The sequence below is a fragment of the Triticum aestivum genome, chromosome 6A, assembly GCF_018294505.1.
Source record: "Triticum aestivum cultivar Chinese Spring chromosome 6A, IWGSC CS RefSeq v2.1, whole genome shotgun sequence".
In the NCBI taxonomy this organism is placed as follows: Eukaryota; Viridiplantae; Streptophyta; class Magnoliopsida; order Poales; family Poaceae; genus Triticum; species Triticum aestivum.
Genome location: NC_057809.1, coordinates 124,404,431 through 124,475,336, shown reverse-complemented (window position 1 = coordinate 124,475,336; position 70,906 = coordinate 124,404,431). Strand labels below are relative to the sequence as shown.

The window sequence follows — 70,906 nt, the reverse complement described above, 5'->3', positions numbered from 1 at the left end:
GAAACCATTAAGGAATGCCGTTTTGACGTCCATTTGCCATATCTCATAATCATAGAATGCGGCAATTGCTAACATGATTCGGACGGACTTCAGCTTCGCTACGGGTGAGAAAGTCTCATCGTAGTCAACCCCTTGAACTTGTCGATAACCCTTAGCGACAAGCGGAGCCTTATAGATGGTCACATTACCATCCGCGTATGTCTTCTTCTTAAAGATCCATTTATTCTCTATGGCTCGCCGATCATTGGGCAAGTCAGTCAAAGTCCATACTTCGTTTTCATACATGGATCCTATCTCGGATTTCATGGCTTCCAGCCATTTGTCGGAATCTGGGCCTGCCATCGCTTCTTCATAGTTCGAAGGTTCACCATTGTCTAACAACATGATTTCCAGGACAGGGTTGCTGTACCACTCTAGTGCGGAACGTGTCCTTGTGGACCTTCAAAGTTCAGTAGCAACTTGATCTGAAGTTTCATGATCATCATCATTAACTTCCTTCCTAGTCGGTGCAGGCACCTCAGAAACATTTTCTTGAGTTGTGCCACTCTCCGGTTCAAGAGGCTTAGAGTCGAAACTAGCATCGAGAGAAACTCTTTATCTAGAAAGGATCCATTCTTGGCAACAAAGATCTTGCCTTCGGATCTGAGGTAGAAGGTATACCCAATGGTTTCTTTAGGGTATCCTATGAAGACGCATTTTTTCGATTTGGGTTCGAGCTTTTCGGGTTGAAGTTTCTTGACATAAGCATCACATCCCCAAACTTTCAGAAACGACAGCTTAGGTTTCTTACCAAACCACAATTCAGATGGTGTCGTCTCAACAGATTTCGACGGAGCCCTATTTAAAGTGAATGCGGCAGTTTCTATAGCATAACCCCAAATGATAGCGGTAGATCGGTAAGAGACATCATAGATCGCACCATATCTAACAGAGTGCGATTATGACGTTCGGACGCACCATTACGCTGTGGTGTTCCAGGCGGCGTGAGTTGTGAAACTATTCCATATTTCCTTAAGTGCGTGCCAAATTCGTGACTCAAATATTCTCCCCCACGATCTGATCATAAGAACTTGATTTTCCTGTCACGTTGATTCTCAACCTCACTTTGAAATTCCTTGAACTTTTCAAAGGTCTCAGACTTGTGTTTCATTAAGTAGACATACCCATATCTACTCAAGTCATAAGTGAGGGTGAGAACATAACGATAGCCTCCGCGAGCCTCAACACTCATTGGACCGCACACATCGGTATGTACGATTTCCAATAAGTTGGTTGCTCGCTCCATTGTTCCAGAGAACGGAGTCTTGGTCATTTTTCCCATGAGGCATGGTTCGCACGTGTCCAATGATTCATAATCAAGAGACTCCAAAAGTCCATCTGCATGGAGTTTCTTCATGCGTTTGACACCAATGTGACCAAGGCGATAGTGCCACAAGTATGTGGGACTATCATTATCAACCTTACACCTTTTGCCATTCACACTATGAATATGTGTAACATCATGTTCGAGATTAAATAAGAATAAACCATCGACCAGCGGGGCATGACCATAAAACATGTCTCTCATATAAATAGAACAACCATTATTCTCAGATTTAAATGAGTAGCCATCTCACATTAAACGAGATCCAGATACAATGTTCATGCTCAAAGCTGGTACTAAATAACAATTATTGAGGTTTAAAACTAATCCTGTAGGTAAATGTAGAGGTAGCGTGCCGACGGCGATCACATCGACCTTGGAACCATTCTCGACGCGCATCGTCAGCTCGTCCTTCGCCAGTCTCCGTTTATTCCGCAGTTCCTGTTTTGAGTTACAAATATGAGCAACTGCACCGGTATAAAATACCCAGGAGCTACTACGAGCGCTAGTTAGGTACACATCAATAACATGTATATCACATATACCTTTGGTATTGCCGGCCTTCTTATCCGCTAAGTACTTGGGGCAGTTCCGCTTCCAGTGACCGTTTCCCTTGCAATAAAAGCACTCAGTCTCAGGCTTGGGTCCATTCTTTGGCTTCTTCCCGACAGCTTGCTTACCGGGCGTGGCAACTCCCTTGTCGTCCTTCTTGAAGTTCTTTTTACCCTTGCCTTTCTTGAACTTAGTGGTTTTATTCACCATCAACACTTGATGTTCCTTTTTGATTTCCACCTCCGCTGATTCCAGCATTGAATATACCTCGGGAATGGACTTTTCCATCCCCTGCACATTGAAGTTCATCACAAAGCTCTTGTAGCTAGGTGGGAGTGACTGAAGGATTCTGTCAACGACCGCATCATCCGGGAGATTAACTCCCAGCTGAGACAAGCGATTGTGCAACCCAGACATTTTGAGTATGTGCTCGCTGACGGAACTATTCTCCTCCATCTTACAACTATAGAACTTGTCGGAGACTTCATATCTCTCGACCCGGGCATGAGTTTGGAAAACCATTTTCAGCTCTTGGAACATCTCATATGCTTCGTGTTGCTCAAAACATTTTTGGAGCCCCGGTTCTAAGCTGTAAAGCATGCCGCACTGAACCAGGGAGTAATCATCACTACACGTCTGCCAAGCATTCATAACGTCTTGTTCTGCAGGGAAAACAGGTGCTTCACCTAGCGGTGCATCAAGGACATATGCTTTCCTGGCATCTATGAGGATAATCCTCAGGTTACGGACCCAGTCCGTGTAGTTGCTGCCATCGTCTTTCAGCTTGGTTTTCTCTAGGAACGCGTTGAAGTTGAGGGAAACATTAGCGTGGGCCATTTGATCTACAAAGACATATTGCAAAGATTTTTAGACTATGTTCATGATAATTAAGTTCATCTAATCAAATTATTTAATGAACTCCCACTCAGATAGACATCCCTCTAGTCATCTGAGTGATACGTGATCCGAGTCAACTAGGCCGTGTCCGATCATCACGTGAGACGGACTAGTCATCATCGATGAACATTTTCATGTTGATCGTATCTTCTATACGACTCATGTTCGACCTTTCGGTCTTCCGTGTTTCGAGGCCATGTCTGTACATGCTAGGCTCGTCAAGTCAACCTAAGTGTATTGCGTGTGTAAATCTGGCTTACACCCGTTGTATGCGAATGTTAGAACCTATCACACCCGATCATCACATTGTGCTTCGGAACAACGGACCTTAGCAATGGTGCACAGTTAGGGGGAACACTTTCTTGAAATTATTGCGAGGGATCATCTTATTTATGCTACCGTCGTTCTAAGCAAATAAGATGTAAAACATGATAAACATCACATGCAATCAAATAGTGACATGATATGGCCAATATTATTTTGCTCCTTTTGATCTCCATCTTCGGGGCGCCATGATCATCATCGTCACCGGTATGACACCATGACCTCCTTCATCATGATCTCCATCATCGTGTCTTCATGAAGTTGTATCACCAACTATTACTTCTACTACTATGGCTAACGGTTAGCGATAAAGTGAAGTAATTACATGACGTTTATGTTGACACACAGGTCATAAATGAATTAAGACAACTCCTATGGCTCCTGCCGGTTGTCATACTCATCGACATGCAAGTCGTGATTCCTATTACAAGAACATGATCAATCTCATACATCACATATATCATTCATCACATCCTTTTGGCCATATCACATCACATGGCACATGCTGCAAAAACAAGTTAGACGTCCTCTAATTGTTGTTGCAAGTTTTGCGTGGCTACTATAGGTTTCTAGCAAGAACGTTTCTTACCTACGCCAAAACCACAACGTAATATGCGAATTTCTATTTACCCTTCATAAGGACCCTTTTCATCGAATCCGATCCGACTAAAGTGGGAGAGACAGAAACCCGCTAGCCACCTTATGCAACTAGTGCATGTCAGTCGGTGGAACCAGTCTCACGTAAGCGTACGTGTAAGGTCGGTCTGGGCCGCTTCATCCCACGATGCCGCCGAATCAAGATAAGACTAGTAACGGCAAGTAAATTGACAAAATCGACGCCCACAACAACTTGTGTTCTACTCGTGCATAGAAACTACACATAGACCTAGCTCATGATGCCACTATTGGGGATCATAGCACAAATTTAAAATTTTCTACGCATAACCAAGATCAATCTATGGAGTCATCTAGCAACGAGAGGGAGAGGAGTGCATCTACATACCCTTGTAGATCGCGAGCGGAAGCGTTCAAGAGAACGGGGTTGAAGGAGTCGTACTCGGCGTGATCCAAATCACCGAAGATCCTAGCGCCGAATGGACGGCACCTCCGCGTTCAACACACGTACGGAGCTGTGACGTCTCCCACGCCTTGATCCAGCAAGGAGGAGGGAGAGGCTGAGGAAGAGAGCTCCAACAGTAGCACGACAGCGTGGTGGTGGTGGAGCAGCAGTACTCCGGCAGGGCTTCGCCAAGCTCTTAACGGAGGAGGAGAGGTGTTGGGGAGGGGAGGGGTTGTGCCTTGGATGTGGTCTGCAGCCCTCCCCTTGCCACTCTATTTATAGGGGAAGGAGGAAGGGGGCCGGCCCCCTCTAGATGAGATCTAGAGGGGGGCGGCGGCCAAGGGCTGGGCTTGCCCCCCAAGCAAGGGGGGGCGCCCCCTCTAGGGTTTCCCCCCCAACCCTAGGCGCATGGGCCCAAGGGGGGGTGCGCCCAGCCCACTTGGGGCTGGTTCCCTTTCCTCTACGGCCCATGAGGCCCTCCGAGAGAGGTGGCCCCTCCCGGTGGACCCCCGGAACCCCTCCGATGGCCCCGGTACAATACCAATATGCCCCCGAACCTTTCCGGTGACCGTATGACAACATCCTATATATAAATCTTCACCTCCTGACCATTCCGGAACTCCTCGTGATGCCCGGGATCTCATCCGGGACTTCAAACAACATTCGGTAATCACACACAAGTCTTCCTAATAACCCTAGCGTCATCGAACCTTAAGTGTGTAGACCCTACGGGTTCGGGAACCATGCAGACATGACTGAGACAACTCTCCGGCCAATAACCAACAGCGGGATCTGGATACCCATGTTGGCTCCCACATGTTCCACGATGATCTCATCGGATGAACCACGATGTCGAGGATTCAAGCAATCCCGTATAGAATTCCCTTTGTCAATCGGTATTTTACTTGCCCGAGATTCGATCTTCAGTATCCCAATACCTCGTTCAATCTTGTTACTAGCAAGTCACTTTACTCGTTCTGTAACACATCATCCTGTGACCAACCCTTAGTCACATTGAGCTCATTACGATGATGCCTTACCGAGTGGGCCCAGAGATACCTCTCCGTCATACGGAGTGACAAATCCCGGTCTCGATTCGCGCCAACCCAATAAACACTTTCAGAGATACCCGTAGTGCACCTTTATAGTCACCCAGTTACGTTGTGACGTTTGGCACACCCAAAGTATTCCTACAGTATCTGGGAGTTGCACAATCTTATGGTCTAAGGAAAAGATACTTGACATAAGAAAAGCTTTAGCAGACGAACTGCACGATCTTGCGCTATGCTTAGGATTGGGTCTTGTCCATCACATCATTCTCCTAATGATGTGATCCCGTTATCAATGACATCCAATGTCCATGGTCAGGAAACCGTAACCATCTATTGATCAACGAGCTAGTCAACTAGAGGCTCACTAGGGACATGTTGTGGTCTATGTATTCACACATGTATTACGATTTCCGGATAACACAATTATAGCATGAACAATAGAAAATTATCATGAACAAGGAAATATAATAATAACAATTTTATTATTGGCTCTAGGGCATATTTCCAACATTCACTTCTCTGTTGATGACTTTCAGTCTTCTCTTACTCTCAACATCAGTGAAAATCATCAGAGTGGAATTCACGTGGGGATAACCATCATCATCCTCTTCCTCGTCCTCAACCTTGTCTGCTTCTTTCTCCTTTTCCTTGGGCTGTTTCTCTCGGAATTGCTGGATTAGGAGTCGACACTGTCGAGTGGTATGCTTCAGGTAAATGAAATTACCCTCTTCATCTTTTTTGGTGTGAATGTGGCATGGTAAATCCAGCACATCATTTCCATCTTGATCTTTTACTTTCTTGGGGTTCCACGGCCCTTTGGGCTTCCCCTTGAACTTTCCTTGAGTCACGGCTAAGGCTTCACCAGGAGCGCCTGGCTCGGCTTTGCGCTTCTGCTTCCACTGGAGTTTCCTCCTCTGGTTTCGTGGGCGACTTTTTTGTGCTTGCCACTCCGGAGTCGGTCTTCTTCTTCGCCGTTGGCGTACTTGGTGGCAATTTCCATCATCCAAGTCAGAGTCATATCTACTGTCCGACCGAATTTCAGATTCAACTCCTGATATTTGACGCCTTCTTTAAAGGCACAAATTGCCTGATGATCAGACACATTCTCCACCGTGTGGTGCAATGTGATCCATCTCTGGATATAATCTCTCAAAGTTTCATTCGGTTTCTGAACGCAACATTGTAATTCTGTTAGCCCTGCCGGCCCTTTGCAAGTACCTTCAAATGTTCTGACAAATACTCGGGCAAGATCCTCCCAAGTATAAATGCTACCGGGAGCTAACTGATTCAGCCACGCCCTGGTCGAGCCCTCTAGCATCAAAGAAAGATGCTTCATGGCCACTTCATCGTTGCCGCCACCGATCTGTACAGCCACTTGGTAATCCTCAAGCCAAGTGTTTGGCTTGGACTCGCCAATGAATTTACTGACTCCAATCACCAATCTGAAGTTGTGAGGAATCACAGCAGACTTGATGGCTCTGCTGAAGCACTTTGCGCCTGAGACATGCATTCTACTGCTGGTTGGAAAATCTCTGTCAGGGCCTTCTCTGTGAGCTCTATTTCTGTCGACCAGACCCTGAACGAGGATAGATCTCGCATCAAAGCCTGGTTCCCTGGGGTCGACCGGAATCCTTCGCCCACCACTGTGAGGGCGTCTGTCATCCTGCTGCCGAGGCACGTATGATCCACTCCTTGGGGGAGGTGTGGGCCCTCGACGATGATCATCGTGATCGAGTCGGTGATCATACTGCTCATGGTTTCTGTACTGATCTCGTCGGTCTCCACGTCCTTCACGCCTCAGGGGCGATCTCGGGCTGTGAGCCGACTGGACCGTGTCTGCAACTATGGATCTGCTGTGAATCCTATTCCACGACTGAGATACTACTGTATTCTGCTCTCCCGCGGCTCGGAGCAAAGCCCGGATCTGCACCAAACCTTGACCAGCTTCTGACTGGGAAGGTTGAATTGACTCCGCTATTTGGGCTGCAGCTGCAAGATTCTGAATTGGAGTTCGGTATACCTGAGTCGGAGGTGGGAAAAGTTGACGTTGACTCGATTCAGGAGCACATTGCCGAGCACGCTCGTCGAGTGCGCGCTGGAGGTTCTCTAGTCGAGTGCGCTCAGCCAAGTTGGCCAGACGCGCCTCCTCCAAGGCCCGAGCCTCAGGGGTTTCTCCAACGATAGGAGTGTGAAGTGCATCCATGTTCCGACGGCGAAGTTCCTCCCTCCTCTGTGAAGAGAGGGGTTCAGGTCGGTACTCTTCGTGGACACGCGACGGATTGCCGCCACCGTCACCTCCGTCTTCACGGGTGAAGCCGGGAGGACTACATGGTCCATTGACCATCAAAACTTTCGCCGCGGGGTCGCTGCTGTCGCACTCGGATGCAGTCTCTACGGAGCCAGTCGAATAGGCCGTAGAGAGTTTCATCGGGCTCGATCGCCGCGACCTAGGGGTGGCCGATTGGCGAGCCACAGCATGCCTCACCCACCGCTGAAGCCTCGACCGACCGGAACATTTGCTCCGGTGGGCTGCAGGGAGGGGGGAAGCTATAGGAGCCGACCGATACTGAGTCGACGGCTGCCGCAGGAGGACGCCGCGGACGCACACGCGAAAGTGTGTTGCCCCGCGGATGGGGAGTGCGTTGACGTCGAGTGGAGCCTCCTGAAGCCAAGCGGAGTTGTCGGCGACAAACACGAGCGCGCCGAGACGGATCTCGCGGACCTCAGCCAAACCTCCGCCTGAAACCATGATGAAGGGGATCGGAAAAATTGCAACTTCTCTAACAAATCGCTAAGACACCTACCCCACGGTGGGCGCCAACTGTCGTGGTTCTAAGTCTGACAGTAGAATGCGGGTACGAATGTAGAGGCAAGATCTTAGCTATGGAGGAGTTGTACGCAGGAGTTTTACGAGTTCAGACCCTTCTCGGAGGAAGTAACAGCCCTACGTCTTGGAGCCCGGAGGCGGTCGACTGGATTATATGCGTGTGTGTTACAGAAAGTGCGAACCCTTGTGCCTCTGGAGGGGGGTGGCTTATATAGAGTGCGCCAGGACCCCAGCCAGCCCACGTCACAGAGGGTTTAAGATACATAAAGATTTGGGCGTTACTGGTAACGCCTGTAATAAAGATACATAATGACCATTAAAGTTATGACTTAATTCCCGACCGTTGTAGAGTGGAGAGGCCCTAGATCTTCTGGTAGTCGAGTGATTATCTATACGGTCGAGTGTCTTCAGGATGGTCGAGTAGAACATAACTTCATGGTCGAGTGGATGATGATTTTTCTTCGAATGCTCCTGGTACCTTTAGGGATGTCCTTGAGGAGGGTATCTTGAACAGATCCATGACCCTACCCTAGGTACATAGCTTCGTCAGGAGGCGTGAGTGCGGGAGGGAGGAGGCGGCTAGGTCATCTCCACGGCAGCGGCTGCCTTTTATACTCCTACGTGCGAAATGACGAAAATGCCCTCGGCGGGGCAGCAAAATTACGCGCGGTAGCACGTGTTTTCGGCCACTATTTATTGCGAGAGTGTTTGGTTTTCATCTGACAGCCAGGGTCATCTGGGACCAAGATCCGACGGCCGAAAACGCATCAAGTAAATGATCGGACGGTCGAAATGCTCTAAGCTCTGAGGAGCCTTGTGAGGTGCTTCGTCTCATCTTTCTGGATGTACAAAGAGGTTAGTAATTAGAACGAAGAATACGAGTGTTGTCTATGTTGGAATTTTGCTAGTAGGCCTTTGGCCCAAAGCCCAACTAAAATTCTGAAATTCTCTTGGCCCATTCATGCACACATGTGAGTGGAGTGAGTGAGGCTAAAGTTTAGTCCCACCCCGGAAGTTGAGAGAGAGTTGCACCTCTTTATAAGGTGAGCTCTTCTACCACTTGTATGAGCATGAGAAGAGAAGACCTACACACGCGCTCCTCCTCCTCGCTTGCCTCGCGACACCATGCCTCGTCACGACGCGCCGGGGGTTGCAGGATTGAGCCGAGCCGAGGACAGAGCTATGCACGTTGTCTATATTTTTGCTGCTCGAGAAAATTAATGAGTCATTAATTAATAATTAATGGACGCGTTAATTACTGAACTGTTTCCGATTCTTTTGGATCATGACGAATCGGACATGGGGTTTATTCCCACGACCTACCCGGCCCGCAATATATAGTCAGGCAGACGTCTACCCTAGCCGTCGTCGCTTCATATGGTTATGGTTTCTCACCACCGTTCCAGATCATTGCACCGCCAAGCAAGTCTTCTCCATCCCTCCTTTGGGCGTGCACCGAGAGAAGGGACAGCAGGCCTCCGGAACCCCACCTCTCGTGATCCTGTACGGGAGAGGGGCGATTAGGTTTTTGGGGAGCGCACTCGTGCGACTGCTGGCAGCGACGACTTCGCGAACGACGACTTCTTCCCCGACCTCGGCAACCTCATCCTCGACGACATGGGTGACAATGTCAACGCCGGCGGTGTTGCTCCCGCTGCACCGTATGTGATTCTATCCTTCCTGTTCGAGATCATGGTAGAATTCATGTTTCTAGTATGTGCCCTAGATGTGATCTGTTCATCTGCTATGCTAGTTCACGTGATTAGTTTAATCTCTGTTGTTGTAGTCATGATTTATCTTCTGTTTATTCAGATTAAATCTCGTAGTAATTTGCTCATATTTCCAACAATCCAAAAACCTGATTATAGGCAATTTACTCCGAGTGGTTTTGCTGCGCATCTGAAGCCGCCTGCCTTTAAGGGGGCGCAATATAAGAGGTGGCGCACGAGAGCAGTCTACTGGTTTCAGACCATGGGCTGCTATGACGCCACCAAGGGCAAGCCTGAGGGCGATCTTAATCCAGCACAGCTGGAAGCTTTTGAGAAGATCGATACCCTCTTTAAAGGCGCTCTTCTGAGTGTTCTTGATGACTCAATTGTGGATTCGTATATGTCGTTTGACAACGGCAAGGACATGTGGGCTGCGCTCGAGGCCAAGTTTGGTGCCTCGGACGCCGGCAGCGAGTTGTACGTCATGGAGCAATTCTATGACTACAAGATGACTGATGAGCGCGCTGTTGTACAGAAGGCTCATGAGATACAGTCGCTCGCAAAAGAACTTGAGTACTTCAAGTGTGTGTTGTCGGACAAATTTGTTGCCGGGGGCATCATTGCCAAGCTTCCACCTTCGTGGAACAATTTTGCTACTTCCCTGAAACACAAGAGACACGAGTTTTCTGTTGCGGATCTCATTGGTACTCTTGATGTTGAAGAGAAGGCGAGAGCAAAGGACACACGTGCTCGAGTTGCTGAGGGAGGTTCTAGTGCCCACATGGTACAGAAGAAGAACTTCCAGCCCAACAAGTTCAAAAACAACAAGAACAAAACTCAGGGCAAAGGCAAGTTTGATACAAAGAACAAGCCATCACATTCTACCAACTTCAAGAAGAATTCTCATAAGAAGGGGAAGGGACTTTGCCATGTCTGCGGTGATCCTAATCACTGGGCTCTGAAGTGTCCTAACCGCTTTGAGGAGCGCGGACATGAGAAGAGTGGCAAGTCCGCTAATGTCGTCATCGGTGATACTGATATGAAGGAACTAGGGTACGATATTTTTCCTACCAACCTTTCAGTATTTCAATCCCTTGATTGGTTAATTGACACCGGTGCCAATGTACATGTTTGTGCTGACGCCTCCATGTTTTCTTCTTACCAGGCCACTGGGACTTCTCCCGTGCTGATGGGGAACGGGTCACATGCCATCATTCGAGGTGTTGGTACGGTCGATCTGAAGTTTACTTCGGGGAAGACCGTGCGTCTGAAGAACGTTCATCATGTGCCGTCCATCAATAAAAATCTCGTTAGCGGTTCCCGTTTATGTCGAGATGGTTTTAAGTTGGTTTTCGAATCCAATAAAGTTGTAATTTCTAAGTGTGGACAATTTGTTGGAAAAGGCTATGAGTGCGGAGGCTTGTTCCGCCTATCTTTGTCAGATATTTGCACTAAAGTTATTAATAATGTTTGCCACAATAATGAGTCTGATATTTGGCATTCACGAATTTGTCATATTAACTTTGGATGCATGACGCGGCTAGCCAATATGAATTTAATTCCGAAAATCTCTCCTGTCAAGGGCTCTAAGTGCCAAGTATGTGTGCAAGCTAAGCAACCTCGCAAGTCCCATAAGACTGCAGAGGCAAGAGACTTGGCGCCACTAGAGCTTATACATTCTGATCTTTGTGAGATGAATGGCGTGTTGAAAAAAGGTGGAAAGAGATACTTCATGACGTTGATTGATGACTCCACTAGATATTGTTATGTGTATCTTCTGAAATCAAAAGATGAGGCTTTGACTTTCTTCAAAAACTATAAAGCTGAGGCAGAGAACCAACTTGATCGAAAAATTAAACGGTTTAGGTCCGATTGTGGTGGAGAGTATTTTTCCAATGAATTTGATCTGTTTTGTGCGGAACATGGTATAATCCATGAGAGGATGCCTCCCTACTCTCCCCAGTCAAATGGGATAGCCGAAAGAAAGAACCGAACTCTAATTGATATGGTTAACACCATGTTAGACACTTCGGGTCTATCCAAAGAATGGTGGGGGGAGGCGCTAATGACTGTGTGTCATGTCCTAAACCGGGTTCCCACAAAGCATAAGACCATGACTCCATTTGAGGAATGGGAAAGGAAAAGGTTGAAACTCTCTTACCTACGTACTTGGGGCTGTTTGGTGGAAGTCAATATACCAATTCCCAAGAAGTGCAAGCTTGGACCAAAAACCGTGGATTGTGTTCTTCTGGGCTATGCTTTTCATAGCATCGGCTATAGATTTTTGATAATAAAATCTGAGGTGTTCGACATGCATGTTGGTACGATTATGGAGTCAAATGATGCAACTTTCTTTGAGGACATATTTCCTATGAAGGATATGTCGAGTTCATCAAATTAGGAGATACCTACTCCATCTGGTGAGGAATTCACTGTAATTCCTGAACCCACCATTGCGATGGAGCACGTTGAGAATCCTGTTGAGGGTGACAATGGAACTCCTGTGAGGAGTAAGAGACAGAGGACTGCAAAGTCCTTTGGTGATGATTTCATTGTGTACCTCATGGATGACACACCCAGGACTATTTCAGAAGCCTGTGCATCTCCTGATGCTGACTACTAGAAGGAAGCTGTACGTAGCGAGATGGATTCCATCTTAGCTAACGATACCTGGGAGATCACTGACCGCCCTTATGGGTGCAAACCTGTAGGATGTAAGTGGGTGTTCAAGAAGAAACTTAGACCTAATGGTACGATTGAAAAGTACAAGGCACAGCTTGTGGCCAAGGGTTATACCCAGAAAGAAGGTGAAGACTTCTTTGATACTTACTCACCCGTGGCTAGACTGACCACAATTCGGGTGCTACTATCACTGGCTGCCTCATATGGTCTTCTCGTTCATCAAATGGACGTTAAGACAGCTTTCCTCAATGGAGAGTTGAAGGAGGAAATTTACATGGATCAGTCAGATGGTTTTGTAGTACCTGGTCAGGAAGGAAAGGTGTGCAAGTTATTAAAGTCTGTATATGACCTTAAACAAGCTCCTAAGGAGTGGCATGAGAAGTTCGAAAGAACATTAACTGCTGCCGTCTTTGTAGTAAACGATGGTGACAAGTGCGTGTACTATCGCTATGGTGGGGGCGAAGGAGTTATTCTTTGTCTGTATGTCGACGACATATTGATATTTGAAACCAAACTTGATTTAATCAAGGAAGTTGAGGATTTCTTATCTCGTTGTTTTGAGATGAAGGATCTAGGAGTAGCTGATGTTATCTTAAACATCAAGCTGTTGAGAGATGAGAATGGTGGGATCACACTGCTTCAGTCTCACTATGTGGAAAAGGTCTTGAGTCGTTTTGGGTGTAGCGACTGCACACCTTCTCCAACTCCATATGATGCTAGTGTGTTGCTTCGAAAGAATCGACAGATTGCTAGAGATCAACTGAGGTATTCTCAGATTATTGGTTCGCTTATGTATTTGGCGAGTGCCACGAGGCCTGACATCTCTTTTGCTGTGAGCAAGCTGGGTCGGTTTGTGTCAAAACTGGGAGATGATCATTGGCATGCGCTTGAGAGGGTTATGCGCTATTTGAAAGGCACCGCGAGCTATGGGATTCACTACACCGGGTATCCAAGGGTACTGGAGGGTTATAGTGACTCAAACTGGATTTTTAATGCTGATGAGATAAAGGCCACAAGTGGTTATGTTTTTACACTTGATGGTGGCGCTGTTTCCTGGAAGTCTTGCAAGCAGACCATCTTAACGAGGTCAACTATGAAAGCAGAACTCACAGCATTGGACACTGCCACTGTTGAAGCAGAGTGGCTTCGTGAACTCTTGATGGACTTACCTATGGTTGAAAAACCAATACCCCCTATCCTGATGAACTGTGATAATTAAACTGTGATCGTCAAGATAAATAGTTCGAAGGACAATATGAATTCCTCAAGACATGTGAAGAGAAGACTAAAATCTGTTAGAAAATTGAGGAACTCCGAAGTTATTACGTTGGATTATATCCATACGTCGAAAAACTTGGCAGATCCCTTCACAAAGGGTCTATCACGTAATGTGATAGATAATGCATCGATGGAGATGGGTTTGAGACCCACCGCATGAGTTGTCCATAGTGGTAACCCACTCTATGTGATCGGAGATCCCGTGAAGTAAAAGTGGGAGACAAGCTGTTGGTCAGCTGGAAGGAGAGTATCCCTATATTAACTATCCCACTCTGTGAAGATGCAATACTCTCCTGATCTGCATGGCAGGTTGATACTTATCTTAATGTGTTTCAAGTGGCTTATTCGGGTAAGCAGAGATGTTGTCCTGCAGAACATCTTCTGAGGAACACACCTATATGAATTTGACTGTTAACGTCGCAGTCTGTGAGAATTGGGTGTTCTCTAATAAATTCATGAAAAGGCCCTGGAGTATGACGTATACGCTCCACCCGCGGGGAAGCCTTGCGGCAGCCAAGTATCGGTCAAGAATTTGTGTGAAATTAGTTTCGCAGAAAACTTGTAGTTCAAGGCGTAGTCCACTATTCAAGTTGTGATCTAGTGTAGCATAAATCTCTAAGTGGAAGTTCAACTTCACAGTCTCCACTAAGCATCGGTATATAAACAATATTTTGGAACTAAATGATGAGATGTGTCAATGAGACTTTGTGGGGGATTATTGGAATTTTGCTAGTAGGCCTTTGGCCCAAAGCCTAACTAAAATTCTGAAATTCTCTTGGCCCATTCATGCACACATGTGAGTGAAGTGAGTGAGGCTAAAGTTTAGTCCCACCCTGAAAGTTTAGAGAGAGTTGCACCTCTTTATAAGGTGAGCTCTTCTACCACTTATATAAGCATGAGAAGAGAAGACCTACACACGCGCTCCTCCTCCTCGCTCGCCACGCCACACCACGCCTCGTCACAAACGCGCCGCGAGTTGCGGGATTGAGCCGAGCCGAGGACAGAGCTATGCATGTTGTCTATTTTTGCTGCTCGGGAAAAGTAATGAGTCATTAATTAATAATTAACGGACGCGTTAATTATTGAACCGTTTTCGATTCTTTTGGATCATGACGACTCGGACGTGGGGTTTATTTCCACGACCTACCCGGCCCGCATTATATAGTCAGACAGACGTCTACCCTAGCCGCCGTCGCTTCGTATGGTTATGGTTTCTCACCACCGTTCCAGATCATTGCATCGCCAAGCAAGTCTTCTCCATCCCTCCTTTCGGCGTGCACCGGAAGAAGGGACAGCAGGCCTCCGGAACCCCGTCTCTCGTGATCCTGTACGGGAGAGGGGCGATCGGGTTTTTAGGGAGCGCACTCGCGCGACTGCTGGCAGCGACGACTTCGCGAACGAAGACTTCTTCCCCGACCTCGGCAACCTCATCCTCGACGACATGGGTGACAACGTCAACGCCGGCGGTGTTGCTCCCGCTGCACCGTATGTGATTCTATCCTTCCTGTTCGAGATCGTAGTAGAATTTATATTTCTAGTATGTGCCCTAGATGTAATCTGTTCATCTGCTATGCTAGTTCATATGATTAGTTTAATCTTTATTGCTGTAGTCATGATTTATCTTCTGTTTATTCGGATTAAATCTTGTAGTAATTTGCTCATATTGCCAACAGTCTAGCTGTAGCAAGGCAGTGATGCCATGTCGTCGTTGCTGGTAACGTAGGAACAACTAACAAGTGGAAAATTTGACTAAGATTGCGATTGGCATAATGGCATTGAAACTTTCGGTCGGATCTATGTATCTGAGGTATGAGCATGACGGTCCGTGTCTCGTGCACCAGTTGATCGAGATACTTGCGAAGGGCGAGGAAATCTGAGGCGTGACCGCATGACGGTGCATGCAGTCCTTCCGCACAAAGATACGTGTACACAGCTTCTGCGAAAATAAACGTGGTGGATGTTGAGCACCTTGCGGGGATATGGCTTGATGCTCCCGATGAAGACAGTGAGAAAAAATGACGTCTATTGATCCTACTACTATTATGATAACTAGATGACCCGTTGCGCCCATGGCGCAAAGGCCGTGTGTAAGCTAATTATTGTGAGAGATTGTATTAATATATTTGTTGCTTCAAAAGAATAGCTTATGTACTATATGCAGTGAGCAGATAAGATTGAAAATGATGCACTAAGTCATGTAGGAAAGTACTATTGACTTTCTGCAGATGTAGTTGTTGTTGATGATCGTTTGTAAAATAAACAGGAATGTAATTGATTTTAATTTGTTGCATACACCGTGGTCGGAAGACATTATCACAGGGAAGCTCTAATGAAAGCATTGAAGCAAAAGCATGCATAAAAGGAAGCTTGTTTCTTGAGTCATAGTTTTCAGGAAACAATAGCAGGAGAGGAGTATATATATATAGAGAATAAGCGGTGAAAAACTGCTTTTGACTACAGAGAGAACAATATAATCTAAAGATCATAGACTACATTATACAGTACTTTTCACCACAGAAGCAGTGGCCTGGAAAGAATAGCAGAAGAAAAGGCCTTCACATATATAGAGTAAGCGATGATAACCCGCTTCTGAGTACAGAGATAACAACAAAGTTTAAAGATCATAGACTATATCATACACTACTTTTCAGCATAGAGGCAGCAAGTTAAGACTAAAGTGTACACATATCTTGCTTGGAGTACGCCAAAATGCGAAAGATCCTTGTCTGATCGATACGAAACAAAAGGTGCCTGATTTAGTAAGCACAGAAGCATGTTGTTCAGGACACATTGACCAAAGCTCACCGGAAACTATTTCTGGTTGCTTCGAGGCGCTGCTCAAACTTCATAGCAATGTAGCGTAGCCTCTGCGTCAGTCCTTCAATGCTTGCCGGCGCTGTTTTCATAACTCCCTTGGTGCTATCCCGCCCTTTCAAATGCCGAGCAGTCGTTGTGTTTTCTATTTGGGCAGAATATGAGCTCATATACCTGACAGCGTAGTAGCATGTTTTGCGCAGCTTCTTGATTGTTTTATTTGATGCAACCAACCATTTGACCAGGTCCGTCACTTGATTTTCAAGCTTCTTGACATGAGTGTAGTGGTAGTCCCTCATTTCTTTGCCATATGCATTTTCCATGTATCTAATAGCTTCAATAGCAGCACTGTCTTCAGCATCTTCATAGCTATCTAAGATTGCACCTGACAGAGAACTTGGAACAAGTGCACCATCGAGCAATTCCAAAGAAGAAATGAAAGTAACCGTCACACGATTCTTTCCGCCTGGGCATATCTTGTGATAATAAGTTGCAGGGGGTAACTTTAGAGCTTTCAACATCAGGGCGAATATGTGGGCATAAGGAATTACTATCAGATAGTCATTCTCCTGTACAAGCAAAGTAAGGGTTAAATTTTTGTCTAACAAAATAATAGCTGAATTGACAAATGAGGATTTCAATTGGGCATGGTAGTTTGATTGAGTGTGAGGCCCTGATTTGTTTTATTTAACTACATAAGAGAAGTTACAGGTAGGCCTAGCATTCTTGTAGGCGCCACTAATTGTGAGGATACATGTGTAGAGTCACACAATTGAAACAATGAAAGAACAGAAGACTGACCAAAGACACCCTTTTCAGAATGCAACACATGAGGAAAATATTGTCCAGGAAACAAATATGATTACTACAACGTCACCTCATTCAAAACAATCAGGATGAGTTCTGGAAGACCAATTTCCACGAACCTAGCTACCTATATTTCATTATGCATGTATCTTTTATTCACTCTTCCAAGAATACAGAAGCAAGGAAAATAAGCCGGCGATGGAGCAAAACTGAAAGCCAAGTTTATAAAGACCAATGAATGAACTACAACTGGTGATTAGAAGATTACATTGGGCGCAGGCGTTGCTGTCCTTGATGCTGCTGATCCTGGGGAACCGTCGTAACAGACGATGCCAATGTCCATGTCTTCCATTGTGAGATTTTTTATCTGAGATTGAAGAGGGATAGTGCAGTGAGGAGAAAGCAAACGAAGCAGGAAATCAAAAAGGAAACGACGAATTACCTCTTTCTTTTGTAGGGATGGATGGATTGTTGGTGGAGCCGCCGGTCAGCTGTATGGTCCATTGCTGCTTCCCCGCTTACACAGTGAAGATACTGAAAAGAAGAATCACAGTGGATAAAAGCAAAGGCGTAGCATAGATAAATAACATTGTATTAACACGTCAACACAGACTTCATACTTATACATGACCAGAGTCAAGTTCAGAAAGGATAAACATTTCTAGGCCAAAGCTATGAGTAGATAGCTTCGCATCTTATTTAAGCAACCTAGGAGACTAAACACAGCAGACACAGGGCCGCTTCCTAGCGGTGAAGCCATACATACACAGCTTGACATGGCAAAGAGATAGTTTAGCAGGCTCAATATGACACTCATGGGGATCGGACATAGTGAGCATTGTCATCACGAAGCTATATATAGAAAGCTTCACTTGCTGATCAGTTAGGAGGCCTTAGACAGTGCTCATGGGGATCGCACATAGTGAGCGTAGTCATCATCCATGTCTTGATGGTAATCTTCATCGGTTTCTTCATCAGAAAGCCCATCGTAGGTTGGTTGAGCCACATCATCCTCTGAGTACATGCCCTTTTCCTCTAGGGAGGCACGTGCAGCGGCGGTAGTGCTTTGAAGAGCAACAAGTGAATCTTGAATTGCCAAAATAGTTTGTTTTAGAGTGGAAAGAGACAGGCCGGCAGCAGGGTCCAAGGCAGTTTGTTTTAGAGTGGAGCAAGACCATGGCAACAGGGTCTAAGGTAGTTTGTTTTAGAGTGGAAAGATGACTCGTTGCGCTAATAGCGCAAAGGCCGAGAGGGAGTCAAGTATTGTGAGAATATTTAGACACGCAAGTCGAAAACCAAATGTGACCAACAGTCCCGCATCCTCTGTTCAAGGCACATGTCGTGTTCCTGCTCATCGCGGGGTTTCACCGTCTGCAGCACACCATAAATTAAAGAGTATGTTAGAGTCAGTTGGAAACGCTCACAAGGAAGACAGAACTGCAGCTCATGTGAGTTAATAACAACAATCTACCTCCATAAGAATTTTCTCGAATATCACACCAACTTTAGCAGTTGTCTCCATTGGGACTGCAAGGTCGTTATTATCGAAGAGACTAAAATGCAAATAAGGAGCAGGAAAGACTAAAATGCAATAGAATGTCATGTTGTAAGACTCTAAAAGAACCTGCTGAGAGAGTCATATAGATGCATGCGTGTTAATTGGCTACAATCTTGATGGCATGCAGCTTTGTAAACTTCTATATAAAACAAATTTGGTAGCTAAATTAACAACCAAGAGTACAGGGCCGATCCATATTATCCAATATATGCTAGCTAGCTGCACTAACGAACAATTCCACTCCAAATGAAGATCAGCTAGTCAGTTAGAAGAAAAGAGAGATCAGCTAGTCAGTTAGAAGAAAGGAGAGATCAGCACGTCTTAAAAGCCATCCAACTGATGAGGGGGAATAATAATGCTTTCAGATAAAATAAACAATCCAATCTGTCGCCAACAGGATAAAACAGAAGCAACATGACCAAAATTCAGTATTATTTAAGTAGTAAAAGTAAGCCACTAAGTACCAGATGCCAAGCGAGTTGACAATCAATCTGCGCATCCTGGACAATGTCGGTGAGGACAGTGATCATGAAGAGATACAAAACTTTGCAGCAGAGCATGATGGCGGTCTCAAGCGACAGCTTGACGTATGCCCACACCTAGAGATTTTTTTTTCAAATGTTAGAACCAAGGCCTCCTCCAACTCACTAAAAACCATTTGATAAGTAATTTGGATGCAAAGAAATCTTAATAACTGGACTGAATCCCTTTGACTGTGGTACACACTTGATATGTGCCTTTGCATCTTGTCAGATTTTGGCTGATTCTTCCTTTTTCCTCCTGCGCCTTTGTGATGCACTCGACACAATCGGAAGACCGCTTGTGATGTAGACGGAACATACAAAAGCTCAGAAAAGTTCCTACAAGCAAAAACAGAGATCAAATTCTTCCTTTCATTCATTTTCCCCAAAGCGGGTCTAAACTGCTAAGCAAATTCAAACTCCAGTAGAACTATCAACTTGAAAATAATTAATCATGGGCAGCTCTCACTTTTATATATAGAGAGAGCAAGCTTCAATACAGTTTTGATTTGCAAAACATAGAGTATGCTTTACCGTCCAACAAACAAGCCATGTAATAAATCACCTAAAATGAACTAAAGGTTACAAAATCATTTAAAGGACAATTAGGCCTGCAATAAATTCCCCATTGCAATATTCTAGTGCAAGAAAATAGATGGTTCAAAGAAGTTGAATGCAAACATGATAGAATAAACCATAACGTCAAAACTAAAATGCGGGAACAAAGGCGGTATCAAACTCTTCCACAAGATTCTTTCTCTTCTATTCTGTCTCAAATATGTGAGAAACTGGAATTCCCATTGGATGATTCTAGTGCAAGAAAATAGACTGTCCAAGGAAGTTGAATACAGACATGGATACAGTAAACCATAACATCACAACTAAAATGTGGGAACAAACATGGCTGTGTGAGAAAGAGGATTCACCTAGTTCTTATTTTCTATCTCAAATCTGGAAAATCATAAATTAAGAAACTGAATCAGAATCATCATACAAGTGAGGTAAAAACTGGGGGAACAATCTCAAAAGTTACATTAGGGCTGCTTGAAACAAAAAATGCATATGTGGAGACGTGAAAAGAAGAACGACCATCATAAATAATCTTCCATGTGCCTTTGGAATTGTGAACAACACTACTGAACATAATAATCATGTTTCTCAAAAGATATTTTTAGGAAAGTAATAAAATTTACTCTTTTAACCAGTTTCCCACCTAGTGTAGAAGAGGCTGCGGATAGGAAGCAAAACCAAAATTAATGTCACTTTGATAGTCGTACCTCATATCCTGCATCACTGTCAAGAGCAACTATTAGATTTACCATAGACTGACCACTAAGAGAGACCAAATATGATCATGAATGGACGACAAAACTGTATCTGCATGTTGCGGTAACCACACTTCAAGCCTTGAAGGGAAAACACATATATGCATGTCAAGCATTAAGCAATGTGACAATCCCTGAAGAGAAAAGCCTGCACATAAGGGTACCATTTTCAGAAAGAAACATATCCATTTGGTCACTAACAACTTGTAACTGCTTGAAAAATATAGATTTTTAACAATGGTACTCTCTTGTTATATCCCCAAAAAAATTAAAAAGTGGCAAATTAGTTTTCTAACTACGAACACACAGGTAAGAAAATCAAAACTTCTCTCCCTGCTTGGATGGATTTCACCTCCACTATCTAAAACCATCATGACATTTTGAAAATTATACAGACAAATTAAAACTCATTGTGCCTACCAAGGAAGCAATTCCAAATTGGAGGTTATAGCCAGTGATTCAAAGAAACATTCAAAATGGGAAGTTATAGGCAGTGACTTTAGAGTCATTGCTTGCCAAAACTATGGAAAGTACGGTGCAATATAAAAGAATGGAGTTTACCACATTTCAATAATTATGAGGTACCAATACTGTCACCACAACATAAAAAGGAAATAATCAAAAGTAGATCAATGCATCAAGCAACCCAGAACAGAACAGAGGCACACAACAGCAAGCAAAGAACTCATTTCCAGGGCCTATCGATGGTAAAAACCATCATGAAAGCTGGTAATAGGCACACCATACCAGCAAACCTGAGAGTATTTATTTCGGGCATGAATATCGAACTGGTCTTAGGGCCACATGGTAGTAACACCATCTGCACAACCAAATTAATCTAAAGCCCAAAACACGCCCTTGAAAACTAAGAAGAATGGAAAAAAAGGACGCCACCATGGAAAGATGAAGAAGAGCAAGAAAGAACTCACATGTGCAAGTGTTTTCTCCATGGACTGGGACTTGTCCACCAGATTTGACATTAGTGTGCTGACACAGATGGCATATTAAAAATACCAATAAATTTAGAAAAATGGATGGTCAATGACTAATAAATTGACCAAACCAAATAAGGTCCAAATACCATAGGTAATAACTAATCACTTGACTAATTCCAGGTAATACATAATCGAACTACTAAAATGGCATGTACAGGCACCCACAAAGATCTGTAATGCAGTCATAAACCTGCACACTAAAAAGTTGATAATTGTTCTTATTCATGTTCTGCCTCATACAACAGATCCGACCATCTATAGCTCAGTGTGTAATTTTTTTAAAAAAAAATACAAGAAATGATGAGGGAAGATGATTGTAGCTTGCCTAGAGAGGGGCACCATGGCACCATCAAAAAGGGATCTTTGTACAACAACGCAACTATGTATGCTCGGTGGGAGTGGAATCAAGCTCTACCCAAACCCTATCTGCATAACAACAAAAAATTAGGAAGACATGCATTAGAGAGACGAGGCCATGTCAGCATGGGAAGATACGGAAAGGAAAAGAAAGAGCTTACCTGTGCTCGAGTCTCTCCCATGAACTGGGAGATGTCCTTGAACTCTCCTGCTCCGGAGGCAGCCGTTGGGGTGGAAACTCGACGAGCATAGATTCCTCCATTGTCGCTGTTGCCCTCACTGCATCACAGTCATCCCGTGGCCTTCCTAGACTGTGTGTGTTGAATCCACCTTGCCTGAATAGAAGAGATTGGAGGATGAGCAGCAGCGAGGCTGAGAAAAAGGGAGGGTAAGGGGAAAAGATAAAGGGGGGATCACCTATTCAAAGAGGCAGCGAGCACCATGGAGGTCACCTGTTCCTCGAGATCCCGACGGCAACGAGGGCCATGGAGGAAGAGGAAAAAAATACGTACGCTTGGCCATGGAGGCAGCAAGGACGGGGCGGAGAGGCGAAGACGGACGACGGACCAAGTTTGTCTTCCCCGCGGCTGCACCCCGCCGCGACCGGAGCGTAGTCCCCACTGCACTTCTCAGGTAATTGCTCAATAAATCATTTTATGACTAATATTTTTTTACCAGTACGCTAATTTTATAACAGAAAATACCGCCTTCCCATGGTCATGGATAATACATCATCCTACTCATGTTCATGACTTGAAATCAGCCAAATCAAAGCTACTACATACCAAAATCATAAATAGTAATTATATTTCAGGAGGTGCAAATTAGTTGTGTTCTCTACTGGACTGAAGCCAGTCAAGTCACAACTAATACATAGCAACTTGAGGTATCTTCCCGGTCAGCTACATCATAATCATCAAATGGAGGAAAAAGTCAAACACCGGACAACCCGCCTGGCTGGAGAGTCATCTCCAAACAAGGGACACCGAGGAGCCGAGCAGATGGGCGCTCACCTTGGTAACATCCTTCGCGATCTGGCGATGATGCCTCATGCCCTCCCCATCCCGCCATAAACAAGCTGCACACACAAAAGAAAATCAAGAATCTCTTTATCCCTTGAATCATGGACAAATCAAAGAACAGAGGCCGCCAATAGGCAAGAAATTGAACAACAAATAAATGGGGGAGAAGAACGGCATACCTTAAACCAAGCCCTCCACAGCAGCGGCACCGTTGCAAGAACAGCAGCGACGCGTACGCAAAGCGAGCAAGAGGGGGCATGTAGTCCTCCACGACCAGCACCGCATGCCTGGCGTCCGTCCTCGCGCCTCCCACTCTTCCCCTCCCTCTCCTCGCTCTCCTCACGCCCCGCACAACTGCAGCGCCGGTGACCAAGAGAGGCCGCGTGAGGACGAGGGGCGGGAATGGTGGAGCCCGACATCACCATCACAGGCCGATATGCTGCCGCACCTCCCTCACCTCTCCCGCCATCGCCCTTTGCCTACAGGTCGTCGTCACCGCCGGAGAAGCCTTAGATCCAGCGGGATCGATTCAGGATAGGAGTGGAGCATGGGTGGATGGGGAGGACGGCGGAGCAGCAGAGAGAGAGGAGGAAGAGAAGGAGAGGCAGCGGCGGCTAGGAGGGAAGTCGAGGAGGAGGGTGGGTTGCGTGCGGGTGGGAAGGGCGCGGCGGCGGCGCTGGCAGGAGAGGAGGCTAGAGTAGCAGGGGGAGGAAGCGAGGGAGGCGGCTGCGGGATTGGCGAGGGAGGCGGCTGCGGGATTGGTCTAGGGTTTCTTTGACCGAGATCGCGATTGGCGAGCGCGCGACCAGACTTCGCATACCAAAAGGTGAAGAAAACTCATTTCGATCTCGCGACCCCACGGCTAACGAGCCCCACCAGTCATTCTCTCGTGAAGCAGATGTAAAAGTGAAAAAAAGCGGACGGCTGACCAGCCGCCAGCAGCCAAAAAAATGCTGTAGCTGCTCGATCGGGTGGTCAAAAGTGACGAGCGCGAGCGATGCCCTCAGCTATGCGGGTAGTGTAGGAGGCTTTATATGTTAGATGATAGAGGAGCCAACTGAGCTCGTCGTCGCTCCCGCTGGTGTGAGACCAAAGGGGATGGGGATGGAAATCTCAGAGTGGGGTAGCGACCTTTGCTCCGCACCTCAGCAGAAAGTGCTAAGCCGTAAGAGCAACTCTAGCAGACCCCGCATTTTGTCCACCTGCAAAATGTGTCTGCAGGTCGCACGGAGGCAGTTATGCAGGCTGAAATTTGCGACGGCAGACTAGAAACTGCAAACAAACACCTAAATTTTTTAAAAAGTTGTTTCGCGCGAGAAATTTAAGCAACAGCTCGCCGGAGCTCACTCGCATAAATGGTTCTTCTTCGCATATAAGTTCATACAAGCCACATACATACATAAAGCTTAGATATGGTAGACAGGCCTACGCTACCGCACCACTGCGACAAAATTGAGCTCACCGGAGCTCCTGCGATATCTGCCCATCGGCGGCGATCAGTCGGAGTCGGAGGAGTCGGAGTCGAGGTCGACGAAGAGTTTCGCCTGCTCCTCCTTCATTACGCGCAGGTCGGCCTCCTTCGATGCGTGCGCCTGCGATGCCGTGAGGCCCGTCTCGAGGAAGAGCCGCTCGTACTCGAGCTCGCGCCGGATGCGTTGTTCCATCTCCTCCTGATCTCTCGCCGACCGCTCGAGGACGACGCGCTCGAGGAGCTCCTCCTGCCCCGGTGGGAGGTAGTCCTCGGGTCCGATGACGCCTCGGCACGGCGGTGCATCGGGCACGGCCTCCTCTGGCTCCCTCTTCACCGGAACGAGCCGCGAGCTCGATGCGCCCGCGGATGAGCACCCCGCGGACCCGTGGCCAGATGAGCTCCCCGCGGACCAGTTGCCGGAGGAGACGCGGCGGCGACGGGCGCGCTCGAGCTCGAACTCGTCAAGCTCCCGCCGGTCGAATGCCGGCGGCGGCCAGGCACCCTGGTCGAGCCACCGACGCGCCCCCCGCTTGCCCGCGGCGTCAGATCTGGCGCGGCGGCGGCGCTCCGCCTCATCCCCCGAGTCGGCCATGGCGGTTCAAGGCTCGCCGGCGGCGAGAAATCGAGCGGCGCGGTGAGGAATTGGAGGGGAACGCGGCGGCGGGAAGATAGGGTTTCAACTCGCATCTGCATCGCAAACCCGCAGTTATAGTGGCTCGGGGGTTGCATTTGCGGGCTGCGGCAAAAAAATTTACGGACCGGACACCGATGCGAGCTTTGGTCTGGCCAGAAAAATGGATCGAGCCCGTATAATCGCCGGAATTATGCGGATTTGTACCGGATGCAAAGTCTGCTAGAGTTGCTCTAAAATTTTCAAAGAAGGTTGCGTGGGGGCCTGGGGCCTGGCTTTCGCCAATAATGCTACAACTACCTATAAGTTATTAACGTAAACTTACTTTCTTCCCTCCCTCAACTAATCACGCTCCCTGGTTTTAATGGGGTGAAGCCCACGTGAGTTTTTCTTTCAATTAAAATGTGCCAAGCCAACATGCACGTAAAATTACGTTAGATGTTTACGTAGGTGTAGCAAAGATCCGCTTTCACTGGATTGTCTGCCATTATATGCACATTGTTAAAATACGTTGTCTAGCCTTTTTCATCAGTTTGTACTTTTGAGAAACTTGACTAGCGCATCAGTTTAATATGGTATCAGAGTCACAAGGCCTTGGGATCAAATCCAGGCCAACGCATTATTTAATAAAAAAAATAGTTGCGATCTAATCTCGATCCCAGATCTAAGGTCTTCCTATACGTCCACAGCACAGACGTGAGGGGGGGTATTAAAATATGTTGCTTTTGTACTTTTGAGAAATTTGGCTAGCACATCAGTTTAATACAGATGTAGGCGAAGGCCTCAGTCCGAGCCTTCGAGGATTCCGGGGATGAGATTTTGCTTCGGCCGCCACATAAAATGTTGCTGCTGCACCCACATTCATGGGCGCACACGGCATGCATTTTCCCGACTGATGTTAGTACTTTTTTTAATTGAACTGCTGTTAGTACTTAGGACAACAATGTACAGCGATGCGAATCAACCTGTGGTTGAGTTGGTTAGGTGGATAGTGGTATCCCCAACTCATCAGGGTTCAAATCCTGGTGCTCGCATTATTCCTGAATTTATTTCAGAATTTCCGGCGATGCGCTTTCAGTGGGAGGAGACGTTCCCGTCGACGACAAGGCGCCTACGGTGACTTCGTAAATCTCAAGATGATATGCCGGCTCAGTCTCTCGGAGGTGCTCATAGGGGTAAGATGTGTGTGTGTGTGCGTTCATAGGGGTGAGTGTATGCGCGTGTATATGAGCGCTTGTGTCTGTACTGATGCTAAAAAAACAATGTACAGCGATCAAGATTCTCATAAAAGGAAAAAAACAATGTACATCGATACCAAATTGACCGCTCACGCGCTTGAATGTTGACCTTGCCGATACTATTCAAGGATACATCTACCTCTCTAAGGGCCAGTTCTTTCGCCCAGGATTCTCGAGAATCAAGATTTTGGAAAACTATGGACCACCGAATCTGCTGCGTATAGAATTTGCCGTTCAATTCCTTTTTGAGATTGTAGTATGAGGTTATTATGGTATAAGTTGTATGCTGAAATGCTTGTAATGTACTTAGACTGAAATTGTTTGCTGAATTGCTAACACTTTGTTGTTTCGAACAGTTTTTCGACGAATATGAGCACAAACAATATTTACAGATATCGTAAAGCACCAAATATTACAATTTAAAAGGTTGCAAAGTTTCCTTTATTACAAAAGGGGTCAACTACAAATAGAAGGACTAATCTCAAAATACGAAACCGATGACACAATACCCACTATGTACCACATAAATGTTCATACTAAGCGAGCAAAACTTTTAAATTTATCTAAAGTTCAAAAACACTAGAACAAACATCCTTGCACATTTTGCCACATACATACCTGATAAACCACAGGTGTATTGAAACTATCATAGCCTTTTACATAAGTATGAGTGTCGAATCCAATGAATAGAAAAATGAATTGGTTGATAGAAACTAGCAAAAGTTCACTTTAAAGCTGCAAAGGATGTGCTTGAAAGCAGGCGATCCATGACAAGTCATCCGCCATCGCACGGCTGGCAACCTCCAGGTTCATGACCACCAGATCCCACTTCGGTGATGCAGAATTCCCCTTGCGCTGCTGAGGAATGGCCACGATGGCCTCCAACATGCGCATCCCCCTTTACAACTCTAGATCATGGTCCACCCGATCACGCTGAATCAAAAGATGTAACCGGAGGATACTCATCCTCACAAATCTCTCCTGCCGCCACTAAATTGTCTTCCGTCTTCACTTCCCCTCAAACAGAGCCGAACACCCGATCCGTCCTACCCCCTAATTAGATACATCTAATATGATATAAATATGGCATGGAGTGGTCAGTGGTACAAGTCTACAAGATATCCTGAGCGTCTAATTTTATGATGAAGTGATGTATATGCTTTATAAGCAAAGTATTTACTCAGATTTCTGTAGTGTGATGAGCCTTCCTAGTAGACATGAATATAGGAATCACACACACTCATGACACACATAACTTGACTCTTAATTGGTAGTGACGTAATTAACAATACTTCTTCACACAGCCTCCGCGTTCGAGAAAGGCACATATATAGAAGGCATAGTAGATGAGAATTCATTTTTGTCTTCGCATATTAATGCAAGTGCAAATCAAATCGGAGGCACGCGGACCACAGGGTATAGATGCAGATCGTTCTTCCGCCGAACAGTTACTCCCATCTTCTCTGTCATGTCCAACCCATCAGGCTTCGCCCCATTCGGGAGCTCCCAATCGAAGTGGTAGACCAGTGCGGCGAGCACGATCTCCATGTTGGCTTGAGCAAACGTCATTCCAGGGCACATCCTCCGGTCCGCCCCAAACGGTATGTATTCAAAGTCTGTGCCTTTGAAGTCAATCGTGCCAGAATCGAACCTTTCTGGTTTGAACTCCTCGGAGTCTTCCCAGTGCCTTGGGTCTCTGCCAATCGCCCACGCATTCACCAACACCGTGGTACCTTTGGGTACATCGTACCCGAGGATTTTGCAAGGCTCACTGGCCTCCCTAGGGAGAAGCAATGGTGCGGCTGGATGCAACCTCATTGTCTCCTTGATGACGAGTTTGAGGTACTTGAGATCGGTCAAGTCATCCTCGGTCACTTTATGCTTTTCTTGGAGGTTTCCGCGTACTTTAGCTTGTACTTTCCGCATTACATTTGGGTTCCTCATGAGCTCTGACATGGCCCATTGAAGCGTGGTAGCTGATGTCTCGCTCCCAGCGCCAAATAAATCCTACAGTATGTCAATTTACACAATTTAGAAATTGCAAGTTCTTCTTGGCATTCAAGGATTTGTCTGCCCTTAAAAAAGCGAGACATCAAGTAGCAAATCCTAGAATAATAGCGAATATAACATATGCCATTTCTTGAATTCAGATTGAATCAAAGAAGAAAAAAAAACAAATTAAGATACCTACTGTGTTGCTAACTACTCTCTCGTTTCAAAATGTTTGACCTTTTTGAATCTATGTTGTCCAAACTTTTTGTTTTGATATAAATTTAGAAATAATTTCAACATTGACAACATCACATCCATAATACCAAATCTATCACCAAATGTACTTTTAAAACGTAGTATAATTAGTTTGTTTTAATACTCCCTCCGTTTCAAAATAGATGACTCAACTTTATACTATTAATTTTAATACAAAGTTAGTATAAAATTGGGTCATCTATTTTGAAACGGAGGGAGTACATGTTTTAAGTAAGTATAACACATAGTAGAGGACAAAGTATTCTGAAACAAATTAAGGAGCTAGTGCACTTACAAGTATGACTCCTTTGACCATTCCCATGGTAAGAGGCACGTCGAGGCCACCTTCCTTGCGGATCCTCAAGAGCGCGCCCACTAGGTCCTCTCCTTCCTCCACGTCGCCGTTCGCCGAGGCGGCGGCCCTCTGCTCCTCGTGTTGCTTGATCGCGTACTCCATGAGCTCGTAGCTCTTGCGGTGGTTCTCCTCCGCCAGCCGTGCCGTGCCGCTGATGAAGTTGGCGAGCCACGACGATGGGAAGAAGTCGCCAAGGTTGAACCCGGTGGCGAGCTTGACCCCTTCCTCGAGCGTCTGCAAGAACTCCTCCCGCCTCTTGAACCTGTCCCCGATCATGGCGCGCACCGCCGAGTCGGTGATGAGCACGGCGATCCGCTCGCTCAAGTTCACTGGCTCCCCAGGCGGCACCCCCGCGACGGCGGCCACGAGGCGGCCGACCTCGTCCTCCCTGATGTGGCGGAACGACTGCACGCGGCGCGCGCTGAGAAGCTCCAGGATGCAGATCTTGCGGAGCTGCCGCCACGGGGTGCCGTAGCGTGCGAATACCAGCCCTTCCCCTTCGGAGTTCATGATCTTCATGGTGGGGCTCCAAGGCCGTGTCGCAAAGACGACGTCGTGCGTCCGCATGATCTCGCGGGCGGCCTCCGGGGACGTGGCCACCACGACCGGCACCTCCCCGAGCTTGAGGTACATGAGCGGCGCGTCCAGCCGGCCCGCGAGGTCGGCCATGACACGGTGCACGAGCGGGTTACCGGCGAGGTGGTGCAGGCTGCCGATGACCGGCAGCCGCCATGGGCCTGGTGGCAGACGCACGCCGGGACGCTTGGTGTTGAGCCTGAGGTTGAGGAGCAGGAGAGGGAGGAGGAGAGCCAAGAAGAGGCAGAGGTAGTACGCCCATTGCTCCATGGCGGGGAGCCGCGTGTTCAGCTTCAGCTGAGGCAGTGTAGTGGAGTGACTCTAAGGCCGGTCTTATATAAGGAGGTTAATTACTTGAACGGAGAACACAAGTGTACTGCTCGCGCTGGCGCACATACGATCAAATTCAATTTTTTTTGTCGCGGGAACATACCAACAAATTCAAAAGCTGTGAGTATTGTCTGCCCATTGCAGCTAACTATAGATAAGCATTTTTTTTCTAAACACAGTACAGACGTAGGCACTCACAAATAGCGCGATGGCCAGGATCATTGTAAGGTGCAGATCCACCATTTAGACATGAGGAGCAAATAAGAAAAAAAATAACACACATAAGATAGAACATTCAGATTCCCGCAAAAATAAAAAAGATTAAAGGTAAATCCAATTCGGTCCCATGGACACCAAAATGCTTTATTTTTTAAAATGTCGAAATTATCCATTAAAATTAGATGTGTATATGGTCACATTCTAATGTTACATGCAAAATTTTAGGTGGAATGAAAGCCTTAGCATTTTGACCCGTGCAAAAATTAAAAGTAAATTAAACCCTAAATGTTACACTTAATAATTTTTCACCGACAAAGCATTGTTGTCCAATTTCGTATAAAAGTTATCAAACACGCTTGCTACACTACCATGAACATCTAAAAGAGAAATCAGTTTTCTTTAACTATTTATTCTGAACTTATTGTTCATTCGGGGGCATATGCCCTCTAGAGCCAAAATTATCCCTCACTGGCAATTTCGATTTACATAGCATGCATTGATATTATAGAGATAGCAATGATAAATATTTGACATATTAGCTTTGATTGAGGTCAAAGTTCATAAAGTTTAATCATGTTTATAGAAAACACTATGAACATCTACAATACAAATCTATACGATGTCAAAATATATTCAATGATGATATCTAATAATATTGATTTGGTGGTGTATATTTTTATATTTGTTTCTACCAACTTGGTCAAAGATTATGAAGTTTGACTTTAGACAAAGCTAATATGAAGAGTAAATAACCAAAGGCATCAACCAATTTGATAAACCATCGTCCTATATTTGCAAGTGCACTGCATAGTTTCCCCGCAAAAAAGTGTATTACATAGTTAGACTAATAGATTGTATAATCCACTCAAAGTTGGTGGTAACATTTTTGTGTATAGATCATATTACTTCAGACTTGAGTGACAAAAAAGTAAAATACATTGATCAGTTCCTAGCAGTGTATTGTGTTGGCACCAGCTAGCGGACCATGGTACGATCCACAAAGTGATGAAAGTATAGTGGCCTCAGCTAGCACGACAGATCGAGACATCGCAAGGATTTTCCGATCTCCTTATGGCATGCATTGTGGAGGTGGTAGGAGGATAGATCTATCACTTGCGATGAGGAGACACTAGGTCAGAGCGAACATATGGTATGAAGGAGAAAACAATTTCCATGAGACAAGAAAACAATTTTAAAACTAGAACTCACCACAACTACCATGTATCTACTCTCTTCGTCCCATAATACAAGATGTTTTTGCAAGCTAATATAGCTTGCAAAAACATCTTATATTATTGGACGAAGGGAGTACATGGCCTACTATAGTGGTGCTTGTCATCTAACATACTAAAAAGTTGTAGCATGGTCAGCTAGTAATTTTAGTTGTCTCATGTTGCTAACTATCAAACGGACACAGGGTAACATATAGTTGTTATGTTGTCTCGTGTTGGTAATTACAACATGACCATAAAAGCAAAGGGCGTCCATATCCCTTCCAAAAGCAATGTATATATGTGGGATAACCAGCTAACATTGCCCATCAACTAACCAGCTTCCTGATTGCTGGCAGCAAAGTGATCCGCATTTTTAGCTCTAAGATAGTCATCATGATAACAGTGGTGGCTATGCCTCTTGGTCATTTGGGCAATTAGGGGTGTAGCCGCGGGTGGCTCATGCTTGCCCTCTGTCGTTGGTAGCGGCAACACCGAGATCCGGGTCTAGGGGTTTGTGCTCATCGCGGTTGTTCTGGGTGTCTCATGGTCGCACTTGTGAGCTGCTGAGTGAAAACTCCGCGTTTTGGCGACCACGGTGGTGACACCCGCGGCTACCGCTCTTCTTTTGAGGACATCGTTGGTTCGTCTCTCCGTACCAGGGTTTCGGGTGAAAACCCTTGTCCATCTCGAACAACTGTGGCCACACTTTGCGTCGTTTCCCCTTTCGTTGGTGTTCTCGTGGAGCTTAGACGTCCTAGGCCGTGTTATGCCACTGTATTCATGCATACCTGTGTCATCTTTCGGCAACTTACTCGCATGCGTTTATGTTGTCCAGTTAACTCAAGAGCACCTTTGATTTATGCTTTGTCTATGAACCGGCGTGATAGCATATTGCCACAAGATATATGAGGTCTAGCATGACGATGCGTGCATTCCTTCTTTGGATCGTCTTCCGCGGAAATATACGTGGTGGGTGTTGAGCATCTTGTGGGGGCATGGCTCGAAACTTCCGACCAAGACAACAAGAAAATTGACGTCTTGTGAATTACGATCCTACTAGTGTATATGACAGAGGAGCCAACTGAGATCGTCATCGCTCTCGCGGGGTGACACTGACAGTCTGACACCAACGTACGAGGATGGAAATCTCAGAGCGGTGGCGACCTTCGCTCGGCACACCACAGGCAAAGCACGTTCGGCGACAAGGTGTCGCGCACACTGTTTCGGCAGCGCGCCGAACAGATCTCGCCGTCGTACACAGGTCCAGGCCGCCTGGACCGGACCAGGAGAGGATCTCGGTCAGAAGACGTCAGAGATGACATTTTGCGCTCGCAATATAGGGTCAGTTCTTTTGGGCGATTCTACCAAAATCGTTCCCCTCCTCAGCTTCTTCCAGAATAACCACTCCATATGTTTTTTTACAATCCTAATTAATTAGACCTTAACTAGATAGGATTGTAAAAAAAATATGAAGTGGCGATTCTGAAAGAAGCTGGGGAGGGGGTTGATTCTGGAAGAATCGCCGAAAAGAACTGGCCCATACAGCGGCACCAGCCGGGCTGATCCTTCAGATCGACGAGCTCGTTATGTTGCACGCGTGCGTCGTCTGCACTTGTGTAGATGAGAATGGCCTTCTTGGACGCACACGGCATGAATTGTCAAAAAAAAAAAAAATTATGTCCCAAGTCCCAACTTGTGTTCTGTTAGGATAACGCATCATCGTTACAGCGACACCGAACCGGCTGCTCCACGCGCTCGCACGATCCCTATCCACGTCTCCGTCTCGGCCGGCAGGCCGGCCGGAGCCCTACCGATATCAGCTCTGCTTCTGTGCGTTTTTTTTTTTGAAACAAGACTTTTGTGCGTATTGAGCACGGCGGCATCTATTTGCTATGAAATCTTATCGATGCGGACGTACCATTTCTTCTCTCTTTTAGGATAACAGGGAGGCTCTCCGTGGCTCCATTACCACAATGAAACCAACACGAGTTCATGCAACAGCTTTTTTTTTTGAGGCAGTTCATGCAACAGCTCAAGCGAGCAGTTCAAACGTGCGCGCACACACAGAGAGAACTGTAGTTCTATTAAGCGAAATGAACATAAGATGTCTGACACGGGACGACACGACACATGTGTCGGCCGGCCCGCGTGCTTTTCGACCTGGGTTGTTTTTGGCCTTTTGCATCAATAGATTGGTAAAAAGGTTCAAAAAAAGACAGGCCGGTCATCGGTCTGATTCAAAATCAGGATCGGAGTTTGACGCCCACAAATGCTAAGGATCACCCATAACCGTAGGAAGATGGGGCGGCCTCATCATAGATCGAGCAAAGCGAGCGTGTGGCCGATTTAGGAACCTTTTTGAAGGTATGCTAAAAAAAGGAACCTTTTTGAAGGGTCTGTCCAATTTTGGGAACCTTCTAGAAGATTCATGAACTTGTTCTTTTTCTTTCCTGGCATTTTGATTTTCTTCCTGATTTTTTTCCCACGTTCTTTTTTCTTTTCTTAATTCATAAATATAAAAATTTATTCGAATATCATAAATTGTTCATTTACTAAAAATGTTTGAGATTTTAAAAAACACATTTTCAGAAAATTTTCAGAACCTTGAAATTTAGTTCAAAATTCCATAAAATTGTTTGCTTTTTCAGAATATCATCAGGTTTATAAAAATTGTTCACGTCTTAAAAAAATGTTCACAACTTCAAAAATATGTTCATAATTTTCAAACTTTGTTAGCAATTTCATATAACGTTTCCAAATTTCAAAAGTCGTTCACTTGAACATTTTTTGAATTCACATTTTTTTGGATTCACAGTCATGTTCAAATTCGCGAACATTTATTGAATAATGAATTTTTTTGAATTCACAAAAAAATGTATTCACATACATTTTTAAATCCATGGACACTTTTTAAACCCCGTGATCAATTTTTGAATTCACAAATATATTTTCAAGTTTGTAATTTTTTTGATGAATTCATGAACATTTTTGAACCCGCGACATTTTTTTCAAATCTGCAAATACTTTTTTTCAGAGTTTGTAAATAATTTTTTAAATGGGCGAACAGTTTTTGAATCTGTGACTTTTTTCAAATCTGTGGACAATTGTTTTTGAATTGGTAAACAATTTTTTAAATGGGCGAACATTTTTTAGTTCGTGAATATTTTTTGAAATACTGGGAATTTTTTTGATAATTGCTTAGTTCACGAACATTTGTGAATTCATGCTTTTTAAATTTATGAACATTTTTTCAAATCCGCAAAAAATATTGAGTTCGTGAACGTTTCTTGGATTTTTGAATACTTTTATTGATGAAAATTAGTTGTGAAAACTGTACTAGGATAGAGATTGCGTCTGAGTCGTTTGATCCAAATCAAATCCGACTGTCACAGAGGAGGTGGATGCGCGCAGAAACATCCGCCGGTTGAACGATGGCGTTAACTTACAAAAAAATGAAATGAGAAAACACGAAAAAAATAACATACGTGCACTCGCTCGCGGGGCCAGGCGCATCTCGCGAGTTCCGACGCTGGAGCCCGTGAGCCCGGTCCACTCACAGTCAATCAATAGGCTCCGCCATGGCTAGGACTGTAATTTCCACGCCCCCAAATTTCAAAATTCCCGCACCTTCCGCGCGTGCTGCGGAGCGTCCGTTCGAAACGGCCAGTGCTGAACTGTTGACGCACCTGCACTTGTGGCCAGCACCGTTACTGAAAAATGGGACCGGATGGTGCACTCCCGATTTCTCCTCCACTGGGTCTGACAGACCAAGTGTGAGAAAAGTAGGAGGCTGACCACTGCACGGGGAATCACAATCTTAACACCCCTCCCCATTTTAGCCTCCGCATCTGTCGAGACTCGAGACCCACGCTCCCAGTTCAAATCTTGAGAGAGAGAGAGAGAGATAGTTTTCTGCGACACGCTCCCAGTTCAAATTTCAAAGAGAGAGAGAGAGAGAGAGAGAGAGAGAGAGAGAGAGAGAGAGAGAGAGAGAGAGAGAGAGAGAGAGAGAGAGAGAGAGAGAGAGAGAGAGAGAGAGAGAGAGAGAGGTTTGGGTCTCTGGCTCTCTGCTGATTCATTGCGAGGCCTTGCAAGTTCTTCGATCCAGGTCAGTTCAATGCTGGAGCATACTGCTCCCCTCTTTGCTGGTCTTGTTACGCATCGATTCCTTACAGTAGTTTCTCGATTGGAAAGGGAGGGGGGTTCGGGGGGGAGAAAAGTGCGCGATGTGTAGTTTAGTTGCGATTGGATTGCTTCTTCCTGATGTGGCCATGCGGAAGTGGGGCGGAACAATGAGTCCCCCTGCAAAGAATGTTTCTTGTTTCTGAAAATCTGACATTCATTTCATGATTTGGTATTTATGGCACTACTTTATGGACTACTAAATTCCGATACACCGTAATCTTGTAGGAGTATAGTATGCTTGATGGATGCTAGGGCCAATTTGCCATCACATCTGTTTAATTATGCTAGATATATGAGGGAAAGATGCAAGTTTTTCGCCTGAATCTTGGGTTTGAATCACAGGACCAGCGCGCCGCCGGAAGCTGCCGCATTTTCCTGTCCCGAGAAGGCGAGAACCACCAACCCAATGGGCCGGAGCCTGAGCCCGCTGCTCCGGCAGGAGCTGGAGAACCTGGACAAAGACGCCGACAGCCGCCGGAACGCCATGAAGACGCTCAAGTCCTACGCCAAGCAGCTCGACTCCAAGTCCATCCCCCACTTCCTCGCCGAGGTCTCCGACAACAAGCCCCCCGGCCTGCCCTCCGGCGAGTTCACCATCTCGCTCTACGAGGTGCTCGCCAGGGTCCACGGCCGGAACATCGTGCCGCAGATCGGCAACATCATGTCCACCATCACGCGCACGCTGTCCTCGAGCGGCGGCTCCTTCCCCCTGCACCAGGCGTGCTCCAAGGTGGTGCCGGCCATAGCGCGGTACGGCATCGACCCCTCGGCGCCCGAGGAGAAGGCGCGCATCATCGCCTCCCTCTGCAAGCCCCTCTGCGGCGCGCTCATGAGCGACCAGGACGGCGCCGCGTCGGGCGCCGCGCTCTGCCTCAAGGCGCTCGTCGAGTCGAGCAACTGGAGGTTTGCGTCCGGTGAGGCCGTCAACGAGGTCTGCCTGAAGGTCGCCGGGGCGATGCACGACAGGTCGACCCGGTCCAATGCTCACATGGGCCTGGCAATGGCGCTTGTCAAGCACAATGGCCTGATTGCAGAGGCGTATGCGAGGTCCCTTGTGCGGTCTGCCCTGCAGGTCCTTGACGGCGACGCCGCGGAGAGCAGCTCCCAGAAGCGGCTCTCGGCGATCCAGATGATCAATTTCTTCATGAAGTTTGTCGACCCCAGGAGCATATCCTCGGAGCTTGGCAAGGTGGTGGATGTCATGGAGCAATGCCAGAACGACCGCATGCCGTTCGTCCGAGGCGCCGCGTTTGAGACCTCACAGACTGCCAAGAACATTGCTGCGCAGAAGGGGTCGAGGCACGAGGTCACCACCAGCCCGATGGTAGGCTCCAACTTCCAAAGGAGAAGAGAGAAAAGCCCATGCAGGAGCCTCTGGAATGTCAAGGGCAGCAGCCCTGCAAGCTCCACCATGTCTGCTTCACCGGTTCAGTTCCAGTCCCCTGAATCACAGGTGGTAGACTCAACCATCATGTATGGCAGTAGCACGCTCACCGAATCGCCCATCTCGATCGGGCAGTCCTCTTGCAATTTCGATCAGAGTCGGCGCGCGAACAGGAGGTTATGGAGCAACGATGGTGTGGATGTTTCTCTCAAGGATGGCTTGTTCATTAGGTTCTGCTCAAACGGCAAGTGCCTTGAAGATGACCTGGGGGAGGTTTGTGACAGCGAAGTAACCGATGCCGATTTTGAGTGCACTGGTACATTCACAGGGTTTGTTTCAGCTAGCCCCAACAACACCTTGTCAAGAGATGAGACCCCCAGTCCGCAGGTGCGTTCACATAACGAAATGCCTATACTGCTCTAGTTTTGATTCGAAAAATATATAAAGTGTTCATCAGTTGATCTGTTAACTGACTCTGTTATTTATTGTTGTTCTAGGCCTCTGAAAGGCCAATCAGCATTGATGATGTGAAGCTATACACGACGCCGAGAAAGCTTCTCCGATCCCTCCAGAGTTCGTATGACTTTGACTCTGATCGCCACAAGGAAAAATCAATTATGAAGCTGAACTGCTCATCATCATCATCGTCATCGTCATCATCATCACCACCATCAGATCAGGAACACAAGGAACTAACGGAGTCATCTGAGGATATGCAATCTGAGCATTCTGAGAGCAAGACTGAAGAGGGGGACAAAGAGATTGAAACTGCTGTTGTTAGGCCTAGGGCTAACGGCACCACTGAGATTGTCTGCAATGAAGATAAATCAGGCCTGTCTAGTACTGAAGTTGCGGATACAACCCGCGAAGAATCCTCTGAGGTTGAGTTCAAGGAGCTAGATGTTTGTGTGAAAAGAAGCAGCGGGAAGACCAGGAAGTATAAGACAATATTCGGTTGTCTTTTGAGCATGATCATGACCGTTGTCGCAATCATCGCTGTGTTAATTAGGATAGAAGATAGTTCTGAGGATTATGTTGGTCTAGTCCCCACTTGATGTCTGTAGGTATCCCTACTGTTTAAGTTATTGCATTGCTTATACCACAGTAGTGGTGGTTAGCTGGCCTAATTATTTTGCAGTCCCTTGATTATGCTTGTTGATTTTGCGCCTGTGAAGTGCTTATAAAGTGTTGTGTTCCTGTGCTAAAGTAATTACTTGACTTTCTGAAATTGATTTGGTTTGCGAGTTTATATTTCTGGAGTTTGCTACTACATAGTGCATTATTTTACAGATATATGCCGCTGATCTTTTCATCAAAATTCCGAAGTACTTCCTTTGTAAAGAAATATAAGAGCGTCTAGATCACTAAAGTACTCCCTCCGTCCCGAAAAACATGTCGTGAGGGCAAATTTGCAAAAAAAAACCTCTGGTTTCTCCCGACCAAACCCGCGCTCCCTCGTCCTCCTCCTCCAGACAGAAGCTGCAGCTGCGCTGCTCACCGCCGCTGCAGCTGCCCTGCTCCCCCCCCCCCAACGCAGCTGCCCTGCTCCCCCGCTCCCCCGCCGCAGCTGCCTCCTGCTCCGCCACCGCAGCTGCCGCTCGCCTGCCTCCCCAAGCTTCCCCCTTCCTCAAAAAAACCTTCGATTTCCCCAGCTACCGCCGTGCTCTGCTCCGGCTGCGTCGGAACCGGCATCGGCGAGCCCGGAGGCACTGGATCCGGACCACCACCAACAACCTAAAGGGCGACGAGGCCGACAAGCCCGACGACGACAGGAGATGCAGCAAGCTAAACGCCGACGAGCCCAACGACGACGGCAAGCTAAAGGCCGTCGATTTGCGAGCCTGGAAGACGACGACGATAGCTCCACAAGGAATACGATCGCGGCGGCGTCTTCTTTGCTGTTTCTCTGGTGGAAGACCCGTGCCTGCGACACCGCGGCTGGGCTGTCCACGGCACAAGTGGGTCGCGCCTGCTCACTTGGCAGCAGCGGTGGCGGCTACATGTTTTCTCCACTACTGCAGATCATCTCCAGGTCCTACTGCCTGGGTCTGAACCTCTCTTCTCTACTCTATGTTTACTGAATTTACTCCATGTTTACTGAATTTTCTCCACTACTCTATGTTTACTGAACCACTAGTTTCTGAACCACTTCACTGAATGTGAGATGTACCACTGAATTTCACTTCTGCTAGTACTCCAAGAAGACTATGCCAACGGCAACCAAGTGGGCTTTGTTGAGTTCGTGCAATGTTCCAATTGAGGGAGGAGGTGGTAGACTGTTTGCAGATGTGGTTGTCTTGATGAGATTCAGTTTGATCAGACCATCCCAATGTCACTTTGCAATTGTTCTGCTTCTTTTCTGAGCATGGAGCTGACAGTTATCTGGGATGATTGCATTGCAACTGCCATTTCCTGTGGATAGCTTGTACGCCGACCCCGAGCGCAAGGTGACAATTCAATCATTAACCCGTTCTTTAGTACTGTTTCAGTGATGCCGCAATAGTATCAACAGTAATGAGAAAATGCATATGCTTATCTGATGATCAATCCACACACACAGTGTACTTCAGTGAGTGAAGAGAAGTTTGTGGTGTTCTTGGGTCTCACTGAATGACTGACGGTGAACTCATCTTTTCAGGCTTAGGATGTCTTGGGCCTGTACCATGGATTAGGCCGCACACTCTTCAGTCCAGCCAGTGTAAGCACCATCACTGCATATTTCCCTTCAGAATTCTGATCATGCAACTGTTCATTCAAAAGCCACTAAAATATTGATCCCTGCGTGCAATGAAGGCTAAAATATACTCAAGGCTCGACTCCATCAATTCAGTTAAACTTGGACATGACTGCAGCCCATTTAAACTTGGACTACAAATATTGGATGGATCCATTTAAATTGATAGAAAACTGAATATTCACTGTAGTCTCAGTTAACTGAATTTTCTGGAGCCATTTTCCTACTCACAAGTTGACAAAAAACTGTTTGAAACAAATTTGACGGTAGCAATAACCTATCTTTTCAATTGCTCCACTGCTCGTTTATTTACCGTATATCTGTTTGTTATGTAAGTCATTTTATTTAGTAAAGTATAGACAGTATTATTTCTTGCAAATTATTGTGTGACTATTCTGGAGATGGTCTTTAAGTGTTCCTATCTAGACTTCTTATTTTAGGCTTTTAGCTGATCCATTCCATGAGATATGCTAGATTTTAGCATCTGTATTGATGAACCTTTGATGAAACTAAAGAAAAACTGGAAGTGTCCTTGATAGCATTAAATGGACCTCTTAACTAAATAGAAGCGATTTCTTGTCATCCACTGTCCTTTTATTTCTTGTCATCCTCTTAACTAAATAGACCATATCATCTAGTGATGATATGGGATTAGCAAAGGCCTTGCTTGCCTCATTAGTTGTTGTAGTTGTCAAGCAAAATTTTCAGTCCACTAACCCAAATTAGTTCAAATAACTAAAATTAATGCAAATCAATTCAAAACATTCAAATAAATCCAAATAACCCAAATTAATTCAAATAACCCAGATAATTCAATTAATCCAAATCACCCAGATAATTCCAATAAATTCCAACAAGGAGTTGATATACAAGGATTAGACAAGGTATACATAAGGACATGACATAAGGGCATCTTTGTCCCCTCTTGACACAAGATTACACACAAGACATACATAAGGAGCACCTGACTACATGACATAAGGGCCTCTTTGCCCCCTTTTGACTACATTCTTTTCCTTTCTCTGGCCACTTCTTCCCTTCCCTTCCCTTTACTTTTCTTTATTTTCCCTTCTCTAGCTAATTCTTTCCTTTCATTTTCTTTTCCTATTGCAATTTCCATTTCTTCTATAAGGGCCCTAGTATCAACAACTACCCGACTGTCGCAATATACACCGGTTATTTCCATTCCAGCATTCTGAACGCGATCCTTGTGCAAGTGGGGCAACTTATATTGATTTCCTCCCTTGTCTTTCATAACTTCAAACATAACTGCTTCTAATGTGATAAAGCTTCTGTGCAACTTGTCGGGATCGTAGTTCTCGAATTCCTCTTCCACACCCTGTACCAGTTCCTGGATATTTGTAGGTGACCTGCAGTCAGTTAGAGACTGGAGAGAGTTATGGAAGCAGAGGTCCAAACAATTTAACTCAGGGCTATTTGGGGGTTGTTGTAGCAATCGGATGTCGAGATCAGTTTGTTCCACAGCTTCTCGGAAAGCTACATCATTGGGAAGGACATGAGGCTTTGCGTTATCCTGTTGGATGAATATTGTTGCTCCCTCATCATCGTCAGGCCACTTATCCTAAATTGCCGGGATAACCTTATTGATTAGATAATCTCTGCACACTGGCCTGGTTACTTTCACTGATGTCAACACTTTTGTTCCCTTTTTTCCGTTCTGACTTGTCCGCTTCGCCTCAGTCTCTTCGACGAATGCCCAAATGCCGATCTTCCCATCGAATGTTAGCTCCCCCTCATTGTTATATCGAGGCCTGGCAACAGCCGTTAGGAACATTACCTTCCCAATGTTGTGAGTGTTTGACACGGTGCGCTTCGGTTCAGGTTCTCCTGGAAGTACATAGTAACTATTCTTCACTCTCGTCATGTCAAACCACTTCTCATCGATGTGAACCATATTCGTCATTGGTTTTAACATAGCCCGAGAAGTTGAGATCGAATTTTCATCGACCATGGACATACAAAATTTCAATCTCGCAAGCTTGTTCTCTAGCTTGAGGTGAGGCTTCACGGTGCTTGTGATGCGGTTGAGCTCATTCAACTGGAACCTCTTATGTAGGGTCGATCGGGCCACACCTAGAGACCGTGCCAGAGATCGAATTGTTCTTCTTTTATTCAGTGGGATTGTTGAGGTCCTCTCTAGATCCAGCTCCTTTCTCTTTCGGCCAGATCTTCCTGGCTTCTTGCTTGAGACATCTACTTCTTTGCCATCGGCAATTTGCTTTTTAGCCTCTTCCCAGATTCTTTCAACATATCGTACACTTATGTCTAACAGGTTTGAGACTAGCAGCTTGTCATCTGGTTGAACAGACCCATCTCTGAGCTCGATTACCAGCAAGGCAAAGTAAACACCATGCCTCTCCTTATGTGACAATTCTCTTCTCTTCTCTTGAAGTATCCAATTCATAACTTCATCCTCTTCCTCTTGAGCTTCATCCTCTTTCCCTTCATCTTCTTGAGGCATCCAATTCATATCTTCATCGTCTTCCTCTTGAGGCATCAAGTTCAAATCCATAGCTACATTCTCTGCCACTTGAGGTTCCTCCTTTTCAGGGATCCAATTCAAATTAATACCTTCATCGTCTTCCTCTTGAGGCATCAAGTTCAAATCAATGGTTTCATGTTCTTCCTCTTGAGGCATCAAGTTCAAATCCATATTCATGTGTTCCTGCCATCAATGACAAAAGATGAGTACACCATGGTACCATAACAAGAATATACACACACAAAAAGAGTATTCTAAGATCAACAACATCATTTTTCTTCAAATTTGCAACAACACATGTTTTCATAGTACTCCATAAATGATTCATTTCCATACATGTACTCCATGTTCCTAATAACCACCAGCAGCAACTCTTGGTCAAGTACTCCTCATGTTCCTAATGAGGGGTACATGCAAACCAAGATAACCAACTTACAGTGAGAATCCCAACCTTGACCATGAATATCTCCTAAACTATAAGTCCAAATCAATTGATTCTTTTTGCATTATTATTTTTATTTAATTTCCAAGTTTGGGTTTTATTTGACCTACCTAGATGTTCTAGATAGAGTTTTGTTATTTTTCTCTTTATTGAAAATCCTTTGAAAAATTATTTCCAGAGAGAAATAATTCAGGAGGTGAAGACCAGGAGTTTTGTGACCCTCCATTTAAAACAGGGCAAGCCACTTCATCCACTTGCTTGATGGCAATTGCAAGGCCATGGCTTCCAACTTGCAGATTCACGGTTATTTTTGCCCTTTTATTGACTTGGCTTGTTATGCTTTTATTGTTTTCCTAAGTAGAGCTTGGTAGTGAGAAATAGACATCAGTAGGGTATTTTAAGAGTTAAACTTAATTGCCTTGGTTACTTTGGAGCTAGCATTCACTATGAAACTGGTATTTACTTTTGATAACATGAATCATAATGAATAAAACAGTAGTGACAAGGAGACCCTTAGGGGTTGCTGGTATTGGTTCAATGGCAACAGTGCGAATGCTAAATGCTCATTTAGGCACCCAGTACGACCTCCTCTGTATTTATTTTGTTGACATAATATATGACCTCCACTGTTCTCTTTTCACTCAAAGCTAGTACTGCAGTTCTAGTCAGTTTAGTGCTTCAGTTAAACAGAGCAACATCATAAGCTATGGAAGTTTGTCTAATTGGCTTCTTCTTGTGGCTGGCAACAGTTGCTCTGCACAAAACCATACTACCCATTTACTCGAACACCCGAGCAGCTACGATTACAGTAATTAATAAGTGTGTGTACTTTCTTTTCAGCCGCTGGATGACTTGCTCGGAGCATCGGCGACTCCGCGGGCACCTCAACAAACTGCCCTTGTACCCAATGGCACCGCAAATCCAGTTGTCCCTTTGTCCCATGGTTGTCCAAAACCTGATGATGGTTTTAACCAGCTAACCGGGTGATACTGGACAATTTTGAAAGTTTTAACATGTTTCACATGTACGGAATGAGGCTACTGTTTTATGAATGCTGCTAGTGCTACAAACCTGAATTGACATCATCTGAATTTGCTAGTGCTACAAAGTTTTAACCTGGACTGATTTATGAATGCTGCTAGTGCTACAAACCTGAATTGGCATCAACTGAATTTGCTAGTGCTACGAAGTTTTAACCTGGACTGTTTTATGAATGCTGCTAGTGCTACAACAATTTGCATCCTCTGAATTTTACAGTTTCACTCTGAATTGGCATCATCTGAATTAGCATCATCTGATCTCTGAATTAATCATGCTCAGTAATAGTAAATCAACACTACTCTGACGAGTAAGTACTGTACCTTCTACAGAGTGCAGAGGAGTAGCAGCAATAGCAGCACGGGCAGGATCAGAGGAGAAGCAGCACGGGCAGGGTCAGAGGAGGAGCAGCAGCACGGGCGGGGGAGAAGGAGCAGCAGCAGCAGCACGGGCAGATCTCCACCGGCGAGCTCCTGGTCCACCGGATTGTGGAGGCAAGTTCCCGTGACGCCAGTAGGGGATCGCGGCGGCGCACACGCGGGAGCTCCAGGAGAATGCGCGGGAGCACGAGGGTGGACGCACACGAGCTTGAGGAGGATGCGCGGGGGCTCCAAGAGGGAAGCGCGCGGCCTCGAGGAAGACGTGGCAGGAGATTCCGGCGAAGCCCGCAGGCAGCAGGAGGAGACCACGGCGGCGCAGGTCTGGGCTGCGGCGGCAGAGGAGGTAATTGGCGAAGGCGGCGAGAGCAGGTACTTGGCTACGGAGGAGGAGCTCAGCTGGGCTCGCCGGCCCCTGGCGAATCACGCAGCTGGGCGGCGCCGGCCCCTGGCGATGGGCAGGCGACGGGCAGAGGAAGAAGACGGGGCGGAGGGACTTGTTTGAAACGCTTTTGAAACCACGAGGTTTTTTTTGCAAAATTACCAATGAACTACGCCCACGACATGTTTTTCGGGATGGAGGGAGTAGTAGTTATCTAAACGCTCTTATATTTCTTTACGAAGGGAGTACCATATCCCACGATTGATTGTAAAAATACATGGAACTGAAATATTTGCATTCTGGTTTTGCTTGATTGTTCTGAAAACATCGAGACAGCTAGATGCAAAAGTAAAAGAAGCAGATAGCCAATGCCTGAAGTTTCTAAAATCTCGATCCTGCTGGCAAACACAAGCACCCTCAACTCCATCATGAAGAAAGTGAAGGGATGGTCGGAGACGAACTCATTGCTTGGTGTCTTCCCAGCACATTGTATGATCCAAATATGATCGTGGCCGCCTCAGTTCCTTCTTCGTCCACATTGACGACTGCTTGGTGCACCCTCTTTCTCAGGAATGTCGGCTGCCTGTCGTGGTCCTTGCACATTGGCACATGCTCGGCAGGTCGTCTGACTCTGGCAAGAACGGTAGCGTGAGCCCAAGCAGATGGAGGTCCCATTTCAAGTTTACCTTGAATTTGGGCAGCCCAACAGTTGGCGGCTGCCGTCTTGGGTGTGATGTGTGTTGTTCGCGTCAGATGAAGCCTCGCCGGCCGCAGCACCTTGAACCCGTTCATGGGTGCGCGTCATACATGAGCTTCCACATGACCTGTGCATCAAACGCGGCGGCATCCAGCCAGCGAACGTGCCCAACCTCATCCAATGTGTCTCGAACATACTGCACCACACCACTTGGCCTTGAAGTAGACTGCATGGACAAGCACGAGGTCGAGGTCGGTGTCGGCAGAGATGATGGAGCCGATGAGGTTGTTCGTGGCCATCCTCACCCAGCTCTTGATCTTCTCCGCTGTTTCTTCCTGCTTCATAAATTAGTTACAGTAAACCAAATCAGAGAAAAACTCATTTATAGGCCATTTTCATCAGATAAAGCAAGGGAGAGAGGTACTTCACAACCATATTCAGACAACAAAAGTGGATCAACAAAATGGAATCACAACAAAGTTGATGTCATCCTTTAATACAGTAGGTGCCATTTTTAATGAACCACCAATATAGGTGAACATTAGTTTTCAAATTGAGAAAAGGAGCGCTTGTCCTTGTTTTTGAACAAGAAACATAATAATTACCTGCTGTTTGAAGAATTTGTCCAAGTAGTTCTCTCGATGCTGCAACTATAATAGTAACACAAAAACATGCATTGGTAACTTGAGGGTTTTCTACTGTAGTTATGCTGGATATTTGTAGTAACACTGAGATCTATTCCTCAATTGATCTCTATATTTTCTTTGAAAGTTCAAACAAAGGGAGTAATATACAATACATAAAGAAGTGAGCTAAAACATCATCCTTCTGGAGAAATAATTTATAATCTCATGCAACTATCCTACAGGAACTGATGTTGCATACCTTTTCTGTATCACATGGACAGAGTTTTCACCAGTAATCCTTGCATGAACATTCATATTGTTTGAAGTGATGAAACCTATTATTGTCCCTCACAATTATCTCCCTATCAACAATACCAGATATAAACTTGAAAGCTCGGTGACAATCCACACATATTCTCAAGTTCTTTGTGATCCTTATAGGTACACCAGGCGGAATGTGAATGAGTCCATAGGCCAGGGCAAGCTTCTCACTATGTTGAAACACCTCTGATTCTTTCTCTTCTTCCTCAAGATCATAAAGTGAATATTGTGTGTCTGGCATGTACCCAGAAGCTTGCATTTGTTTTTTAAGCTTGGCCAGTAATGCCCGGATCTCGCTATTCATCTCATGTTTGGTGTCCTTGGCATGGAAAACATGCACACCATTTTTCCAAGTGATCCAGCTACACCCTGGGTCTTTCTTGATTCCGACATCTTTCATCTCCTTCCTCACATAAGTTGCTTCTGCCCACCTGGACAAGTTCAGAAGACACATAAAATCAACAGTATGAATTGTGTGTTAATGCATTGATTCTACGGCTAAATTAAGTTCCAAAGAATGTCATAATCTGGCAGATATCTCATGAAATGTTTAAAAAGGTATTAAAATATTGTTTTGTTATTTCCAAAACATAGTGCTTCGGTTAACATGAGAACGTTGCAGATGTCCACACCCAGCAACCGAACAGGGCCAGCTCTGTTATTTTAGTTGATGATGGCAGCTTGCAAGCTAGGAGGCGATGCTAGCGTTTTTTGGTTAGAGGCAGCAGTCTGCAGTGTATAGAGGCTGCCTCCAAGAGGAGATAGAGACAGAGAGAGCTTAGCGGCATGCATACACATCGTGGATGCTCGAATAGGCCAAGAGATAAGAAAAGATAGTTCAATGTGTTCTAGAGTTAATGCCATGAAGAATACATGCGATCTACTGACAAGTTACGACACTTCACACTGATATGTGGGATTGTTAATTTTGAGGCGAACTCTTTCAGGCATTGATATATGGCAGTATTTCCCAAAGGGTAAATATCACCACGAACCCGTAAGAGAAATTCAGTATGAGTAAGGTAGTTAATTTTACCTGCCAGCTGATGCAAGCATGTTTGAGAGCAGCACGTGATTGCCAGAGTCCTGAGGGTCAAGTTCAAACAACTTCTCAGCTGCAATCCTTCCCAGCTCTGTCTTCCCATGCATCTTGCATGCCCCAAGTAGTGCTCCCCAGAGAGAAATGGAAGGTCTCATTGGCATCCTCTGTATAATCTCATAAGCTCGCTCTTCCATTCCTGCACGCCCAAGCAAGTCAACCACGCAAGCATAGTGCTCAGTCCGTGGTTCTATCCCAAACCTCTCCCTCATTGTCTCAAACAGCTCATAGCCTTCCTTGGTCAAACCTCCTCTACTGCAGGCTGTGATCACATTTACAAGTGTGATGTAGTTAGGTGCTGTCTCTCCACTCGCTATCATATCACTGAACACTGCAAGTGCGTTTATAGCATCACCGATGTTAGCATGCCCTCCAATCATCGCATTCCATGTGACAAGATTCCGCTGTGGCATATCGACAAAGACATGGTGAGCATCTTCAACACCCCCGCACTTGCCATACATGTCAACCAATGCACTTGCAACAAAGATGTTTGCATCGATGCAAGAGCGAACAGCAACTGCATGCAGAGCACGCCCAAGGTCAAGGCCTAGCAGGCCTGCGCATGTAGTGAGCACACTGGAGACCATGAAGTCAGTCGGCTCTTCCCCCGCCCTCCTCGCACCCAGGTACACAGCAAAAGCATCCTCCTCTGCCCCGTTCTGTGCATATGCAACAACCATGGAACACCATGATACACTGTTCCTGACTCTCATCGCATCAAACACCATCTTTGCCTTCTCCGCGCATCGGCACTTCCCATAGAAATCAACCATCGCATTCGACACCGAGACATCCATGTCAAAACCGCACTTCACCACGAACCCATGGAATTGGGCCCCAGGCAACAGGAGCATCGCCCCGGCGCACGCGTTGAAGAACGCACAGACCGAGACGACATTCGGCATCCCACCAGCCTCCCGGAGCCCAAAGTAAGCTTGGACCGTCTCGAGGGGCCGGCCGGCGAGCACGGCGTTGGTCATCACCGCGTTCCACGCCACCACGTTTCTGTTAGGCATTTCCTCGAACAGGCGGCGGGCCAGGCCGAGGCGGCCGGTCTTGAAGTACATGTCCAGCGCGGCGCACGAGACGAAGGCGTCGGCGGGGAGGTAGCCGAACCTAATGGCGAGCGCGTGTATCTGCGGGCCGGCGGCGGAGCGAGGGGGCGCGGAGGCGGCGGCCTTGAACGCGGAGGGGAAGGTGAAGTCGTTGGGGCGGAGGCCGAGGCGGAGCATGGCGGCGAAGGCGGAGAGGGCGGGGAGCGGGCGCGCGTGCTGCGCGGCGCCGGAGATGAAGGCCGTGAATGACACGACGGTGGGGCTGGGGTCGGAGGCGAGGGCGGAGGCGGCGGCCGCGGGGAGGTCGAGCTTGGAATAGAGGTTGACAAGGTGCGCGCAGATGAAGGGCGGGATGCCCGGCGATAGCAGCCTGAGCGCGCGCGCGTGCGCGGCACGGCCGAGCCGTGGGGAGCGCGAGGCGATCGCGGCCTCCACAGCCGCCGCAAGGAGCTGGGGGTCCGCCGACATGGCCGCGCCCGCGCGCATTTGCTTGTTGATGAATTGGGCTTCTTTGCCCTCTTTTCAATAATCCTACACCTACGAGGGACTACGAAGAGACTGCGAGTGCGTAAACCTTCCTTTCCTAATTCTCTGCCCACCTGATTTTCAATGGGGGTGGTCCCTGCCTCCTCTTAACACCAGCAATCTATGTAAGGCTGGTCGTAATGGTAGTATCATAGTTAGTATCTTGCACGCCAAGTAGTCAATTTTAATGATGTGTCATAGCATTAAATGAAGAAAGAGAGGATGTAATATCATATCATGATACCGTATTATATTAAATGTTATGTTACTTTGTGTCATACATGACAATAAATAAAATACTACATGATACTAATATATAATACTATGCATTAGGAATGTAGTATCATAGACTAGTATCATATGCATGATACTAGTATATGATACTTTCCATTACAACCAGCCTAATTAGTCTTACGTAATTAACGTAATAGGCCAGGTGGCATCTTTTTGTTGGGCGAAATTAGAGGAGGGAGGCCCACCCAGTTGAAATCAGGGGGTGAAGAGATTAGTTAGGAAGTTTACGTAAAGTGGGAACGTAAGTGTATGTAGGTGTAGCATTTTTGTCTTAACACCAATCAAAATCTGCAACTGTCTGATCACATAACATTATGTTAAGTTCTTTCGTAAGTGTAGTATTACTCGCTTTTTTTCGCGCGCGGAGGGAGAGTTGTAAGAGCATCTACAACCAAACCCGCAGCAGCCCCGTACGCACGGTCGGGCTTGGTACAGTTTGTTGCCCTCAGCCAGGCCCTTGTGGAATAAAATCAACCTATTTAGTTACATGGGCTACATCTGTTTTCTGCCTCGTATAAAACTTGAAGCAGCTCCGAGCTTACATCCAGTAAAACGGCCGAATCAACTATTTTTCTTGAGCCAGGCTCGCTCGAGCCACGCGTGGGGAAGCACTGGAGACGACGGGACGTCTCATAACTTCCCATGCTCTCTTCAGTCACCTTCCACGCCAGACGACGTGACGTCTCATAACTTCCCACGCTCTCTTCAGTCACCTTCCACGCTAGTTCACACACACTCGCTTTCTCTTTCCTCATCGTCCCTTCGGTGTCTCCGATGCCAGAGCCACCGCCCCCCCCCACTCCCATCATCACCGGTAGCAACCACATCCGACATAGGTGGATTGCCGCCTCCCCCTCTCCCGGCCAGTATCTCGCAGCGGTTCTCCGGGTGTCGTCCCTTTTCTGCACCATGCTGCTGTTGGGGAACGCAGTAATTTCAAAAAAATTCCTACGCACACGCAAGATCATGGTGATGCATAGCAACGAGAGGTGAGAGTGTTGTCTACGTACCCACGCAGACCGACTACGGAAGCGTTGACGCAACGTAGAGGAAGTAGTCGTACGTCTTCCCGATCCGACCGATCCAAGCACCGTTACTCCGGCACCTCCGAGTTCTTAGCACACGTACAGCTCGATGACGATCCCCGGGCTCCGATCCAGCAAAGCGTCGGGGAGGAGTTTCGTCAGCACAACGGCGTGGTGATGATCTTGATGTTCTACCGTCGCAGGGCTTCGCCTAAGCACCGCTACAATATGATCGAGGTGGAATATGGTGGCAGGGGGCACCGCACACGGCTAAGGAACGATCTCAAGGATCAACTTGTGTATCTAGAGGTGCCCCCTGCCCCCGTATATAAAGGATCCAAGGGGGAGGGGGCGGCCGGCCAGGAGGAGGGCGCAGGAGGAGTCCTACTCCTACCGGGAGTAGGACTCCCCCCCAATCCTAGTTGGAATAGGATTCCCCGAGGGGGAAAGAGAGAGAGGGGGGCCGGCCACCTCTCCTTGTCCTAATAGGACTAGGGGAGGGGGGAGGCGCGCGGCCCACCTTGGGCTGCCCCTTTCTCCTTTCCACTAAAGCCCACTAAGGCCCATATAGCTCCCGGGGGGTTCCGGTAACCTCTCGGTACTCCGGTAAAATCTCGATTTCACCCGGAACACTTCCGATATCCAAACATAGGCTTCCAATATATCAATCTTTATGTCTCGACCATTTCGAGACTCCTCGTCATGTCCGTGATCACATCCGGGACTCCGAACTAACTTCGGTACATCAAAATGCATAAACTCATAATAACTGTCATCGTAACGTTAAGCGTGCGGACCCTACGGTTCGAGAACAATGCAGACATAACTGAGACACATCTCCGGTCAATAACCAATAGCGGGACCTGGATGCCCATATTGGCTCCTACATATTCTACGAAGATCTTTATCGGTCAGACCGCATAACAACATACGTTGTTCCCTTTGTCATCGGTATGTTACTTGCCCGAGATTCGATCGTCGGTATCCAATACCTAGTTCAATCTCGTTACCGGCAAGTCTCTTTACTCGTTCCGTAATACATCATCTCGCAACTAACTCATTAGTTGCAATGCTTGCAAGGCTTATGTGATGTGCATTACCGAGAGGGCCCAGAGATACCTCTCCGACAATCGGAGTGACAAATCCTAATCTCGAAATACGCCAACCCAACATGTACCTTTGGAGACACCTGTAGAGCTCCTTTATAATCACCCAGTTACGTTGTGACGTTTGGTAGCACACAAAGTGTTCCTCCGGCAAACGGGAGTTGCATAATCTCATAGTCATAGGAACATGTATAAGTCATGAAGAAAGCAATAGCAACATACTAAACGATCGGGTGCTAAGCTAATGGAATGGGTCATGTCAATCAGATCATTCAACTAATGATGTGATCCCGTTAATCAAATAACAACTCTTTGTCCATGGTTAGGAAACATAACCATCTTTGATTAACGAGCTAGTCAAGTAGAGGCATACTAGTGACACTCTGTTTGTCTATGTATTCACACATGTATTATGTTTCCGGTTAATACAATTCTAGCATGAATAATAAACATTTATCATGATATAAGGAAATAAATAATAACTTTATTATTGCCTCTAGGGCATATTTCCTTCAGTCTCCCACTTGCACTAGAGTCAATAATCTAGATCACATCACCATGTGATTAACATCGATAGTTCACATCATCATGTGATTAACACCCATAGTTCACATCGCCATGTGACCAACACCCAAAGGGTTTACTAGATTCAGTAATCTAGTTCACATCGCTATGTGATTAACACCCAAAGAGTACTAAGGTGTGATCATGTTTTGCTTGTGAGAGAATCTTAGTCAACGGGTCTGCCATATTCAGATCCACATGTATTTTACAAATTTCTATGTCAACAATGCTCTGCATGGAGCTACTCTAGCTAATTGCTCCCACTTTCAATATGTATCTAGACCGAGACTTAGAGTCATCTAGATTAGTGTCAAAACTTGCATCGGCGTAACCCTTTACGACGAACCTTTTTGTCACGTCCATAATCGAGAAACATATCCTTATTTCACTAAGGATAATTCTGACCGCTGTCCAGTGATCTACTCCTAGATCACTATTGTACTCCCTTGCCAAATCAGTGCAGGGTATACAATAGATCTGGTATACAGCATGACATACTTTATAGAACCTATGGCCAAGGCATAGGGAATGACTTTCATTCTCTTTCTATCTTCTGCCGTGGTCGGGCTTTGAGTCTTACTCAACTTCACACCTTGTAATACAGGCAAGAACTCTTTCTTTGACTGCTCCATTTTGAACTACTTCAAAATCTTGTCAAGGTATGTACTCATTGAAAAAACTTATCAAGCGTCTTGATCTATCTCTATAGATCTTGGAGCTCAATATGTAAGCAGCTTCACCGAAGTCTTTCTTTGAAAAACTCCTTTCAAACACTCCTTTATGCTTTACAGAATAATTCTACATTATTTCCGATCAACAATATGTCATTCACATATACTTATCAGAAATGCTGTAGTGCTCCCACTCACTTTCTTGTAAATACAGGCTTCACCGCAAGTCTGTATAAAACTATATGCTTTGATCAACTCATCAAAGCGTATATTCCAACTCCGAGATGCTTGCACCAGTCCACAGATGGATCGCTGGAGCTTGCACATTTTGTTAGCACCTTTCGGATTGACAAAACCTTCTGGTTGCATCATATACAACTCTTCTTTAATAAATCCATTAAGGAATGCAGTTTTGTTTATCCATTTGCCAGATTTCATAAAATGCGGCAATTACTAACATGATTCGGACAGACTCAAGCATAGATACGAGTGAGAAGCTCTCATCGTAGTCAACACCTTGAACTTGTCGAAAACCTTTTGCGACAATTCTAGCTTTGTAGATAGTAACACTACTATCAGCGTCCGTCTTCCTCTTGAAGATCCATTTATTCTCAATTGCTTGCCGATCATCGGGCAAGTCAACCAAAGTCCAAACTTTGTTCTCATACATGGATCATATCTCAGATTTCATGGCCTCTAACCATTTCGCGGAATCTGGGCTCATCATCGCTTCCTCATAGTTCGTAGGTTCGTCATGGTCAAGTAACATGACCTCCAGAACAGGATTACCGTACCACTCTGGTGCGGATCTCACTCTGGTTTACCTACGAGATTCGGTAGTAACTTGATCTGAAGTTACATGATCATCATCATTAGCTTCCTCACTAATTGGTGTAGTAGTCACAAGAACAGATTTTTGTGATGAACTACTTTCCAATAAGGGAGAAGGTACAATTACCTTATCAAGTTTTCTACTTTCTTCCCACTCACTTCTTTCGAGAGAAACTCCTTCTCTAGAAAGTTTCCGAATTTAGCAACAAAAGTCTTGCCTTCGGATCTGTGATAGAAGGTGTATCCAATAGTTTCCTTTGGATATCCTATGAAGACACATTTCTCCGATTTGGGTTTGAGCTTATCAGGTTGAAACTTTTTCACATAAGCATTGCAACCTCAAACTTTAAGAAACGACAGCTTAGGTTTCTTGCCAAACCATAGTTCATACGGTGTCGTCTCAACGGATTTAGATGGTGCCCTATTTAACGTGAATGCAGCTGTCTCTAATGCATAACCCCAAAACGATAGTGGTAGATCTGTAAGATACATCATAGATCGCACCATATCTAATAAAGTACGGTTATGACGTTCGGACACACCATTACATTGTGGTGTTCCAGGTGGCGTGAGTAGTGAAACTATTTCACATTGTTTTTAACTGAAGGCCAAACTCGTAACTCAAATACTCTTCTCTACGATCAGATCGTAGAAACTTTATTTTCTTGTTACGATGATTTTTCACTTCACTCTGAAATTCTTTGAACTTTTCAAATGTTTCAGACTTATGTTTCATCAAGTAGATATACTCATATCTGCTCAAATCATCTGTGAAGATCAGAAAATAATGATACCTGTCGCGAGCCTCAATATTCATCGGACCACATACATCAGTATGTATGATTTCCAACAAATCTGTTGCTCGCTCCATTGTTCCAAAGAACGGAGTCTTAGTCATCTTGCCCATGAGGCATGGTTCGCAAGCATCAACTGATTCATAATCAAGTGATTCCAAAAGTCCATCAGCATGGAGTTTCTTCATGCGCTTTACACCAATATGACCTAAACGGCAGTGCCACAAATAAGTTGCACTATCATTATTAACTTTGCATCTTTTGGTTTCAATATTATGATTATGTGTATCACTACGATCGAGATCCAACGAACTATTTTCATTGGGTGTGTAACCATATAAGGTTTTATTCATGTAAACAGAACAACAATTTATTCTCTTACTTAAATGAATAACCGTATTACAATAAACATGATCAAATCATATTAATGCTCAACGCAAATACCAAATAACACTTATTTAGGTTCAACACTAATCCCGAAATTATAGGGAGTGTGCGATGATGATCATATCAATCTTGGAACCACTTCCAACACACATCGTCACTTCACCCTTAACTAGTCTCTGTTTATTCTGCAACTCCCGTTTCGAGTTACTAATCTTAGCAACTGAACTAGTATCAAATACTGAGGGGTTGCTATAAACACTAGTAAAGTACACATCAATAACATGTATATCAAATATACTTATGTTCACTTTTCCATCCTTCTTATCCGCCAATCACTTGGGGTAGTTCCGCTTCTAGTGACCAGTCCCTTTGTAGTAGAAGCACTTAGTCTCAGGCTTAGGACCAGACTTGGGCTTCTTCACTTGAGCAGCAACTTGCTTGCCGTTCTTCTTGAAGTTCCCCTTGTTCCCTTTGCCCTTTTCTTGAAACTAGTGGTCTTGTTAACCATCAACACTTGATGTTTTTCTTGATTTCTACCTTCGTCGATTTCAGCATCACGAAGAGCTTGGGAATTTCTTTTGTCATCCCTTGCATATTATAGTTCATCACGAAGTTCTACTAACTTGGTGATGGTGACTAGAGAATTCTGTCAATCACTATTTTATCTGGAAGATTAACTCCCACTTGATTCAAGCGATTGTAGTACCCAGACAATCTGAGCACATGCTCACTAGTTGAGCGATTCTCCTCCATCTTTTAGCTATAGAACTTGTTGGAGACTTCATATCTCTCAACTCGGGTATTTGCTTGAAATATTAACTTCAACTCCTGGAACATCTCATATGGTCCATGACGTTCAAAACGTCTTTGAAGTCCCGATTCTAAGCTGTTAAGCATGGTGCACTAAACTATCAAGTAGTCATCATATTGAGCTAGCCAAACGTTCATAACGTCTGCATCTGCTCCTGCAATAGGCCCGTCACCTAGCGGTGCATCAAGGACATAATTATTCTGTGCAGCAATGAGGATAAACCTCAGATCACGGATCCAATCCGCATTATTGCTACTAACATCTTTCAACACAATTTTCTCTAGGAACATATCAAAATAAACATATGAAAGCAACAATGCGAGCTATTGATCCACAACATAGATATGCTAATACTACCAGGACTAAGTTCATGATAAATTAAAGTTCAATTAATCATATTACTTAAGAACTCCCACTTAGATAGACATCCCTCTAATCTTCTAAGTGATCACGTGATCCAAATCAACTAAACCATAACCGATCATCACGTGAAATGGATTAGTCTTCAATGGTGAACATCATTATGTTGATCATATCTACTATATGATTCACGCTCGACCTTTCGGTCTCCGTGTTCCAAGGCCATATCTGTATATGCTTGGCTCGTCAAGTATAACCTGAGTATTCCGCGTGTGCAACTGTTTTGCACCCGTTGTATTTGAACGTAGAGCCTATCACACCCGATCATCACGTGGTGTCTCAGCACGAAGAACTTTCGCAACGGTGCATACTCAGGGAGAACACTTCTTGATAATTTAGTGAGAGATCATCTTATAATGCTACCGTCAATCAAAGCAAGATAAGATGCATAAAAGATAAACATCACATGCAATCAATATAAGTGATATGATATGGCCATCATCATATTGTGCCTGTGATCTCCATCTCCGAAGCACCGTCATGATCACCATCGTCACCGGCGCGACACCTTGATCTCCATCGTAGCATCGTTGTCGTCTCGCCAATCTTATGCTTCTACGACTATCGCTACCGCTTAGTGATAAAGTAAAGCATTACATCGTGATTGCATTGCATACAATAAAGCGACAACCATATGGCTCCTGCCAGTTGCCGATAACTCGGTTACAAAACATGATCATCTCATACAATAAAATTTAGCATCATGTCTTGACCATATCACATCACAACATGCCCTGCAAAAACAAGTTAGACGTCCTCTACTTTGTTGTTGCAAATTTTACGTGGCTGCTACGGGCTTAAGCAAGAACCAATCTCACCTACGCATCAAAACCACAATGATAGTTTGTCAAATAGACTCCGTTTTAACCTTCGCAAGGACCGGGCGTAGCCACACTTGGTTCAACTAAAGTTGGAGAGACAGTCGCCCGCAAGCCACCTATGTGCAAAGCACGTCGGGAGAACCGGTCTCGCGTAAGCGTACGCGTAATGTTGGTCCGGGTCGTCTCGTCCAACAATACCGCCGAACCAAAGTATGACATGCTGGTAGGCAGTATGAATTATATCGCCCACAACTCACTTGTGTTCTACTCGTGCATATAAATCAAACCATAAAACCTAGGCTCGGATGCCACTGTTGGGGAACGCAGTAATTTCAAAAAAATTCCTACGCACACGCAAGATCATGGTGATGCATAGCAACGAGAGGGGAGAGTGTTGTCTACGTACCCACGCAGACCGACTGCGGAAGCGTTGACGCAACATAGAGGAAGTAGTCGTACGTCTTCCCGATCCGACCGATCCAAGCACCGTTACTCCGGCACCTCCGAGTTCTTAGCACACGTACAGCTCGATGACGATCCCCGGGCTCCGATCCAGCAAAGCGTCGGGGAGGAGTTCCGTCAGCACGACGGCGTGGTGACGATCTTGATGTTCTACCGTCGCAGGGCTTCGCCTAAGCACCGCTACAATATGATCGAGGTGGAATATGGTGGCAGGGGGCACCGCACACGGCTAAGGAACGATCTCAAGGATCAACTTGTGTGTCTAGAGGTGCCCCCTGCCCCCGTATATAAAGGATCCAAGGGGGAGGGGGCGGCCGGCCAGGAGGAGGGCGCAGGAGGAGTCCTACTCCTACCGGGAGTAGGACTCCCCCCCCAATCCTAGTTGGAATAGGATTCCCCGAGGGGGAAAGAGAGAGAGGGGGGCCGGCCACCTCTCCTTGTCCTAATAGGACTAGGGGAGGGGGGAGGCGCGCGGCCCACCTTGGGCTGCCCCTTTCTCCTTTCCACTAAAGCCCACTAAGGCCCATATAGCTCCCGGGGGGTTCCGGTAACCTCCCGGTACTCCGGTAAAATCTCGATTTCACCCGGAACACTTCCGATATCCAAACATAGGCTTCCAATATATCAATCTTTATGTCTCGACCATTTCGAGACTCCTCGTCATGTCCGTGATCACATCCGGGACTCCGAACTAACTTCGGTACATCAAAATGCATAAACTCATAATAACTGTCATCGTAACGTTAAGCGTGCGGACCCTACGGTTCGAGAACAATGCAGACATGACTGAGACACATCTCCGGTCAATAACCAATAGCGGGACCTGGATGCCCATATTGGCTCCTACATATTCTACGAAGATCTTTATCGGTCAGACCGCATAACAACATACGTTGTTCCCTTTGTCATCGGTATGTTACTTGCCCGAGATTCGATCGTCGGTATCCAATACCTAGTTCAATCTCGTTACCGGCAAGTCTCTTTACTCGTTCCGTAATACATCATCTCACAACTAACATATTAGTTGTAATGCTTGCAAGGCTTATGTGATGTGCATTACCGAGAGGGCCCAGAGATACCTCTCCGACAATCCGAGTGACAAATCCTAATCTCGAAATACGCCAACCCAACATGTACCTTTGGAGACACCTGTAGAGCTCCTTTATAATCACCCAGTTACGTTGTGACGTTTGGTAGCACACAAAGTGTTCCTCCGGCAAACGGGAGTTGCATAATCTCATAGTCATAGGAACATGTATAAGTCATGAAGAAAGCAATAGCAACATACTAAACGATCGGGTGCTAAGCTAATGGAATGGGTCATGTCAATCAGATCATTCATCTAATGATGTGATCCCGTTAATCAAATAACAACTCTTTTGTCCGTGGTTAGCAAACATAACCATCTTTGATTAACAAGCTAGTCAAGTAGAGGCATACTAGTGACACTCTGTTTGTCTATATATTCACACATGTATTATGTTTCCGGTTAATACAATTCTAGCATGAATAATAAACATTTATCATGATATAAGGAAATAAATAATAACTTTATTATTGCCTCTAGGGCATATTTCCTTCAGCTGCTTCCACAACGGGCCAATGCAACATCAACGTCGCGCACTCTAGCTCCGCCACCGGTGTCGGGCCTCCTCATCTTGGGCTCAACAACGGCGGGGTTACAAACCCCACCGCCTGCGACTTTGGCAGGCTCGGCTTATGGGGGTATGTTTACCCCCATTCGAGAGTTTTCTCCCATGCGTCTGGTGCAAGGGGGAGCTTGAGGATAGCACGCTCATCCTCCAGACGGCGCGTGACGAGGACCACAGTCGCGGCCCTCGCAATGGTCGGCTGACATATTTTTGGGCTTTTGGTTGGAGTAGTTTGGATAGAAAGCAATGAGGTTACTAGCGATCAAAGGGTCAATAGTTGGAATAGAATCCCTTGAAATCAACACAAGGAGTGGGAGCTCTCTCCCAGAAAAATGTATACGACTTGTGTTTGCTTCGAGAGACACTGATGGAGTGGGTGGGGGTATATAGGCTGGACAAACAATCTGACTGTTACACACACTTTTGCACACATCAGTGAATCCGAGAGTGGAATGGCCTAGAGGCAACAGTTGGATTTCTTGGTCACACCATGGAAAATTGATCAGTGGCTCTAAGAAGTGTTGACCTAAGCATTTTACACGCTTCGGTGTCACAGAGTGAAACCATTCGGAAACTAAGAACGTAGAAGGTTATAGAATGTTTGCACATGTGCTTCGGTGGGTCCGGATGGGTTTCTCGGTGCGATCGATGCAACTAGGGTTTAGGAAAATGGCTATATCGGTGTGATTCAGTGACTCTGATAGAAATCAATTCGGTGTGTCGGAGTTGCATTTAGGGTTTGATATAGTGGGAACTTGTGAAGTAGCTAATGTCTTTGGAGTTTGATCTCTAAGCACTTTGAACAATGAACTCATCTTCTCAACCTCATCCCCTTTTGATAGTATTGACATATCTATGGACTTAATGTGATCTTTGATCACTTAAATACAAAACGAAGAGTCTTGAGGCTTGATCCAACACTTGTCTTTAGCTCTAGAGGGGTTCACCCTCACTTCCCATGTTGTACTTAAAATGAACAATTCCTGAAATATACTCAAATAAAATATTAGTTCAAAGCCATGTATGTTGGAATGAATTTCCAAAACCACCAAAGAGATTAGGAGCACTTTCACACGGCGGTAGGGTGTGCGGGCCCGTGGTGTCTTTGGGGGAGGTGCAGTGCTGGTTGGGGGCGCCGTTAGGTGGCGCAGTGAGGTGGTGGCGGTCTCTCTTCTCCTCGGTTCGAGCCAGTTGCACGCGCCCCCGTCCCCCATAGATCAGCACCCCCTTATTTTGCTCTTGTATTACATATTTTCGGTAATTCCTCTCCTCCATTAAATCACGTAATTTTAGAGAAAAAATACATTAGCATTGAACTACAATGTGCAAAATATCAATAATTAAAAGGAAGTTATAATAAGAAATAGTGATGCAAAATAGACGTATCAACCCCTCACTATCACTCACTCCACAACCCTCCTCCAAAAATCGTAGCCATTGCCCACCACAACGCTTTCGTCCGTCGTCCCATCGCGAAAGATGACGTCGAGAGGAGCTTCTTAGGCCCCGGGTGATGTGGTACCTCGAAGGGTGCCACTCCGAGGTGTCGTCGCTCTGCCACGATGAAAAATCCGATAGCGGGAGCTCGTGCTTCAATTCGCGGCAACATGAAGCTAAGTTTTCCCCGCGTGCCGCCCCGAGCAATGCACCTTGCTGCCGCACGTCGTCGGGCCCATCCTCCTGTATTGCGCCCTCTGCCGTGAAGGAGGAGCTTGCCTCCTCCTCCGACGACATCGATTAGCACAAGGTGGTGGAGTCATTGTAGTCGGACACCCCACCACCCGGGGCACCAAAAACCATTGAGGAACAAGAGCAGCTTCTGACGGGCTTTGGGAATCCCTCCTCGATGTGCTTCCGAAACAGGCGCCATCCTCGCCGAGAAACCATGCCATCCAAATCAAATGTCACATCAGGTGTCAGCCGTCCTCGCTGCCTCACCGCATCGACACCTAGTGGCGCATGGCCGCCGCCAAGCAGGAGCTGACTACCTCCTCGCGTGAGAAGCGTACCCACCATGACTGTGTTGGAATTCGACCACAGGATCGATCATATCAAATCACGATGAACACACACACGCAAAACCGATCGCCAAGGGTACGTCTCGTACCCTAAAAGTTCCTCTTTTTATTTTCTCCTTTTTGGTTTTTCTCTCCACGATGATACAATAAACCTCACGGCTTGGCTGTGCTTAAATATACACAACCAAGGCAGCCGACCAGACAAACTAAACCTACTCGTATAGGACTTCTAATCCTAGACGGACTTGACACACACACGGACACGGCAGGATAGCCTATCCGCCCCACGCTATGGACTCAAATCCTAGTACAACTCTAACTCAGACCACGGCCAGATGCAAATCCTAGCCGAACTCAACTTGCACGACTTCTACATGCACACGTGCTAGTACTCCACTAACACATGGACTACAAACTCAAGATTATCGCTAACATTCTCCCCCTAATCTTGACTTATCATCTCCGCATACTTGCTTTGATCTTGACTCGTTGTAAATTCACGATTTGTCGATCCAAACTCCGACGCATGATCTGGACTACCAGCCAACACGGTCATATCTACGCGTGCAACATGCAAGACTGGACGCATCATCAGTCTTCACGTCGTTCAACTTAACTGGTAACTGTCCCACTACACGTCAAGCTTGATCTTCAACCGTCATATCCATATACCGAGTATGACCCGCTTGGAAACATGCAAAACCTCCTTGCTCTACAATATTGTGCCATCGCCATTGCTTAGCCGCTGTCTTGCACTCGGTCCGCACCATACTCAATATACTTGCTTGCAGTAGATCCACTCTCCACTGCTTGCACACCTCCTCGCTTTACGATGGCTTCGCCTACCATCGTCCGCCTTCGGCATCACACCGAATCCACACTGGCCGCAACCAGGACGCTCCACGAGGACATGGACATGACTCACGGAACACCGTGCACACCGCTTCTACTCCAACGAATCATCACCAAGACGAGCACTTGGACACGACGACGACTCACACACGCAACGACGACTGACCGTGCAATCTCACACGACTCCTTCACTCATCTGACTCCCTCGGACGACGATCTTGATGAGCTCCAGCACCGCACCTCGGCACCATCTCTCCCATCAACGATCTCCTTCCGCCACCTTGCAGACGACAGCCTGTCGCCTTCCTCCATGTCGCTCCGCCGAACGACGATCTCTTGATCCTCCTCGCCGCTGCACCACCCAGCGACCATATCGCCCGCCCCGAGGCGCTAGTCGGGTCACGACCCCGGGGCAAGCGCGGCTTCAACTCGACCTAGCTCTGATATCAATTGTTGGAATTCGACTACAGGATCGATCACATCAAATCACGATGAACACGCACGCGCAAAACCGATCACCAAGGGTACGTCTCGTACCCTAAAAGTTCATCTTTTTATTTTCTCTTTTTTGGTTTTTCTCTCCACGATGATACAATAAACCTCACGGCTTGGCTGTGCTTAAATATACACAACCAAGGCAGCCGACCAGACAAACTAAACCTACTCGTATAGGACTTCTAATCCTAGACGGACTTGACACACACGCGGACACGGCAGGATAGCCTATCCGCCCCACGCTATGGACTCAAATCCTAGTACAACTCTAATTCAGACTACGGCCAGATGCAAATCCTAGCCGAACTCAACTTGCACGACTTCTACATGCACACGTGCTAGTACTTCACTAACACATGGACTACAAACTCAAGATTATCGCTAACAGACTGAGCGGTGTCAGGTGTGGCGCTCGGCGTCCTTGGCGAAGATACAAGTGCCGTCGGGTTGGGTCCTCGATGACCCGAAGCTTGCGGAGGTGTGAACCTTGTACCTGTTCAAGACCACCAAGGAGATCCACACCCCGTCGTTAGTGCTGGAGCATCCAGGACCTCCTCCAGATCGCGGTCGCCGAGTTAGTGTGTGACCTCTGTGTTAAGGAGGCGTAATGACTATGGTGCAAGCGCGACGCCACAACTAGCGATGGTTGGATGCAGCAGTGCCTGGCATGGGCGGAGCTTTGTAGGGGCCAAACGGGGCCATAACCCGCCCAGGAATTTGACAACTTTTCATACCTATGCATCTTCCTAGCCTAGTCCAGCAGCAGTCCAATAACTTGGCGAAGCGAAGCAACAGCTACCTGTACAAACGCACATGCACAACATCACGTAAACTAATATCTTCCCCCAATTCTCCATTTGATAATTAATAGCCTGACTTTTTTCAGTTCCTTACGTCTTATACAGTCCTGATGTTCTACATTGCAACGTACAGTAGGTAGTTATGGGCAAGAAAAATCAGACTAAGAGGATGATTGATTTGTATTTTAAAACGAAAAGTGATGATATAACTAAAATTGAGGAAGATCATGTATTGCCCTTGCTTAGAATTGGAACAACAACATAACCAAATGAAGGAATTTTAACAAATGAATTTTCCAAGGTATTGAGCTCTTGTAGAAAGACCCTAGATTCTGCTCTCAATTTGGCAATATCCACCGGAACAAAGAGATAATGTGAGTAGGGCATAATTGATGTTAGGTCTTATGCAATCCCGTATATAGAATTATAAACTTTCAGGTGCACGAGGGCATTGGCACCGATTCCATTACAGTTGGTTTGGTCTTTCCCCCTCATGGCTAGAGTACTCGGAGGACTAAAATTGTGTGTATTGTTTATATGATTAAAAATTTCAGAAAGAAAAACTATACTCTGTGTTAGTCTGGCCCGCCCAATTTTTTTTTTCAAGCTCCACCACTGGTGCTTGGGACGCTTCTGCAACTGTGGCGACAATGATGACAATGTTGATGGTCCTAGTGGCCTCAAAGGTCATACCGACGAGGTCACAATCCGATATTAGTCTAGTTTAGGTTTAGTTTAAGTTATGTTTGGTTATAATATATATCAAATTAGCTTAAATTTAGTATAGTTTGCATGTAATATATCAAATTCGGTAAATTTGATCAAAACTTTGTGTTTGAAATATTTGAACTAGAAATTTTTGAGAGATACCATTGTATGGCGTCTCTCCGCCTTAATGTCCATGAATATTACCTTCTTTTTAAGGAGTCCATGAACATTACTTCATTCACATATGAGGATGTCCGTTTGAGAAACACATTTTTTTCTTTGCATGTGTTTGAGAAACGTAGTCGGAGATATCCTCAAATCCTGAGGCTGCCCCTAATCCATGCAGGCATGCACACGTCACCTTCCTCTGTTCACTTGCATACATTTTGGATATCACATTGTGTGGACAAGAGAAGTCGGTCGAGCAGAGAAAGAACGAACACACCAGATACGGCTAGGTAGGTAAGCTACGGTCTATGGGTACGGGTCGGAATATCCATTCTCATTTCACCGTGGCAACCTAGTGTCCACACAAGGCTTCTGCATACTGATGGACCGTGGTCCTTCCCGCCCCTGCAAGTGCATCTCAATCTCGTGGCGACGTTGACATGGAGCCACGGACCCATCTCGAGTCCGGACAAGGCCACTGTATCTGCCACAGATCTTTTGGCCCATCGAGATCTCATGGATGGATATTTTGACGAGCTGGATTTGGTAGCCATGACTCCCTTCTCTTATTTCCAGTGCTAGACATACGTTGTATTTAATGTGTTGCCTAGTCTTTTTCATTAGATTGGTTTTTTGATTACATTGGCTAGAGCATGCATTTCTATATGGTATCAGAGCCAAGAGGCAAATAAAAATTACAGCCCATTTTCAATTCACATTTAGGCCTGAGGAAGCCACACGTGAGGAAAAGTGTTGACATATAATGTGTTGCCTAGTCTCTTCCATCAGATCGATATTTTGATTGCATTAGTTAGAGCATACACTTCTACAATCCGTATTCATCAAAAAGTAAAAGAAAAAGTTGTACTCACCCTCTAGTTAGACTAGCTAATTGCCCTGAGTAGAAACATGGATATTTTGACGAGCTGGATTTGGTAGCCATGACTCCCCTTGTCTTCATTCCAGTGACAGGCATTGTCCTCATCCGTATTCAAAACCAAACAAAAGAAGTTATACTCACCCTCTAGTTAGACTAGCTAATTGCTCTGTGTTGCAACGGGGATAAGGGTATTCTAGATAATACTTTTCTTAATTAATGTGATTTTCACGTCCGATGCACGACAATATTTTACACAATTCATGTGATCTTCCAGTTTAAAGAATGAAACTCTTCATAACTAATGTGACCCTCATCTCTAAAGGTCCATACTATTTTCCATAAACTAAAGCATGCCTAATTAACTTGCATAATTAACCAGACTAATTAGTTGCGAGATTGGGCAAGAGATAACTAGAACGATTTTTGGAGATGAATGGCTGCATACGACATGAACGAAACGGATGTGACTACAAACTCTCCTTTTATGGTAGAGATGTCATCTTGCTGTGTATGCATATCGTTTTTCTTCTCACCGATGGTTCATGTTGTCATGTGTCGTTAGATTGCACCAAAAAAGAAAAAAAAGATTGCACTGCTCGCAACACCACTCGCCCTGAACCACTCGTTGTGTTCTAGGCATTCAAATCTTGCAGTGGGGGAAAAAAAATGGAAGAACATCTACATGTGCGTACAATTAGGTAATGCCTCGTGGTTAGATATCGGCATAGGAAAATAAGTTAGTATCATACATTTTTTTGAACCAAAGGGGGTCCATAAGGACCCTGAAGTTGCATTAATATTAAAATAGTTGTACATAACAAGTTATAGATGGACCAATTAGTAAATGTAAATTGCAAACTTATCCTTGACTTTTACAACGAGACCCCCAACACATATGGAAACAAAATTGGCCCTTAAACATCCTCATCACAGACAAAACTCCGTCGTCGCCGGGGACGATACCACTTGGATGACGGAGCATCCATGACACCTCGTCGTAGATTTCATGGTGATGTTGTACCGTTTCTAATTTGAGTACATGATCGGGCTTTGGAGGTGGTTTCGTACATGGGCGAGCGGTGGTTCCTTATTCCGTCTCAAAGCTTGTGTCGCTAATAGTTGGAACGGCAGTGGCATTTTAGCAAACGTCTCCAATTTTTGTAAGTGCACGTGGTTCTTTGAGATAACGCAGTTCCAATGCTTTGAGCCCCAAGGCGGTTTCCTCCGCAGAATTGTCTTCATTACCGTCTCCATTACCCTTTTCAGGGTTGAGAATGATTTCTATTTTGTTACTAGCCCTGCAAATAAAATTGACAAAAACATACAAGCACGATACACATGCATACATCATTCATTGCACCAACACTTTGCTTTTCATAAAACACATACATATAACTGGGGTTTCAAAGCTACGATGGAGAATTAAACACTTCACATCCAACATATGGACATATTTGTAAAATCTAGAAACATAAGTCTATTGTGATGTGCTTATACTACTACGGCAGCGTCCCATGTAGTTACCCTTCTCGCCTCTTCATGACGTCCTCTCTACATTTCCATATGTCTTTTGTGATGTGCATAAAATATGCACATTAATGGAGATGTACAGTAGACGAGCTAGTAAGACTTTTCCATCTCGTGTAGTGTGCCTAAAATCCAATTTGATCAAAAACCAATTCACAAGGAAACTATAATTTATATAGTAATAACATATGTACTGACCTAAGTGAAATTTAACCAGAACAATTATACATGCTCCCAGGATCATAACCGCCTCTGGACAAGAAGTTGATTGAATAAATCCATAAGGCAACAATATGTCCTGAAGGCAAACTTATTACGCAAGAAGAGAAGATTCATCGTCCGGAGTAGCTAGTGCTTCCTCCCGACCCTTCCTCTTATATACTAAATACTTATGCTATGCAACTAAAATGTCGCAACATCGATGATAGTACATGTCCCCATCGATATCCCTATTAACAACAAGGAAAAAACTTGTTCATGTTTGGACATACAACTAAGTATAGCCACCTAAATAAATCAAGCCTTTCGAGAAGAGAAAATGTGGTGGTCCAAAACAACTAAGTTACAATTTTGTACGGTGTCATCAAATAATAAAGCACTTGCAAGAGACATATTTCATTGGACCTAATTGGGTATAATTACACATATGTACATATTTATTTAGACCTAGTTGGGTTTTGTTACACATGTGTACACGTTTATTTAGACCTAGTCGGGTTTCATTACACATATGTATTTCGACGAAATGTACAAAGGCAAAGATACAAGTTTCATCAGTGTTTAGTAGGCAGGTTCAAAGGCCATCAACGCGAAGGTCGGCCACACTTCAGAGCTCACCGTGCCAGAGATATGAGACAACATCAAAAGGGGTGCTCCCATGTGACGGAGTCTGCCCGGGGAGGCCTCGGTGGAGGCCGGTGGCGGTGACATACCATTGTGCCAACGTGGATGGGTGGATTTGCCACCACGCCGCTGCGGTGGCAGTAGAACCGCCACTACACTTCCATGCTTGTCCAGGTGAACAAGGATTTTGACTAGCTAGGGTTTGGCCATGGATCAGGGAAGGGGAAGGGAGATGGACGAAAAATGAGAGGGGTTGTGGCTTGATGACAAGTGTTACTCGGGCCTTAGTAATAAGTATTGGGCAAAGCAAAGTCATAGCAATACCAATTCTTGAACAACCATTACACTATGGATCATTCCCACATCAATCTGAGGTCTAATACATAATCAATCTCATTCAGTTCTCATCCATCCCATGTGGCTACATCGGATTACTCACACATGGTTGGGAGAGCATGTTGATAGTGTTGGAGAAGGGGTTGACAAAGTTCATGGTGAACATTCCCCCTCTCCGGGAAAAAAAAGTACAGCTTCAAGCAGCCCCCCCTCCTGGATGAAGAATTATGATGATGGCATCTCAGTATCGTACAAAAAACAAGGATAAATCACAAAGATATTTCTCATGAATATAAAGCCAACGGCACTGCAGGCTAGCCCGAGGCACCCACACCCTAGGCAGTACGCACCCGGTGGAGTTGCCTCAGGGCCATGGGTGCCTAGGCACTATAGGCCTCTGTTTGGTCAAAGTCTAGGCCCCATGTCCCTTATATGTTGAAATACTTTGCCTTCTATTGTTGTTTTATTTTTTCCAACACTTTTCTGCACAGAAAGATAACACCATGTAAAATTTTGCTGACAGCAGCGTCAGTGCCGGTTAGATTTTATTCACCACAGCAATATTTTAGTTAAAAGTCAATCAAAAGTGTTCATAGAAATGGATACATTTGAGACGTATCATGTATCATAACCCGTGGACGAAAAGAAGGAAATGTGGGTGCCCCGAGCTAATCACTAGCCCTAGGCGGATTCTAAGAAGAAACCGCTTGCGGTGCTGTGAAAATGGAGGTGGTTGCTAATCACCAACCACTTTCAATCTTTGCCGCATGAGGTTTTGTGTTCCTAACCGCCTCGATGCTTTGTATAATAATAATAATAATAATAATAATAATAATAATAATAATAATAATAATAATAATAAGCTCCTTCGGTGTAGGTACTACATGTAGCATTGTTCTGCTTGGTCACAACTGCTTCCGAGACCTGCTACTAATACTCGTTTTTCTACTGGTGATCTTGCCCTTGAGAGGAAGAAAAGCTGCCCTTCGGTCAGACGATATAAAACCACGTCATTTATTATGTTATACGGACGGGGTACTATCTTTATAAAATGCAAAAATGTTGAAATTAAGAAAAATGCACGGTGGACTCGACTAAAGATCTCGGGATTTTTCTCCCTAGCTGTGACTGAAATGGACTTTCCGGTAGACCTACGTGGCTCCTTGGCACAACATAAACCTCTTCCACGGCTAACCGGAGCCTCATGCGTCGGTCTATCAACCGCACGACGCTCCAACCGTGGCCAGCAAGAAAATTAAAACTTGTCAAAAAAGGGAAGCAGGTACTCCGTACTAGAATTACCGACGTGGCATGTAGTGCAGCCTGTGCAGGGCAGCGGATATTTTCCCGGACAGCGACCTCCACCTACCAAAACTGGCAAGTGTCCAGATGCTACTAATACCATTTCCCTCTCCCTCCCGGCTCGCACCCTCCCAGTATCCATCCTCGAGATTTCTCTTCTCCCTCATGCACGGCGCATGCTCATGAAGATAGGGTGCGACGCGTGCGGGCAGGCGGAGGCCGCGGTGCTGTGCTGCGCCGACGAGGCCGCGCTGTGCCGCCGCTGCGACGCCGCCGTGCACTCCGCCAACAAGCTCGCCGGCAGGCACCACCGCGTCGCGCTCCTCTCCTCAACGCCCGCCGGCTCGTCGTCGCCCGGCGCCGGCGACGACGGCGGGAGCCACCCCGCCTGCGACATCTGCCAGGTACTTAAGCTTGAGTTTTCTTGCAAAGAAAAAGAAGAAGAGTTGTGCTTGACGTATGCTCCGTTTGGTGTTGTGGTGGATAATTATGTTTTTCTTGCTTGTTTGACAGTTTGTTTACCTGTTCTTTCGACTTTCCTTGACTACTTAGCTGTTTTCTTGTAGCGAACTACTAGTATGAAACAAGTTCAGCATTATGCAATTGCAAACTTAATTTCGTGATACTCCGTATTTGTTAAACGGGTGAGTGCAATATCAATGTTCTGCCTCAGGTTCTCTAAAGTTGCCATTTTAGACACTGACTTGATCTTCAAGATCCGCATATTTGACCATTCATTTCTATTTGAGCTCCCAGATTGCGATAAAAATAAAAACATGTTCCGAAAGTAATTTGATGAAAAAAAATTAAACAGTGATTCTTAGGCATTCAATGCCAAAATCCGTTCTATATTAATACAACCAAAAAAATACTTCCTCTGACTCATAATATAAGAGCGTTTTTGACACTACACTAGTATCAGAAAATGCTCTTATATTATGGAACCGAGGGAGTAAACATTTAGCTCTACTCTTGTGGTGCAATATTTGACGTGCCAGCTCCGCATTGGTTGTTCTTGGTAGGAGATACTCCCTCCATTATTCTAAAACAGAGGGCGTGAATGTTTCCCTCAATTATTCTAATACTTGGATTAATGTGCTCCCTGTTGCTGCTTACCGGTCCATCTTTGTCGCTCTCGTCAACAACAGGCATCACAAGGTCTTCTACATTGACTTGTGGCTCCCCCACGGTGCATTATGCGTCACCGACCCCATCCTGTTCTCGCATACGGATGTGGAGGTCGCTCTTGTTCCTCATTTGACTCGGGCTACCGAAGCCTAGCGTAATTGTCTCACCCTGGTCCTCGCTGGGTGGCATGTAGGTGCCAAACACACGCGACCTTGCCCAGTGTAGCACCCTCGACGGAGTTCCGGTCCTTGACGCTCTACTGATTGTGATGCCTCTGTGACGCTTCTCCCTTCCGCCTTTTCGGTTGGCTGTCTGTTTGGTTGGGATGTGGCTTTTAAAAAGCTGATTGTGGGATGTGAGCTATGAAAAAGTTGTTGTGAGCAGTGTTGTCGTTTGGTAAACCGATTGTGAGCCAGGATTTCAACATAGAGGGGGCGAGGTTTCACACTAAGTCTCATATGCAATGGTAATGTTGTAAAAAAAATTAAGGTCTGGTCTAATGGAGATGCCATGGTGTAACACACCCTTTTTGTGTCTATTCATTGCATTCACATGATCAAACTTGATTGAAAATTGACAAATGACAAAACAAATTCACAACACTAGAAATACCGGATAATCTTATGAAATAATAATTTGTAGTAAATAATATATTACCTAATCTCATTATTTATTGGAATTGATGAGATGGACCTCACTAACTCGACCCAGTCCCAAAAACGGAATCAAAAATTGATGAATCAATTCTGCTCTCTTCTTCTTCATGTTTACACAAGCACAAGTAGGAATGTTATAATTGATTCTAAATCTGTCTGATTATACTTCTATAATTTTTAAAGCAAAGAACTAATCTGATGTGAGAATCAATTACCTTTTCCCCTTGAGTGGTTGTTGTCCATCCGTGCGTCCGCTCTTCTGGGAACCAGCAACATGTGCGTGGATAGACACCTGCGTATTCCGGCGATCCCTTCCCTTCTCCGCTTCTCTCCATGGCGACCCGACGGAGAGATCTGATCGCAGCAGCCCTCAGGCGCCAGTTTCAATATCAACGGCGGCTTGGAGAAATTAGCGATACGAGAGTGCGTAATCAGGTCGTGGCTGTGTGCTGCAATTAACAGGCCTCTTTTCCTTCCACGATGGCCTGTTAGGCAATTTTCTTTTATGATGGTGGATTTTTGGATTTTAGCATGTAATGGGCCGTACATGGGCTGAAGCT

At 45.7% G+C, this 70,906-nt stretch overlaps 5 protein-coding genes and 1 long non-coding RNA gene across 30 annotated transcripts in view; 3 read left to right on the top strand and 3 right to left on the bottom strand.

Annotated features, from left to right (window-relative positions):
* Positions 1–16,281: 16,281 nt before the first annotated feature.
* LOC123132445 (uncharacterized) lies at positions 16,282–24,019 on the bottom strand. Of its 20 annotated transcripts, XR_006464716.1 has the most exons (13): positions 23,323–23,986; positions 23,135–23,199; positions 22,539–22,741; positions 22,283–22,456; positions 21,699–22,190; positions 20,817–20,917; positions 20,658–20,737; positions 20,371–20,395; positions 19,650–19,783; positions 19,388–19,522; positions 17,808–17,899; positions 17,634–17,732; positions 16,282–17,127 (listed from the first exon to the last, which is right to left on the bottom strand). XR_006464716.1 is itself a non-coding variant. In XM_044552236.1 (6 exons), the coding sequence occupies exons 5-6, from the start codon at positions 17,715–17,717 to the stop codon at positions 16,546–16,548; spliced, it is 666 nt and encodes a 221-aa protein (XP_044408171.1). In that variant the 5' UTR covers positions 17,718–17,732; positions 17,808–17,899; positions 19,388–19,522; positions 19,650–19,783; positions 20,658–20,737; the 3' UTR covers positions 16,282–16,545. The 20 variants fall into 20 exon arrangements, 3 of the variants coding, with proteins under 3 accessions (XP_044408171.1, XP_044408173.1, XP_044408172.1); XR_006464714.1 differs by having other exon boundaries at positions 20,817–22,190; positions 23,323–24,009; XR_006464721.1 differs by lacking the exon at positions 20,371–20,395.
* A 3,853-nt stretch (positions 24,020–27,872) lies between these two features.
* Positions 27,873–29,931, bottom strand: LOC123130450 (desmethyl-deoxy-podophyllotoxin synthase-like). Its single transcript, XM_044550344.1, has 2 exons — positions 29,026–29,931; positions 27,873–28,490 (listed from the first exon to the last, which is right to left on the bottom strand). Exons 1-2 carry the CDS (start codon positions 29,929–29,931, stop codon positions 27,873–27,875), a joined length of 1,524 nt encoding a protein of 507 aa, XP_044406279.1.
* A 5,371-nt stretch (positions 29,932–35,302) lies between these two features.
* On the top strand, positions 35,303–38,248 carry LOC123132444 (protein SINE1). Its single transcript, XM_044552235.1, has 3 exons — positions 35,303–35,532; positions 35,952–37,380; positions 37,491–38,248. The coding sequence occupies exons 2-3, from the start codon at positions 36,016–36,018 to the stop codon at positions 38,046–38,048; spliced, it is 1,923 nt and encodes a 640-aa protein (XP_044408170.1). The 5' UTR covers positions 35,303–35,532; positions 35,952–36,015; the 3' UTR covers positions 38,049–38,248.
* A 252-nt stretch (positions 38,249–38,500) lies between these two features.
* On the top strand, positions 38,501–44,773 carry LOC123132443 (uncharacterized). 4 transcript variants are annotated; one of them, XR_006464708.1, is made up of 6 exons: positions 38,501–39,025; positions 39,186–39,440; positions 39,632–39,691; positions 42,851–42,975; positions 43,513–43,696; positions 44,043–44,773. It is a non-coding gene; the product is annotated as an uncharacterized lncRNA (long non-coding RNA). The 4 variants fall into 4 exon arrangements; XR_006464707.1 differs by having other exon boundaries at positions 39,131–39,440; XR_006464706.1 differs by having other exon boundaries at positions 38,502–39,039.
* A 3-nt stretch (positions 44,774–44,776) lies between these two features.
* LOC123132442 (pentatricopeptide repeat-containing protein At4g14850) lies at positions 44,777–48,811 on the bottom strand. 3 transcript variants are annotated; one of them, XM_044552231.1, is made up of 3 exons: positions 47,150–48,811; positions 46,052–46,544; positions 44,777–45,504 (listed from the first exon to the last, which is right to left on the bottom strand). In XM_044552231.1, exons 1-2 carry the CDS (start codon positions 48,754–48,756, stop codon positions 46,079–46,081), a joined length of 2,073 nt encoding a protein of 690 aa, XP_044408166.1. In that variant the 5' UTR covers positions 48,757–48,811; the 3' UTR covers positions 44,777–45,504; positions 46,052–46,078. The 3 variants fall into 3 exon arrangements, with proteins under 3 accessions (XP_044408166.1, XP_044408167.1, XP_044408168.1); XM_044552232.1 differs by having other exon boundaries at positions 44,777–45,501; XM_044552233.1 differs by lacking the exon at positions 44,777–45,504 and having other exon boundaries at positions 46,051–46,544.
* Positions 48,812–68,660: 19,849 nt separating this feature from the next.
* LOC123132441 (B-box zinc finger protein 22) overlaps positions 68,661–70,906 on the top strand; it is a 3,329-nt gene continuing 1,083 nt past the window's right edge. Inside the window, exon 1 of the mRNA XM_044552230.1 lies at positions 68,661–68,966. Coding sequence (XP_044408165.1) covers positions 68,739–68,966 — 228 coding nt within the window. The 5' untranslated portion in view covers positions 68,661–68,738. The remainder of the gene's footprint in view (positions 68,967–70,906) is intronic.

Excerpts from the sequence above, each read along its gene's own strand:
- LOC123132442 (XM_044552231.1), bottom strand. The coding sequence starts at position 48,756 with ATGCGCGCGGGCGCGGCCATGTCGGCGGACCCCCAGCTCCTTGCGGCG. Across the intron at positions 46,545-47,149 it reads ATGCTTGCATCAGCTGGCAG|GTGGGCAGAAGCAACTTATG; the intron begins GTAAAATTAACT and ends GAACTTGTCCAG.
- LOC123130450 (XM_044550344.1), bottom strand. The coding sequence starts at position 29,931 with ATGGAGCAATGGGCGTACTACCTCTGCCTCTTCTTGGCTCTCCTCCTC. Across the intron at positions 28,491-29,025 it reads TGGTCAAAGGAGTCATACTT|GATTTATTTGGCGCTGGGAG; the intron begins GTAAGTGCACTA and ends GACATACTGTAG.
- LOC123132444 (XM_044552235.1), top strand. The coding sequence starts at position 36,016 with ATGGGCCGGAGCCTGAGCCCGCTGCTCCGGCAGGAGCTGGAGAACCTG. Across the intron at positions 37,381-37,490 it reads ATGAGACCCCCAGTCCGCAG|GCCTCTGAAAGGCCAATCAG; the intron begins GTGCGTTCACAT and ends TTGTTGTTCTAG.
- LOC123132445 (XM_044552236.1), bottom strand. The coding sequence starts at position 17,717 with ATGGAAGACATGGACATTGGCATCGTCTGTTACGACGGTTCCCCAGGA. Across the intron at positions 17,128-17,633 it reads CAGCAACGCCTGCGCCCAAT|GAGAATGACTATCTGATAGT; the intron begins GTAATCTTCTAA and ends TTGCTTGTACAG.